The following is a 60,948-nucleotide window of genomic DNA, read 5'->3' as shown; positions in this document are numbered from 1 at the left end:
ACTCCGGGAAGGGAGAGGATCACCAGGGCCCCGCAAACTGGAGCAGAAAGTGTCAAGAGTCACCAGCAGGTTCTTTATGTGCATGTCACCCCTGACAGGTAAAAGCTTTCTCAGTCTGCAGTGAAGTCTTCACAGGTGTATTGGCTGAAGTGGGGAGGCTCAGCAGCTGCACAAAGATTTATATCAGCCTGTTCAGGATTTAGACATTTTATCAAACTGCCCCAAGATTGCCTCTGACCGGTTCACTCCCCCTCCCTCCTATCTTTCAGTGCTTTTCTCTGTGTTCCAGTTCCCCGCTCTTATATACACACACACCCTTCAGCCCTGTGACCTTAACACCTAATTAACTGGTTACCTGAAAGATGCTTCAGGGAAAGTTTACTGTCATTATAGGAACTCCTTGGGTTTGTGCCTCTAGCTCCAGAAAATGCAAGTGCATGTATTTGGGCTAAACTGTTTTCAGGCTCAGACTTCTATTACATCTTAAAAGAATCTCAGGGAAAGAAAAAAAACTACCAAAAAAAAATTCCTTAGGTCCTTTCAGTAAAATGCCATGTTCTGTTGAGCAGAGCTAGAATTTTGCTAGTGTCCAATCCTGTAATCAGAAGCTTCTAGCATGATATATGTTCTTTAATTTTAACATAGCAATTTCTATTGTTCCCTCTTATAAGCATGATGAACAAAGGAAATCAGCTTTGCATCTCTGTGATCCTTAGTCTTCCTCCTGGCAAAGCTGTCCCACACCTAGGGCTTTTTATTGCAGAGACAACATGGAAGAAGGGGAGAAAGCCAGAACAGTAATACCCAAAATAAACAACACATTCAAGAACCACCGTTGGGTTCCTGTAGTGACTTCGTAGAAACAGGTTAGGCATGCTGGAAGGCCCATCAGCTTACTAAGATGCACGTTACTCTCTAAAAATAATAAATCATAGTTTCTCAGGTGATTTGCTTTCCCAAATCCTTCTGTCTTGATTTGAAAAGACAGGTATCTGCTAAGAAAGGCAGGAGCCTCCCCTGAAGTGAAAATGTAAACCCCTTCCCTCTGAATTGTTATAATTTTGAAATTAAGGGGTTCTCAGGCAAAGACATGGGAGCAGGAATAACAGTTCTTTATTGGGGAACAGATTTTTTTAAAAAATAAAATAATTAATTAATACAAAACAACACTGACAGTCAGAATACACCCTGACACCCTGTTGGTCAGGGGCTTGGTAGCAATCCAATTGAAAGGTGGCTGCCATACTCCTGGAGTGGCAGATGTGGTTCTGTTGAAGCATTGATCCTCTAAAAGTGTGTCGTCTTCCTCTGAAGATCCAGTGGTGGTGTAGATGGACCTGGTCTTCCCCTGGGAATCCCTTGGGAAAGGCTGGCTGGGGTCTTCTAAATCTCTGATTATATCCAGTTAGGAATGCTTGGCTCCTCCCCCTGGGCAGAGTATCTCACAATGGCATGATGTAATTTTATCAGTCATGCACTCACTCAATGGCACATTAACAGAAGATATTTCCCAGAGAGAGGATTGGTTGTGGAAGAGATAAAGAAAACTGCCCAATTAACAGACGATAGCCCTACAGACTGGAATAGAACACACACACCCATTTCCAATCTAAGACACCCTCTTTGCTGACCACCTCTCTTTTCCTCTTTTTAATGACAGTGATTTATACTCTACCTTCTACTTAAATCTACTTAAATCTTTTGAAGGCTCTCAAGCTTTCAAAAGTTGATTCATTGAAAGCACAGCAGGTCCTTGAACAGAGCAGAGAAAAAAGAGAGTACTGGAGGTAGAAAAAAGAGTATACATTTCCTAGGAGGTCCATTACTGTGTTCTTCTCAGGATAAGAGTTGCAGAATTTTTTAAAACAAGTATTTTTCCACTTCTCTTTCACTCTTTCAGTGTGCATGTGGGAGAGTGATTATTGAGCAGTATCAGCAGAAACACCACACTGCACTCATGATTATATTTTGGATGATGATTTAGCCAGCAGAATTTATTACAAGGATCAATCACAAAAAAAAAAAAAAAAAAAAAAAAGGGCCAGAAGCTTTGGGAATAAATATTTAGATCACTGTAATTTTTTGTGATTTCTATTCAGTCTTCCCAGCTCCTTCTTCGCTCACTTGCATGCTTTTCAGGATACACTAGACTATTGAGTAGCATCCTTAAAGAATTATTTCTTTAAAACAGCTTCTGTTAGACCCAAAAGACTGAGGGAAAAGAGTCTCAAGTGATTTTGGGGCAATGGCACAGAAGCACAGTGGAAGCCTCTAATTCCTGCTTATCCATTCTTATCATGGTGCTGTTTCCTGTTGTGCACGAGCATAAGGGCCGTGATGTAGCTGAAAAATGAACTTTTTCTCCTGGTGGGTTATGTCTTAGTTGGGTCACTTTGTCTCTGCAGTTCCCCACACCAAGGGGCATTGGAAAGCTGGGAGGGCTTTGGAAAGCAGAGATGAACATCTGGAGCCTCAACTGCTCCCGCAGTAACCTAACTGCAACCTGAAATGCTCAGAAGAAATAGTTAATTATGAAATTATTCAGACTATACAATAACAGGACAGGACTTTAAAACTATGATCAGAAAAAATCTTGGGATGAGAATTTATCCAGGTAGTAAAGGTTCAGCTCAAACCTCCAGATCCCAGTATTTTCCATTGTGAAAGCACCTTTCCCCTCTGCCATCCACTGTAACAGCTCTGATAGCACTGAGCATTTGTGCAGGGAAATGGGAATAATATTTTCTTTTGCTTTGCCTGAGATCAGGTACAGCTCCTGCTTTTCATAAGCATGAGCGTCAGAGGCAGGACAAGGCAGGCAGGTGGTGTTTAGATACTTGCTCAATGTGCCGGCAGGGCACACATTCATGGTCTTGGGGGAGCTGAACTGAGAAGCCTGGTGTCCTCCGAGTTGTGTTGTGTCCTGCACATCACTGTCAAATTATCTTCACTCCAGGGAACTCGTGTTCCCTGTTCCCTCCCCATTCCTTGGCTTTCCTCCTACTGCCTCATGCTTTTACCAGAAGGCAAGGGCACAAGGGTATGCACACTCCAGTTGATTTTGAGCTGCTTGTGCTGATTATTCAGCCAACAAATCAAACAAACAGCTTCCTGTTCAGGGAAGGCTCTGTTCAGCAGGACGGACACGCTCAACTTTGCTCTGCAAGGCACTGCCTGAGGTAGCAGCAAACACATGTTTGGGGCTTACCTCCTTCAGCCAGTTGCAATGAAATTTCAGAAGTGTGTGCAACACTTACAAGGGACAAGGAGGAACCTGTGGAAAGACAGAAAAAAAAAAAAAGAGACACACTGGAAAAAAAGTTTTGTAAGGCTGCTCTCCTTAGGAAAAATTCCGAAGCCATTGCATTCCAGCAGGAGGAATAAATAGTGTGTTTAGCATAACTTGTTGTGCCGGTATGTAAGTACTGGCAAAGGCTGTTCCTCTTCCACAAACACTGAGAAGTTCTGTAGTGACTACTACAGAATCATCTGTATGTAAAGGAATAGTGCACTATTCCTTTACATACAGATACCAGATGATTGCCTGGTCATTCCTGTACTGTCAACTGCACAATGGATATGTTCTCCTTGTATCTGCTGTTCACTTCAAAGACTAACTTTGAAAATAATTTTCTTCCCCTGCTAATTATTTATAGGGGTAAAACCCCCTATGTTTCCTGCTTGCATTCTGATTTGTAAGAAGCAGCAGACATTTCTGATGCCTATTTTGAATATAAATACAGTATTGAGTATATTAACCAAATTACATAGAGTGGCAGTGGCTTTCTATTTGTTTTCTTTCAGACTCAATATTGATCACTGGGAACAAAGAGTGTTCTAAGTCCTTTGCTGTTTACTGGAGACATAATGAGCTTATATGTCAGGGCCACTGTGTTTAATTCAGACAGCAACAGTCAGAGGAAACACAGCTCCAGCAGGCATAGATTCATGCTGGCTTGGCTGTCTAGGGTACATTAGGATTCTCTAAAAAGGCTGAAGTATTTTAATCTCATTTTCATCCTGGTCTGTGCATTTGGTTTTGGTTCTTTTCAGGACTAACCACCTTTCATATATTTCCCAAGTCTTCCCTCTATAAAGTCTCCTACATAAAACCACAACCAGCCTTTTCAGGCTCTTCCCAGTAGCTAATTAATCTTGCAGATGAATTATTAAATCCTGTTCCTGTAATCTCTTCTACCCAAGCTGCACACATCTGAAGATGACAGAAACACACTCACTGTAATCCAGTTCACTTTAGAAACTATTGGGCACACCTCCCCACCACACACACCCTTTTCCTCTGCTTCTTTAGCTGCTCCAATCAAACCATTAGAAAAGGCTGTTCATAGCTAAAAGAACAGCAGAGTGAGCCAGCACAGAAATGTGTTAAATGATGATGGAACTGCAGAAATACTGCAAGCCTGGTGACACTCAGAGAACTGGATGTACCTTGGCCAGTTTAGTGGCATATCCTCTGGTGATCCAACCTCCTTCCTGTCTTGCTCCAACCTTCTGACTCTTGCAAACCACAGAGTATTTCTGAGAAAGGGACAAACATTTTAATTTACAAACATAGAGTCTAGTAGCTCTCAGTTACTTGCTCTGTCTTGCAACATAGAAGAATGGCCTGGAACACTGTACTTTTTGTTAAAAAAAGATGCAGATGCTAAAAAAAGAGAATGGGGTGAAAAGGCAAACCAGAAGATTTCCAAACTGAGAGTCAGGAGGAATTATCCCCCAGGAACTGATGGAAAACTTTTACTTTCTCTTGCAAAATGGAGTAAAGATATTTTGTAAGGTCCCTGAGTTCTTTGCACTAGCAAATTCTGCATCTGTGTTGAGAAGCACAGAGTGAAAGCAATTTCTCTGCTCTCTCTCACTGCAAATTTTAGGTGAGCACTTCTGGAACTAAAGGTCAGATGCTGGCATGAGAGAAATGTCCTATCCAGGAAAGTCTGAGTACCACTTGTACAAGGTTTTAACTACACAAAGACTCTCAGGAAAATTGTATCATAACTATTTTAAAACTGCTTCAAATCTCTAAGGGACAGCACTATTTGAAATTTAAGAGGTTGTAATTCCATTTAGCGGAACTGTGTTTTGTTAACCTTTTTTCACTCCACCTAATAATGGATGCAACATGGAGACTCAAGTACTTCACTCCTAGTTAATATTTTTATTCATTCTGGTTAATTTATTGTTTGAAAGTCTTAAGATTAGACTTAAGCAAGATATAAGTCTGTGACTATTCCATGATCTAGAAGTAAAACCTGCTATAATGACAATGGCTACATTGGCAAGTATAAAGTGGAGGGTTAGATTAGAGATTCTATAATTGATTTTGTGAATTCTGTAATTTTCACTGCTGAGTAATTAATATTTCTAAACACAGCTTGTTTTCTTTCTCTGGTCTCTAAATGTACCAGTAAAAAAGCTTACCAGGATTTTGAAGAGCTTGTCTTTAAAATTCAAATGCACCTACTGTTAATGCACTATTAAATAAGTATGGACAGTGGCCATAAGCTCCTTTTCAGGAAACTCTTCATATCACTATTTCCAGGACATTTGCACACAGGAATCCTCTGCACAGACAGCAAATTAAGGTGGTGTGGTGCCAGAAAAGAAAAAAATGAAAGAGAGTGAGTGAGGCAAAGGGAAGAAGACAGTAAAGCCTGTGCTCCATTTCCTGGGCTTTTCATTTCTCCTGATCACTATGGCAGCTGGGCAGTGAGGCAGCAAGGCAATCACTAATAATCCCTGCTGAGACTTCCCAGCCTGGGTTTCTCACTGACTGGAATCTTTCATCCTGTCTTTTTTAGATTGCCTGCCAGGATCTTCTGGGTGTCAGTGGAGTGAGAGAGCTCCTTCAATTCACACAAATATTCTCCATTTAGCATCAAGTATTTCTGTACAGGAGGAAGACAACTAGGGAAGGACATGACAAAACAAAATTAAGTGACAATTTTTGTGCAGCATATATAAGCAACTGAAACATTTCTATCCAAGTCCCTTCTGGTCAGGAGACAAATTTCTTTCCCACACCTGGGCAAAATATGCTCAGTGTCCCTCTCCCCAGATGTGAGTCATAAGTGTCCTACTATGCTCTTAGGCAAGAGTAACTATATAATAATAACAATAACAACAATAACAGTAGTAATAATAATAATAATAATAATAATAATAATAATAATAATAATAATAATAATAATAATAGTAGTAGGAAAAAGAAGTAGTGCAATTTCTTTCAATGGAAAAGCAAGAACTCAACTGCATTGGCTACAGCTTTATGTATGTTCATTTTCTTTAGTCAGCTTGTCTGTCAAGAGAATTGTAACATCCTAAATGACATCAACAAACAGCAATTGTTGGCTAGATCAAGGATGCTGTGGAGTGATACATTTTTGGGTGATCTGATGTACACTGCACTGGGTGGATATCATTAGGTACAGTACCTGATCTTATCAAATACAGTTTCACTGTTAGCCCTAACTAATGTGTACCTGGCACAGCACCCTGCAGCACCACCCTAACATTCCATTTCATGTCCACGGCAACAACATAGATTGCTTCACAATACCTGAGAGGAAAACCAAAAATTATTCTATTTTCAGAGCACAACCTTAGCCACAATCTTTACCTTACAATGAGGTAAGGATAAAGTCATGCCAAGAGGAGGGGACACCAGAACAAACCTCAAGGACAAATTTTGAGTAGGGGCTGAAGCTTTGTGCTTTGAAGATCAGCTTTTAAAATTAATCTTGCTACTGCTTATCACACTTTGGTAACATGAAACGGCCTCTTCCACAAATAAGCCATTCAGAAAGTGATGTCTTTTAAGATACTGGTGTTTCTATTTTTGCTTCAAAGCACCAATGATCAAAATAGCAGAACAAGATAGAATCACCTTGTCTGTAGCCAGTGTACAAGGAAATTAAGGGGGTTAAGAAGTACAAGCCCTTCATCCTATTTATTTATCTATTGTAATTGTTTTAATGGGAGAGCCACATTTGCTTTGAAGTCAAAGACCTGTACACATGTATGACAGGTCTGCTACTTTTATTTGGAAGTATGTTCCACTAATATGCATTTTCTGTTTTTTCTTTCTGAGACTTTTCCTTCCTTTACTGCACCTCTATGATCTGATCTAGAAGGCACTGAGCAGATGTGCCAGCTGCCACAGAACACACTGAGGGCTGTGTTTCATACCTGCTCTCCTGTGGTGCCTGGCACTGCATTATCACAAAGCAGCTGCTGTGGTTACAGTTAACAACCCAGGAAAACAAAAATAGACCTTTATCCCAGAAATATTAATGCACACGGCTTTGCTCCACTGAATTTGGAATCTGTTTATCTCTTTTAGGGCAGTTAGTCTGCTGTGAGTGTTTTGGGTACCATTTTGCTTTGCCCAGTCCCTGGTTGCCTGAAGATGTCACTTTTCCACTTTATTATCTTAGGCTGGCTTCTTCTTGTGTTCTTGGGCCCATTTGTCCAACCTCTTTCCTTGAGTGTGCAACCTGCAATCCCTTTCTTCATCTGCCACTGACAGCACCTGGAACTGATTGGCCAAAGCTCTTCTGTTCCCACCTTTGGGGTGAATCTGTGCTCTGCTATTTCCTCAGCAGACTCCAGGCACACATTTCCCTCTGCCCCCCATGGCAGAGCCTTCTGCTCCCCACAACCTCAGGTTCACCAGCAGGTGGGAGAGAGATCAGCTCCCAGACCATCTCACATAGGGCTTTTCCTCTTGGAAGCAGCACAGTTCTGCTGGATCAAAGATCACTTTAGGTACCGTCCTGGGTGTGCCAAAGCTCCAAACTTACCTGCATATCTGCAGACACATCTGGGTAATATGTGAATAGTTCACCATGTGCTGTGTCTCCACCTCCCACCTTACCAAAGAGGATGCATTTCACACCCATGTGTTGGGCTTTCATAGCAAATTGATGCATGCTATGACTCTCACAGTTTGAGGGAGAGACAGTATTTGAGGTTTTGTAGGTCCTTTTAATTTGGAATAGAGTTTTGGAACAGGTAATGGGTGATGCTCAGCACAACCCCGGTCACAAGGCTGTGCACTTCTTGTTTACAGGAGATTCAGTCCATCCAAGTCTCCTTTTGTGGCCACAGCCTGAGCACACAGACACTGCAAGCTCAAATTGTTTCCTCTCTAGGTTGTTCCTTACACAACGTTTTTTATTCAGCTCATCTCTGGATCTTTGGTGGTTTCTGGCTCTCCTCTGCTTGTGCTAAAAACATGCGCACATCCTTTCCAATAAACACTCTGCTTCAGTCACTCCAATTCTTAACCAACTGTAATGTTGTAAAGTGCTCAACTCTTTCTTGTACCAATTGCAAGTAAAGGACTGTGAGGTTCGGGAAAAAGCAGCCGTATTTGTCACACTCCTGACTAAGTAATTGCAAATTGCTGCAAGACTTTCTCTACAGTTCCTCTGCACTGGCATTGGATTGCTTGGCTCTCCCACTTTCTTCACAAAAGTAACTCAAGTATTATTACAAGTATTATTAATCCCTCTCTTTCTCTCCTTACCCCTAAGATTTTTTTCTTGTCATTTTTCACTCATCTGCTGTGTTGTCTCCGCACAATTCGCACAGTTAATCTTCAAACAACACGGAAGAACGCAGAACATTCTCGCTGTTGGAAGGGAGCAATGGTGCGGCCTCTCCAGTGCCGAACCCAGGGGAACAATCACTGCCCGACCCTGCTGCCACACCACGGCCGGCACAGAACCTTTAACCCAGCGCAGGCAGCCCCGCCGCCTCCCCGGGCCGTGCTGCCGGGACCCGGCTCCATCCAGGGCGGGCCGAGGGGCGGCCGCTCCGCCGGGGCCGCGTGTGGGCGGGGGCGGCTCCGCCCGCGCCGCCATCTTTGGTGCGGGTGAGGGCGCCGGCGTCGGGCGCCGCTGCAGCCCCGCCATGTCGGGCGAGGGCAAAGCGGCGCCTCCATGACGGGTGAGGGCGAAATGGCGGCCGGAAGGGGCGGCCGCTAGCGGCCATTGCCGGCGGGACGGGGCGCGGCGGCGGCGGCGGCGGCGGCGGCGGGGTAAGTGGCGGTGACGGCAGCGACGAGGCGTCCGCGGCGGGTCTGTGGGGAGGGCCGGGGTCGGGGAGAGCCGGGAGGTGCCCGTGTGGAGGACGGAGGGGTGGCTGGGGGCTGGAGGCAGCGCAAACCCGCGGAGGGAGGGACGGGCCCGCGGCGTGTCCGGCTGGTGCCGTGGGTGGATGCCGGGGGCAGGGGCAGGACCCCCGCGGGATGTGGGAGAGCGGAGGATGTGTGGGAGCGGCTGGTGGGTGTGGGAAGCTGAATCGCAGAATCGCTCGGGTTGAGATCACCCTGTGCGGCCCCCCTGCCAAGGCAGTCACCTGGAGCGGGTGACAGAGGAACACGTCCGGGTGGGTTTGGGATGTTTCCAAGCGGGGAGGGTCCACGACGTCCATGGGAAGCTGTTCTAGTGCTCTGCCACCCTCAGTGTTTTTCCTCTTGTTGAGGTGGAACTTCTTGGGTTTTAGTTCATGGCCCCTGCTGCTCAATCCTGTTGGTATCATTGAAGAGTCAGGACCACTCTCTTGGCACTCACCTTGGAAATATTTGTGTGCATTAATGAGATCCTCTCCCAGTGTTCTCCAGACTAACCAGGCCCAGATATCACAATCTCTTCTTATAAGAGAGATGGTACAGAACCCTCATCATCGTTGTGGCTGCCACTGGAACCTCTCCAGCAGCTTCTTGTCTTTGTACTGAGGAGTCCAGAAACTGGACACAGCACCCCATCCATGCCATGCTAGGGCCAGGCAGAGCAGAGGGTTGGGAGTTTTCCCCTTTCTCCTCCAATGATTAAAATATTCCTGCTGAACTTGACCTGAAGCCATGGAAAAATCCCTGTTAGGCTTGTGGATGGCTCATTGTTTAATTGGAGTTCCTGCTGGGGAGTATAAACTCAAATAGCAGTTTTTAAATCTGCTCAGTGCTTTTTCTGTTGTTCTGTACATAAATTCAGGTTGATGCACGTGTAGTGTGATTTCTGTACTGTGGCTGGAGCATTGGTGGTGGCAGATGTAATAAAGGTTTTGGATTTAGTTGTAAAATGGTAGTACATAAGAGGAGAAAGTCTGAGTTAAAATCAATAGGGCTTGTCATCAGAAATCCACCTTTTTTTTAAGCAAATACAGAATGAGTAAGTAAAAGTTACTGTTAGGTAGCAAAGCAGATCAGCTGTTCTGTGTCAAAAAGGAAATAAATAATTCTGACATTCAAAAAAATGTTCATTCATGCTTAGAGTTCTTTACTTCTTCTGTGTGTGAGCAGCAGGAAGGATTGTCAGGCACTAGAAGGGGCTGCCCAGGGAGGTGGTGGAGTCCCTGTCCCTAGCTGGACGTGGCACTCAGTGCCATGGTGACACTGACAGGGTGGTGTTGGTTCATAGGTTGGACTCGATCTCAGAGATTTTTCCCATTCTAAATGATTCTGTGATTCTGTGAAAGAGAGGGTCTGTGGCCGTAAAAACTTAATGGGTTGGGTGTGGTGTACAGTGTGTGAGGAGGTGGTGAGAGGGGAGCTGGAGCTGAGGGGGGTGCTGCCAGGAGGCAGTGGAAGGGGTATTTTTTCCTTGGACAGTAGTGGCTTGCTGGACTGACAGGGGACAGATGAGATGTTTTTAGTGACAGCTGTTCCCTTCCAGTGCTCTTGGAATTCCAGCTAAAGTCAGTGCTGCTGCTAAGAGAAGGAAAATGGCTCTGTGGCAATTGTCTTTCCTTTCTTTGTAAATTTGAGATGTAATTTAATGTTTCTGTTAGAAGATACCTCACAGGGTCTGTGCTGTAACTCATCAGGATCTGTTTGAGTAACTCACTTAGAAATAATCTTTGTACTGTTTTGCATACAGTGAAGGGCAATGCCATGCTGAGATTTGGCAAAGCAGTGTACCAGCTTCATCTTCAAAAGGCAATGGTCTTGTTGCTTTCAGTAGAACTGCTCAATTAAAGCAGATAAGAACTGGAAGGTTCAGTTCCTAACCCCTGGTTTGACCATAAATGCCATTATGGGCTTAAATGGAACAGGTTGGGTTTTCCTGGAATAGTCTGCACTTGATTCACTTCTGGTTTCATTCAGTCTGGCACAGCCTCAGTGACTGTGGGAGAAGAATGCAGCTCACATCTAGTGAAGAGCTGATTGGTTCCATTTTTCGTCTCCAGCCGCTCCATTTGTGTTGGAAACATTTTGAGGATACACTTGTAATTTTGCTCAATAATATTTTAGGGAACTACAGGAAGTACTGTTCAAACATGAGAAAAGCCTGTTTTAATGTTGAGGGTGATCAAGCAGTAGAGAGGCTGCCAGAGCCATGGCTGAATTTCTGTGCCAGGAGATGCGCAGGCTGCCTGGACGGGGCCCTTGGCAAGCAACCTGCTTTGGCTGAGCCTGCTTCATGCAGGAGCGCAGGGCAGGTGATGTCCAGTCCTCCCTTGCAGCCCCAGCTGTTCTGTGATTCTCTATTAGTCCAGAGCTTTTCAGACTACTTTGAGTTAGGAATAGGTTCTCTTCAAACATGTTTGCATCTCTCCTGGTACATAGCAAAATTCTTGGAATGGGTCTTTACCAGCCTTGGCTCCGAGTTGCTTTTCAGTTCTGTAGGATTTGTGAGCTCTCCACGTGCAGGGCTCATTTATTTCCAGGGTGTTGCTGCCCTCAGCTTTGACTCGCTTTGTGTGTAGATTCAATAGGAACAGTTTGGTTGTTGTGCAGTGAACTGGTGCACATACACACTGTCTCAGTTGTTTGACAAAGTCTAACCTGGTTCATTTTTGTTAATGCAGAAAAGCAGAGAGTGCGCCTGGATGAAGATTTTTTTGCAAGGAGGGTGATAAGGTACAGTGCTTCAATTTTAACATTACAGAGCAGTGGATATTTTCCCCATCAACTTTCTGCTTGCAGTGCAGATCCTGCTGGTGTCTTTTACTGCTAATGTTCGACCAGAATGTGTGAGTCAGCACAGGCTGGAGCAATCTCCCAGTTAGAACACAAGGAGTAGATTTGTTTCTGTTACCTTGCTCCTTGTGAGGTCCACAAAGCAACAGCTGGATAGAGGTGCAGTATTAGAGATCTGGGCACCCTTAAAGTCACCTTGTGCTGGAGGATCATAGCCTTGTCAAGGGTTATTCCCAGCTGCAAGGTCACTTGAATGATTTACAGTCATCTTTACCAGTCTTCCACTTTTAGTCCATTCCTCCCAACAAATATTTTTCGAAAACTTTCTAGTTCCATGATCTTCTCTGTTTTGGGCATTTTGTTACCGTGATGCATCAGCATGTTAAAAACCCCAAATCAAATTGACTGCGTGGATGTGTATTTGGCTTTTTTTTGATAGTGTTCTTTAATGTTCAGGAAGAAGTTGGAGAAGGTGGGAATCTGTACACTTCAGCCACCATGTCTGGAATTGGCAATAAACGGACGGCTGGAGAGCCTGGCCCTTCTGCACCTCCGGAGAAGAAGGCAGGGGTTGAAGATTCAGGCACCACTGTGGAGACCATTAAACTTGGTGGTGTTTCTTCAACGGTATGTCTTCCTTGCATACCCCTACTCCATCTTTTGGTTTTTTTCATCTGGAGGCAGAAATGTCTCTGGGGTCAGGATGAGCCCTTCAGTGACCTGGCCTGTGTGCCTGTGCCCAGGAGGAGCTGGACATCCGGACCCTGCAGACCAAGAACCGGAAGCTTGCGGAGATGCTCGACCAGCGCCAGGCCATTGAAGATGAGCTGCGGGAGCACATTGAGAAGCTGGAGCGTCGGCAGGCCACGGACGATGCCTCTCTGCTGATCATCAACCGCTACTGGAATCAGGTTGGTTACAGCTTCTGTTACTTCATACACAGTTTTCTTGTCTCCCTGTACCAATGCACTCCTTTTGTTCACATCCATGCTTTATCTTGTCTTGCCTTGCCTGTCCCATCATTCAGTTTGATGAAAATATCCGCATCATCCTTAAACGCTTCGACCTGGACCAAGGTCTTGGAGACCTTTTGTCTGAAAGAAAAGCACTGGTGGTGCCAGAACCTGAACCAGACTCTGACAGTAATCAGGAGCGCAAAGATGAGAGGGAACGAGGTGAGGCATCTGTCTGGGGACAGTGGGAAAAGTGGATTTCAGCTGTGGACAATGTTGATGTCCGTTTCTAAAGGCTAACAGAGGCTTTTTTTTGTGATTGTGAAGAGCAGTGATATGCTACCTTCTAGAGCACCTCTTTATGTTCCCAGGGGAAGGACTGGAGCCAGCATTCTCCTTCCTGGCCACTCTAGCCAGCAGTACCAGTGAGGAGATAGAATCTCAGCTGCAGGAGCGTGTGGAGTCCTCCCGCCGTGCTGTTGCCCAGATTGTGACAATGTATGACAAGCTGCAGGAGAAGGTGGATGTGCTGTCTCACAAGATGAATAGTGGAGGTATGACCAAGGTGGCAGGTATTCAAGAATGCTTATCTGCCCCCACCTTAGGCCTGATCCTGCAGTGTAGACATTAAGGTCTAGTCCTTCTCACATGCATTTATCTTCCAAAATGAATTTGTTTGGCTTTCCAAACTCTTGTTACCAAAACCTCTTCTAAAGGGCCATGTGCCAGAAGTGCATTGTATCTCTGTATTTGAATGCTGAGGGCTCTGCCCAGCATGTTGGGTAAGAAGCAGCTTGTTGCTGCCAGTACTGTGTTCATGTGCCTGAGAAGTCAGAGAGCAGTTGAACCTTCTCAGCCAGGTATCCTCAGCCACCACATAAAAGGTTTCATGCTTACAGGTGAAGAAGTGAAATCAGCATTGTGAACTGATGGTGGACTCCCTCTCCTTTGCGGTTTAGTAGAAGGGGTAGGAATAACAAGCTGCTCAGTTTCTACTGAGTCCTGAGCAAAACTGTACCCATCTCATGGTGTGGTGTACTTAGTGTAGCTGTCACTACACAGCTTTTGAACACAGCAGCATCTGCAGAGAAAGCCAAATAACTATCTTCTAAAAATTAATGTAGCAGATTCACTTTAGACTCAGATGATGGTTGGAAAAACATCGTTAGCTTAAGGTTGGATTTTTAATCTTTTGAAAGAAACCTTGGGTGAAATATTACTCATGCTTGGTGTGCCTTCTCTGTGTTCTGACCAAGTCTGGCATTGGTGTAGGGAAGTGTTGCTGTCCTTGGCTGGCAATCATAAACTGTAATAGCTTTGACACTGGTGCCATGTGAACCTGTCCTCAGGTGCTCTAGTTTCACCTGTCACCCCAGTGCTGTGGTTGTCACATGGTGTCATGGTGTGTTGGCCTGTTGTGTCAGCCTGGGCCACCTGTCACAGCAGGTTTATGCATGAATTTGGGCAGCATTTGGGTGTCCCTGGTTCCAAGGGCCTTCTCTGGGTTGCTGGCACAGACACAGCTGAAATGATCTCTGGTGTGAGGGGATGACCCCAGGTCAAAAATGGGCAGCACTGTTAAACTGCAGAGCCTTTTGCTTATGGAGTGCAGGTCAAACCTCTCTGAGGATGGAAATCAGGCCCTCAGGAAGCACCCGTGGCAGAAGTAAATTAAACTACCCAGAAATTTCCTTTTCTCTTTTCTTATTTCTCTCTTTGCTGCTCAGGAATTAAAACCAGATTTCCATTAATTTCCTTTTCTTTGTGCACCTTTAAGATATTTCACTGATGGAAGAAGCAGTAGTGGAGCTGAATACCTATCTGTCACACGAGAATGGACGGCTGCAGGAACTGGCTGATGTTCTTCAGGAGAAGCACAGAGTCATGTCTCAGGAGGTATAAATAGGAGAGAGAAAGAAATCTGCTTTGGGGTCCTGCTTACCATAATTTATGGTTCCCATAGGTTGGAAAGCAGTTCATTTCCTTGGAGAGGCACAGGAGGAGCATGGATTGAAAGTTACAAAAAGGGTTGTTGTTGTGGAGAGCTGTACATAGATTTTCTGTATAAATCAGATTGATTTGCTTGTTACGTTGCTAAAGGAAAGGATATAAGTAAGTCAGTGAACTGAATGTATTTAACTTTTAAAGAGGGGAGAGCAGAGAAACGGGGGGCATGTGATGCTGAGGTGGCTGTGTAGACACCTGGAACAGCCAAGGTGACATTCCTGTCATTCTCAATTCCTTGGTTTCTCTGTGTAATTTGACAGTGTAATGATATCAGTTAACAGGATGATCCCAGTTGTTAAAGGATTCCCATTAGTAGCAGCATATGTTTGAGAGATTTCAGTTCATTTAATATGCTGGTCTTGCACAGCATCAGATCTCTGAGCGCTTAGGTGCTCCACAGAGTAGATGGACATAGGGATTGAAAAGATTAAATTCCAAAAAAGACTTTGAATCAGCCGAGATGGCTGCCCCTGTATTCTGCCAGATATTAACAGCTTCCTGCTCTTTCTCCATTTTCAGTTTTGTTTTAATTTTGTTGCTGTCTTGAGATTTAGCCACTGTAAAATTCAGGACAGTTCATGGAATAGTCTGTCACCACAGCAAAAGATGAAAAGCACATGATGAATAAGAGAAAAATGACTCCTGAGTAGCATCAGGAAAAGTTGGCTCTGTGCAATGTGCTGGCTGAAGCACTCCTTTGATTGCAGTTCTCCAAGCTGCAAGAGAGGGTGGAGACAGCAGAATCCCGGGTGTCTGTCCTGGAGACCATGATTGATGACCTTCAGTGGGACATTGACAAGATCCGCAAGAGAGAGCAGAGGCTCAACCGCCACCTGGCTGACGTCCTGGAACGAGTAAGCGCTGGCCAGGAGACCTGGGAAGGGGGGGTGGTTTTGGATGGCTGTGGGACGTCCTCTCTGGAACTCAGCTGTGGGACATCCTCTCTGGAACTCAGCTGTGGGACATCCTCTCTGGAACTCTGCTGTGTGACATCCTTGCTGGGAGAGCTGAGAACCTGCAGTGTTCCTTCTTTGGTCATGGACCTGCTGCATCACTCTTGTCAGTGTTTCATTGGGTCTTGAGGAAATCTCTTACATTTTTTGCAGGTAAATTCCAAAGGCTACAAGGTGTATGGAGCTGGGAGCAGCCTCTACGGGGGAACAATCACCATTAATGCCCGCAAGGTGAGGTCAGGAGCTTGGTTGTGGTCAAGGCAAAGAATACATTCAAGGAGAACAAGGGCCACAATTTGAACAGAATTTAGGTACTTATTTTAGATAATTTTTAGATCCTGTGCCACAAAGCTGGGTGGCTCTGGGCAAGCCATTTTGTCTGTGTATGAGTTTTCTACTTAAGAAACACCTGGTGGAATTATACTCTGTCTCGCTTGGTCAAGTTACCTGACTGCTCAGTCTGTAGTTGCTGTTACTGCATGAACAGATAGTTCATTAGCACTCTCAGGAGACACATTAACAGCAGGATTTACAAGCAGTTTATCCCAACAGTTTGAGGAGATGAATGCAGAGCTGGAAGAGAATAAAGAGCTTGCTGGGAATCGCCTTAATGAATTGGAGGAACTACGTCAGGATCTTGAGGAAGTAACAACACAGAATGAAAAGCTCAAGGTGAGATATCTGCAGCTGTGTGAGGATGAAGGTGTTCTGTGGGATGGGCTGCCCTCAGCTTTGCACTGCTGTGTTTGCAGAAAACCTCATTTCAGTGTCTGTTCTGAGCCTGATCTTTAGTTGTGTTACGCTTTGCTCCAGGTACAATTGAGCGGGTCTGTGGCTCCACTTGTAGCTCAGTGCATTGGTGACACCGTGTGACCACTGTTGGAAATTGTAATGGTTTCCTGCCCGTGTCCCGTTCTGATCTTTGAGTCCATTTTAGCCTGATCTGGTTAAAACTGTTTTCATCTCGTTACAAGTAGTGATCCTTCTTCCACTTTCCCCACGCCCTGTGCAAGTGTAACCAGAGAACAGAAACAATCAGGGAACTTCTGTGGGGAGAGAGGCTCTTGAAAGAGTCAAAGAATTTGTCTTCCCCGCTGTGGGGGATGGATATATAGGAGACAGCCTGTGAGTTTGTGATGTTTTAAAGGTGGTAACACAGGAAGCTGTGACTCTGTGGTAAATAAGTATATGATGGAGAGAATAATCCAAATTTCATCTTAGTGGTCAGTGCCAGTTAAAAGAAATGTCTGTCTTGATAACTTAAATCCAGAGAGCTGATGCTGGAACCTATCTTGAGGCAGCTCTGAATTCTGTTTATCCACATGAGTTTTTTAGGGAGAAGTGGTCTTTACCTTACAACTTTTTTTTTTTCCCCTGTAATTACTTTTAAGCTGAATGCATGTATATATGTGTCTCTCTCTGCTGCTAGTCACAATAATTTGCTAACTTTTTTTTCTAGGAGTTCAGTTCTATACCTCTGGGATTTTTTTTCATTTCTGTTTTTTCAGTTATTATGTCCTACTGGTAGAAGGCTGACATAATGCCTACTTGCGTGCGCATTTTCTCTGTTCTCTCATACTTTTCTGTGTGTCCGTCTTTACTGATCTGGGTGTTTAAAATTTATGCTTTACAAGTTCAGATCTTTGAGAGAAACTATTTCAGGACCCAAGAGTGAAAAAGCTTCCATCATGTGGTTGTGTGAGAGAAGCAGCCTAGTGCATGAAGAGAACACAGACACTTTTTAGGATTGGTACTGAAGCATATCACTTGAACCTACTTCACAGCAGTGCTATTCAAGTTCTACTTTTGTCTTTGCTTGTGGCAGCGATTTATTGTTCTGTCTTGAGAGACAGAAACCAAATGCAAAGGCAAGGAGGTAAATTTTTCTTTTTGTGGCATTTTCTTGTGTCCCAACCAGGTTGAGCTGCGACGGGCAGTGGAAGAGGCTGTGAAGGAGACCCCAGAGTATCGCTGCATGCAGTCCCAGTTTTCTGTTTTGTACAACGAGAGTCTGCAGCTGAAGGCACACCTTGACGAGGCCCGCACACTGCTCCACGGCACCCGCGCCACGCACCAGCGCCAGGTGGAGCTGATCGAGGTAACACCTCTGCTCCCCCAGCCTGGGAGCTCTGTCGTGCCACCAGCCATCACGGCTGGGTCTGTGTGCCTCTGCAAATGCTCAGGAAACAGATGCGTCTGGCAATAATTCAGGCTCTGGTGGTACCTGGTATTGATGAGGTGAGAGATACTCCAAGATCAAAGCACTGAGTTCTGTTTCCTTTTTGTTTCTCAGAGGGATGAGGTCAGCCTTCACAAGAAGCTACGCACTGAGGTGATTCAGCTGGAGGACACCCTGGCACAAGTCCGCAAAGAGTATGAGATGTTGCGTATAGAGTTTGAACAGACACTTGCTGCCAATGAGCAAGCAGGTATGGTGTTGTTCTGCTGTGCCTAAAACAAACACCACCGACCCACCAATGCCCATTAGGGGCTACAGTGCACTGGGACGCATGGGTTGATTCTCTTTACTGTTAAGTACTTGTTCTGGCAGGTCTCCTCATCTCAACAAACAAAGCTCTTCATCTGTTTTATTTGGAGGCCAGTTCCATGTTATCTGACTTCTTTCTAGATGCTGCATAATAGATACATTTTGCTAACAGTTTGGTTTATGGCAGGATATATTGCATTATTAAAAATTACTGGGGCGGAGGATTAATTTCCAAGTCTATAAGGACAATCTAGATAGCAAAGCAGTGATTCTTATTTCTTCATCAGAAGAAATAAATTACTTCTGAAGTAGCATTTAAATCAGATTTCTTTTGTAACATGACATGTTTCCCTTAGGATCATGGTCTTAAAAAGAATGTTAAGTGGAAACTTAGTACTGGGAATTGGATTGTGAAGGATTTATGGTTGTGTATAAAACTGGCATGACTTTCCTTCTGCAAGTGTTTTGTGTTGCTCTGTTATGTCGCAGAATAGATGTAGTCTTATTTTGCTCTTTGTCATTGTCACTTAGCTTGTTCTCCATCTCCTTGAAAGTTCTCAAGAAGGCTGACAGAAGTGTGGTTTGTTGCAGAGGTGTTTCTGTTTTTGCAGGCCCCATTAATCGGGAGATGCGTCACCTCATCAGCAGCCTCCAGAATCACAACCACCAGCTGAAGGGAGAGGTGCTGAGATACAAGCGCAAACTGAGAGAGGCCCAGTCTGACCTGAGCAAGGTAACACAGCAGGAGATGCCAGAAAAGAGGGGAAAGTGCTTAGGAGAAGGGGGAACGCTGTTGCCCTTTTCAGGAGTACCAACCTTTCTGATACACTGTGCAGGAAGCAGTGACATTTTCTGCGGAGCTCTGCGCTCTGCTGCTTCCTTTGACCAAAAGAATGCTCCTCCTTTGTAGCTGTGTAGTGCTCCATGAAAAGGGGGCATGGAAGCATGGATTTGGGAAGACAAGGGAGAAGGGGGTAAGGAAGACTCCTGCCTAAGAACTTAAATGTTTGTTTTCTTGGTCATCTCTCTTGCTGCTCCACGCCAGATCCGCTCTCGCAGTGGCAGTGCTCTCCTCCAGTCCCAGTCCAGCACTGAAGACACAAAAGAGGAACCTGCAGAGATCAAGCAGGAGCCTGATGATCCTTCTGCCCAAGTGACTGTTCCCAAGGCTGCTTCTGAAGATGTTAATGAGATGAAGGCCAGGCGAGATGAAGAGGAACGGGAGCGGGAGAGACGGGAAAGGGAGAGGGAACGAGAGAAGGAAAAGGAGAAGGAGAAAGAGAGAGAACGAGAAAAAGAGAAAGAGAAGGAAAAGGAACGAGAGCGGGAAAAGCAGAAGCAGAAGGAATCTGAGAAGGAGAGAGAGTCCAAAGAGAAGGAGAAAGGGAAGCATGAAGATGGAAGAAAGAAGGAGGCTGAAGTGATCAAGCAGCTGAAGGCTGAGCTCAAGTAAGAGTTCCTGTTTCTCTCTTTCCTGTGGGAGCAGTGCCCAAGCTTGGGGTGTGGACGTGGTCTTGCTTTTATGGGATCAGCATCACTGGAGTTTGGAACCAAGAGAGTTTCTTGCCACCCTCTGTATCTGATTGTGATGTGGTCAGTGCAGTAGCCTAAAGCATGAATTACCAAAGCAGATACTTCATGGTGTGGGTCATGTAATGTTGATTTGTTGCTGTCATAGCAATAGCATAGAAGTTCACAGCAGCAGATTATTAATAGAAGACACAGCAGTGTTCCCACTCCTATATGGTTCCCAAAGCAGAGGTAGATAGTTTGTAGGTATTATTAGGGTATGTATTTCATCTCCTGCCCACTTCTTGCATTTCAACCCATGTGCCTGAATATGTTTTATTTCCAGCCTATACTCAGCTGCTGTTTTATGTTACCAGGATGAAATGAGCCACCAACAACTGCATATTCATATGGGAGAGGAGAGAATATTGCCAGGTTGTGTTGCTGGCTGTGTAACAGTGGTTTTGCTGCTTTGTTCTCACTGTGGTCTGTCTCCATTTTTCCAGGAAGGCCCAGGAGAGCCAGAAGGAGATGAAACTGTTGCTAGATATGTACCGCTCTGCCCCCAAAGAGCAGAGAGACAAAGTGCAGCTTATGGCAGCTGAGAAGAAAGCAAAAGCTGAGGTATTCCTAATTTCTCTTCCTCTTTTCTTTTTAATGTGTTACTTAAATTTATTTTCAGATACTCTGCAGCAGAACTGTATTGTTTCTCTCCTCAGAACTGAGGATTGTTTGTCTTCTCAGCTTTATCATTTAGACATTGGAATGGTCTGGAGATAAACAGGGACTAGTTGCTAGTGCAGGCACACACGCACAACAGTCTCTAGGTTCATAAGCACAGACCCATTTGCAGATCCCTTCAATTCCAGCATGTCCCTCTCTTTGGGACCCCTGTGGTTCCAAGCCCCTCTTCCCTTCTTGACAAGCAGATCTCACCTATAGGCAGCATTCCTCTGTCAGCACACACAGGGGGTAAAGAGATTACATGGCAATACTTAGGAAAATGTGTAATTAAAAGATACAAGAAGATAGGACAGGACAGGCTGTGATGATCATGTGCCAGGCTGGGCCAGACAGATGTGTACTCACTGGCCATATTTCCCATGGGACCTGCTCCTTTTAAACCCTTCCCTGTCTAACCCCCATTTGTTCATCCTTGGTCTCCATTTTCCTGCACATTGCTTCTGGATTTGAGCAGCTCTTGATTGCCAGAGCCATCCCAGTTCAGGAGCCATTCCTGCTTTACAGTGTCATCAGTTACAAAGTCCCAGCTAATCTTCCTGGAGGTGATTCCTGTAGTTTTTTGGAAGCTGTTGTGACTGGAGAGGTTTGCTTCCTCTCTTTGTCTCTGTGTTTGTTTTGTCAGGTTTGTGTCTCTGTATATTTTGTTCTGGGTTTTCTCCTTCTCCCACGCTCAAATCACCTTGATGGAGTAAACATTTTCACACTCTCATGTCTTCTAAACAGTTGGTGTGACTGACCAGGTTTCATTCTCATCACTGCCTCCCTTACCATTTGTCTGCCAAATTTGTATCTCTGTATGTTTTATTTTACTTCCTCCTTTTCCTGTTATCTCCTTGTGTGGAAGAAGGTCCTTGACAGATGGCCTTCAAGGAGCAGATGCTCTCTTAGCCTTTATCCATACATGTACAATTGCAGGACACTGATGTTTCTGCTCTGATAAAAGGTGCTGTGAAATTTACAAGGTGTGGAAGTCAAGATCTTGGGCCTACAGCCCATCTCAATGGTACATCTGCCTGTAATACTCTGTCAAAACAGCCTGGGATTTTTGCCATGCTTTGGCATGTTTCAGAGAATTTTGGAGAAAACAGGCTCTGAACAATGCTCAGGGCATATCTTATGTTTAGTGTTGTTTCTGGTTGACTCTTGCAGCTTGAAGAACTGAGGCAGAGGGTGAAAGAATTGGAGGACAAGGAAAAAAAGGAGAGTAAGAAGATGGCTGATGAGGATGCCCTCCGTAAGATCCGAGCAGTGGAAGAACAGATTGAATATTTACAGAAGAAACTTGCCATGGCTAAGCAGGTGAGAAATTCCTGATGAGTTCTCTTTTGGCTGGGGCAACTGGAGGAGCTGCCTTCAGGTTATGTCCAGGAAGAGAGAAGGAATTTATATCTGTGTGGGCCAGAGATGGGAGTTTGGTGCTTGTGTACCAAAGGGGAAGAAAACTGAGCAAGCAAAAGAACCACCAGCAAAATAACCTCCTCCACCCTCAGCTCTGGGATGTCACAGACAGGCCATGGTGGGAAATGTTTGATAACAATTAAACATTAAAGAAACACTTAAACATGTGGCCTTGGTGAAGCACACAGAGGAGAATTGGCTTTATCACCATTAAGGGAAGAGATTATACAATTTCTTTTTAAGAGTTATTACCTCCTCAGTTCATCTATTGAATATGTTTGCATGGAAGTGGTACATACCTTCTGCTAAAAAAGGCTTAATCCAATGAGAGAGCAGAACCATCTCAGCAGGTAGAGGCAAGCCAGTGAATTGACATGTGCTTTCTTAGAATTTGGATTGTTATTGTAGAACAGAACTGCTCTACCTTGTCAATGCTGAAGTGGCCAAAGTGAGTTTAAGGAGCTTGGCACTCTGTTAGTTGGAAGCTGTTGAGCTGTCCACAGGTAGAATTTTTGGCCTGGTGTATCTGACAGCTGTTCAGCTGCTGGGAATTGGGTGTTGGTTTCTGCCCAGCTCTGGCAACGACTGTGTCAAACCTGATTCTGCCAGACAAGTGACAGGTGACCATCTTTTCTCTGCACCTTCAGAGTATCTCTGCTATGGTGCAGACTTGTAGGGAATGCATTTTTCTGGTTGTTGGGATACTGGTGCTCCCTGACACCAAGAATCTTCCTCCATCTTCCCTAGCTTTGGTGTCTGAATAGAATGTTCAGGCTCACTCTAGGAGGTCCAGGGCACAGTTTGGCCGGAGTCTGTGATTCTTTTGCAGGAGGAAGAGGCCCTGCTGTCAGAAATGGATGTCACAGGCCAAGCCTTTGAAGACATGCAAGAGCAGAACATCCGCCTGATGCAGCAGCTGCGGGAGAAGGATGATGCCAACTTCAAGCTGATGTCAGAACGTATCAAGTCCAACCAGATCCATAAGCTGCTGAAAGAGGAAAAGGAGGAGCTAGCAGACCAAGTTCTGACACTGAAAACACAGGTAATAGGGAAAAATGAGAGGGGACAAGAGAGCTGGTGGGGAGGTGGAGGTGTGGGTTATCTGTTTTAGGCAGCTGCACACAACGATTTGCTCTCTCCCCCGCTGAGGGGAAAGGGCAAAGAATCAGGAGGGACAAAGTGAGAAAACAGGTGAGCTGAATAAAGGCAGTTGAACAGTTAAAGCAGAGATGTCCATACAAGTGAAACAAGAAATTAATTACTTGGTTACTTCCTGGGGCAGGCAGGAGTTGAGCCATCCCCAGGAAGGCAGGGCTTCATCAGATCTTACTGTTATTTAATAAACGCTGCAGCTCTGAACATCCTCCCACTGCCTCCTTTCCACCAGCTGTTATTGCTGAGCACAGCTTTGTAGGGTATGGAGCATCCCTTGGGGCCAGCTGGATCAGCTGTCCTGGCATCCCAGCTTCTTGGGCACCCTCATCCTACCTGCTGGTGGGCAGCACGAGACACAGAAGGTCTTGTGCTGTGTAAGTACTGCTCAGCAGCAGCTAAAACAGTGCTGTGTTACTGACAGTGTTTTGCTCCAAAATGCAAAACATAGCAGCATGGGAGCTGCTCTGAAGAGAATTAACTGTCCTCACCAGAATCAGTCCAGGATGGAGTGTTCCTCTCACCAGCCTGGGAATACATCAGGATTCAAAGGGGCCTGTCATTGTAGGAAACTGAGGCTGCTGTATGAGCATTACAATGTCCTACAGGTTCACTGCTATGGAGAGCAAATGGGTGAGGAAAAGTGGGAAGTCCTTTTCCTGTTGGGGTGGTACTTCTGCCTGTAGCTGTATATATTGGTAAGAAGCAGGAGGAGTTGGAAACCATGATTCAGTCTGAACTACCTCAGACATGGGCACAGGCTGGGAGAGGAAAGCACTGAGAGCACCGCAGCAGAGGAGGACTTGTGGATTCTGGTGGATGAGAGGCTGGACCTGAGCCAGCAGCGCACGCTGGGAGCCCAGAAAGCCCCAAAGCAGGCTGATGGAGGGGATTCTGCCCCTCTGCTCTGCCCTTGTGAGAGCCCAGCTGCAGTGCTGCATCCAGCTCTGGTGTCCTCAGCACAGGAAAGTCACATGGCTTGGAGGGAGTCCAAAGGAGCCTGTAAAGATGATGAGAAGAACTCAGGACTTCTGCTACAAGAAAAGGCTGAAAGAGCTGGGCCTGTTCAGCATGAAGACTCAGGGGAGACTTCAGTGCAGCCTTCCAGTACCTGAAGGGGGCTTAGAAAAGTGAGGGAGAGGAACTTTTTATATGAGCATACAATTACAGGACAAGAGGCAGTGGTTTTAAACTGAAAAAGGGCAGGTTTATATTAGATGTTAAGAAGAAATTCTTCACTTAGAGGGTGGTGAGGCACTGCTAGAGGTTGCCAAAAGAAGTTGTGGATGCCCCATCATGTGTTCAAGGCCAGGCTTGGATGGGGCTTTGAGAAACATGCCCTAGTGGAAGTTATTCCAGGGAGTCTGGGACTAGATGATCTTTAAGGTCCCTTCCAATCCAGGCCATTTTATGACCCTGTATCCTGTCATCCTTGGAACTGCTGTGGAACTGTTCACTGCCTTACAGGAAGTCTTTAAGCCACTGCCCAAAAAATAAGACTTTGTTGCAAATATTTGACTGCTAACTTCTAAAGTGTTGACCTGAGAGATGTAGGTACAGCTCTCTGGATACTGCTGTTCAGGAAGAAAAAGGCAAGCTGAAGGTGTGCTCTCTGGTGATGGGGAAGCAGGGGTAGTTTTACCCCAGCAGCTTGAATGACAGCTTTGAAGACCCACAGAGCATGCATTCATTGGTTCCTTCTGTTCCCTCTGTGTTCCTTTCCAAGGTGGATGCCCAGCTGCAGGTGGTACGTAAGCTGGAGGAGAAGGAACACTTACTGCAGAGCAGCATTGGAACTGGAGAGAAGGAGCTGGGGCTGCGAACGCAGGCCCTGGAGATGAACAAACGCAAGGTGAGCAATGCCTTCCTTTCCTCTTGGGCCATGAGGGGGAGCTACTGCCTTGTGGGAGGCATGGAAGGCTCTGAGCTCTCACTGGCATTACAGAACCTGGTATTCCCTGGTTTTGGATGAGTGTATCAGAAGGCTGAGGGGTCCTGGAGAGAATTATGATAAAAAACTAGCAATTGATGTTTTCCTTTGTTAAGGAGAAGCAGCTCATACATTTTTCTGTGTAACCTGTGGTGAAGAAAGAGCAGCCAGATGAAGTTAACTGGGGTCAAAGCCTTTGTAGCAAAGATGGGATAAGCAAAAGGAAATACAGCTGGGGAATGTGAACACTTTCAACAAATGCCTAAGATCAATAAAGTAGGTGTGTTACCAGTAAAATAAGACTAAGCCTTATAGCTGCCTGTGTTGTTAAGTTTTCGTAGAAATGCAGAAATTACATTGAAACAGGGAGAAAGGAAAGCAGGAATATCACTGTGAAGAGGAGCTGGGGAGAATTCAGCAGAGTCACCTGTGCTTAGTATGACAATTTGTGGTAATAAGAGCATTTGGTTATAAAGTCAGAAGAGAGCTGGTGAAGAGAGAAAAGATCGTTAGAAATAGGTATCTTACAGTTCTGTCTAGTTCAGCTATAGAACTGCCTCTGAACACTTAAATAGAGAAAATGTGGAAGCTGGAAGGTGGAAAATACCTTAAGAAGAGATGTAGGTGATCATTAGTGTTTTTCTAAGTGATGTGCTTTGCAGCATGCCAAGGTTTGGCTCTGCCCAAAGGAATCTTGAAGCTAAATGATTAGAACTTTTTGATAATAAGGTAATAAGAAGGGACTAGAGATCACTAGAGGTGTTCCTTTGTGTTTGGTCCTTATATACTGGTTTTCTTTCTCAGGCCATGGATGCAGCCCAGCTTGCGGATGATCTGAAGGCCCAACTAGAGCTGGCTCAAAAGAAGTTACATGATTTTCAGGAAGAGATTGTGGAAAACAGAGTAACTAGAGAGAAAGAGATGTTCAACTTCAAAAGGGCTGAGGTATATATCCTATGCACAATCCTTCAAGATCTGTCTGCTTTAGTGTCCTTCTCCTTGTACACTGAGCTTGCAGAGGGTTTCAGCTGAACTGCTCTTGGTGTCCAGTTTCACTTTGATTTCGGCTTCATCAGGGCTTGGCTCTTTCAGATTTTGTCCCCTGATAACTGACAATACTTGTAGGGTCAGAGGATCATGTTGTCTCTTGGATTATAGGGGATGAAACAAGGGGTAGCATGACTTAGCCAGGTGCACGTTCTCTTTGGTCCCTGAAGAAGCTGACAGAGAATGTACTGCTCCTTCACTTGGTCTCCTCTTTTTATGCAGGAAGATATTTCTAGGTTGCGCAGGAAGCTGGAGACCACAAAGAAGCCTGACATGGTTCCCAACTGTGATGAGATCCTGATGGAGGAAATCAAGGATTACAAGGTGAGTATCTGTGTCCCTCAGCTTCCCTTTTTACCTTAGTCAGAAGACGTGTAGACACTTCCAGTATCTGACATCTCTTGTCTGTACTTTGGCACTGGAGAAACCACATTGTCCTTCTGAGGAATGGAAGGACCTTCATGTTGAGACATCTCTGAGCACAGCAGCTGGGCTGCAGCGCCCCTCACAGCTCTGTGTGTCTGTGTCTGTCTGTCTGTGTGTGTGTGTGCTGCAGGCCCGCCTGACATGCCCGTGCTGCAACATGCGCAAGAAGGATGCGGTGCTCACCAAGTGTTTCCACGTCTTCTGCTTCGAGTGCGTGAAGACGCGCTACGACACCCGGCAGCGCAAGTGCCCCAAGTGCAACGCGGCCTTCGGGGCCAACGACTTCCACAGGATCTACATCGGCTGAGACCCTCTCAGAGCTCCCGCTGGTGCAAGCCAGCCTCCCTCCCCCCCTCAGCTTCTGCTGCCTGAACTGCAGTGTCTCCTGGGAGGGGCCTTCAGGGTCTCAAAAGAAACACACTCTGGATCTTGCTTCCTTTTTTGGCCCTGTCCCTTTGGTTTTGCCCTCGGTTTTTGTGCGTTCTTTGTGCCTGAGAGGAAATTACCCATCCCTTGCTTTTACACTGCCAAGCTGGGAACATGCAGCTGAAGTGCTGCTTTGGTGGGATGGAAGCTGAGCTGCAGCAGAGATGAGTGAGAGCATCATTTGAGGGCTCTGCTAATTAAATCCCATCAAGGAATGGCACTGCTCCTGGGAGGGAAGAGTTTCCCAATTAACAGGACCAATAGAGGCCAAGGAAATGAATCTGTAAACTCAGTGGAGCAACTCCTTAGGTAGGTACCTGTGTATTTTCCTGAGCCAGGGCAAGAACCCCTGAGGGCTGGTGCACTAGGAAACCCTTGCCCAAACAAACACATCTAAATATCCAGAAGAGGAGAAAGGAGAGATCTTGGAGACCCTTAGAAAACAGCATTCCACTGACGAGCCCTGGTTGATGCACTCACCTTCCCCTAGGCTGAGGCATTGCTGTCATTGTCCTTCTCAGAAAAGGACTTTAGGTGGTTCCTTTGCTGCAGTTTTACCATAAAGATTAACCTTGTCATGTACAAATTCTTATTAAAGCTGTTGTTTGGGTTATTTTTCTGGTTTTCCTGCCTCTGGTACTGTCTGTCTGCTCTCCCATCATTTGTCCCGTTCTTTCTCACAAACATTTCTCACAAACTTTAAATTTCAACAGTAGAGACACGTGATTTCTTCCTTCCTCTCCTTTCAAAATATGCTCAGCTAGAGCAACTTTTGTCCCTTTGGCTGTATCCCCAATAGCTTATTCCTGACACAACAGGAGGGCCAGGATGCTGCATTATTTCTGCAGTTATTTTGTCATGGCTGCTGGGAATTTTGGCCCGGATGTCGTGTGGCTTAGAGTCTCAGTGCTCCCTGTGCTTGGAGGCTGCATTTGAAGTCTGCTCCTAAAATCAAAATGGGAAGTTGTTGATTTGTGACATTTCTTCCTAGGCTGTAGTGTTTCCCTGTAAACCTAATTTGCATGGAAGGTGCACCTGTCAGAGCTTTGTCTCATGGGTGTCCCTTCCCTGAAGCATGGAATCTCCTGCCTTCCTCCATCCCCTCCCTGCAGGAAATACCAGATACAAAGTAAAGGAGTTCATCACAGGCTCTTACATTATTCATTATCTTGGTGGAAACATTCAGAATATATGAGTAAAGCCTTGTAAATTGTTCCAGATTTCAAGGCAAGGTGTATTTTATCACCGTCTGTATGGCAGTTGTCTTTTGTCAAGTAGGCTGTTTTCCTTATCTCTGAGTGATCACAATCACTCCTCCCTCAGGAGGGGACATCTGCTGATACGAGGCTATTGAATGTCACTGCATGGCTGATAAGAACTACAGCATCCCATTGGGAGATGCTCTGCCCAGAGGGAGGAGCCAAGCATTCCTACCCAGATATAATCTATAGAGCCTGGAATAACTGCACAGCTTCTCCACTGGATTTCCCAGAGGAACAGCAACTGCCTCTTCCACTGGATCTTTGGAGGAAGAATGCACCCTTTTCTATAGCACCCCTACTCCAGCAGAGCCACACCTGACATTCCAGAAGGATTGCAGCCACGTTTCCAACTGGACTGCTACCAACACCCTTACCCACTGGGTGTCAGGATGAGCTCTGACTCTGTCAGTGTTCTAGTGTATTGCATTGATTATTTTATCCTTTTATTTTCTTCCCTATTAAAGAACTGTTATTTCTTGCTCCCATATTTTTTGCCTGAGCGCCCCTTAATTTAAAATTTACAGCAATTCAGAGTCGTGGGGAGGGTTTACATTCTCCATTTCAGGGGAGGCTCCTGCTTTCCTTAGCAGACTCCTGTCTTTCCAAACTGAGACAAAATGATGAGGAATCCTGAAAAGTGAGAAGGAACGCGGCATCCTGCCTTTCCAAGGGGAACCTGGGCTGTTGAGAGCTCCTGCCGTGGTGTAAGAGCTGATAGAAGGAATGAGAGTAGAACCCGCTCCCCTTTCCCTGGAAGTTGCTCCTGGGATTACAGGTTCTGGCAGCAAGTTGGCTAAAGAATAGTGTGGTAATGCTGCTGGTAGATTTTGGGGTACAAGTGCTTCTTCATCACAACCAGGACCTGGCTCATGAACAAACTGTCTGCATCTTCAAAAAGCTTTACTACAGCAGCAAGAGTTCCTTTTACAGCTGTGAACAGCTACCTGAACTGAACAGCCCCAGCAGAGCTGCAAGGCCCCTCTGTCTATCCCTATGTTTCTTGTATCATCTTTCTACTGAAATGAGCTTTGTGTGCACTCTGCCCAGGCTGGCATCCCTCTGCTCCGAGCAGGAAATGGATACTTCAAACAACCTGTATTAGTTTCACAGAGGAGTTTTGGAAACACCTCTCTTATCAAGAAAAATGTCTTGGCTTTGTTTTAAAATAATAGCTTATTTCAGGCTCATTTTGGAAGTGACTGAGTTTCTCTCGGTGGATAGAATTTAAACACTGATAAACAGTGAAAATTTTAGATTGTCTGTTTGCCAGAATGTACAGAAAGAATTCAAATTCATCAGTACTAGAAGTATTGGGCTAAAAGAAGTAAAGGGGTCACAACCTTTATCAAAAGGTTCTTTAAATTCAGTGTCTGATGTGTTGAGGCCTGAGTAGCAAGCCTGAGCCAGAGCTGACTTCCAAGATGAATGCTGGGGTCATCAACCCCATCAGTATTTAGCTAAGAACAGACTACAAAGACACTTAGGCTAGCTCTGTATAACCTTGTGTAGTTATCTGCAAGAAATGTATCACTTTAGGAAACTTTCCCAACTGACATGAATACAGACTTCTGTAGGGTATTTTAGGGGAAACTCCTCCCAGCCCAGGCCTGAGCTCTGGCCAAGGCCTGGCCCTGGCTGGTCGGGAAGTGTGCCATCAGATCCAGGAGTAGCTGTGCTAAGGATACAATCAGGTCACTTTGTCCTTCTCACACGTGTTGCAGCATGGGCATGTCAGGCAGGCCTGCAACACGCACACGGCTGAGAGGGGCCCTGCAGCCGCTGTGCTTTGGCAGGGCAGTCGTTCATCCCCTAACACAAGGGCAGTGGACTTCAACTGCAAAGCCTCTCTTTGCAATGGGATTACTTTTGCCCTGCAGCCTCCATGGGCAAGGGCTTTGTGGGACCAGGGGCTGTCCCAGCCTGTGTCCTGGAAACAGAGCCAGGAAAATGAGCAGATCCTGCTGCCTTCTGCTACTGCTGATTGTAGCAGCAACTCCCCTGGCAGTTCCTCCAGGGAACTTCAACACCAAGGGCTTCCATCATTTCAGGGCCTGCGAGAACGTGCTGATTCCCAGTTCTCCACTCTCCTGGATTTTGGGGCATCTCAGCACTTGTGTCCATGGCCCTTCCTTCATCCCCAGCCTGCAGCAGTCACAGTCACTGCTGCCTCCCCCTTGCTGCAGCTCATCAGCCACAGTGCTGCCAAAGGCAGCGGAGCTGGCTCAGGATCCCTGCTGGCTTTTGGTCTCTGGGATGAGCTTCACAGGGACACTTGGAACGCTTCCTAAAGAGCTGCCTGTGGGATGAGGGACAGATTTGTCCTCCCCGGGTGGCTCCTGCTTGGATTCTGCACTCAATGGAGTCCCAGAGTTTTCTCAGCAGGCCTTTGCAGCGAGTTCTGAGCCAACGTGGGGCTCTGCTGCCAGCCCAAATCTGCGCTTCCCTTGCCCAGCCTGAGTGCAGGTGGGGCATGTGCTGGGCATGGCCGGAGATTCTCACTGCCAAAATCCTCCAGCATTTCCATCTGCTCATGGCTTTGGGTAGCACAAATCACAGAACACCTGTGTAATGCCACTGGGCCGCTTCTAGCTGAGTGGATAGATAGTCGATAGCGTGGTCAGTGCAGAATCAAGGCGCCTTGGGCAAGCAGTCTTGGGCCGGGCAGCTCAGCCTTCCAGAGGCCAGGTGTCCAAGCCCTAAGATCCCTGCAGCCTTGGCTACCTTATTTAGCTCAGTGATTATCAGCCCTTAGTGATTTTCAGCTCTTTTATAGTTTCAGCTCTTTGTTTGCTAAGGTGCTCATCCGGCAGTGGCTTTCACAAAGCCGATGGAGAGAGAGGAGAAGGCAGCCTTGGAGATTCCATGATGGTTTTATTCATAGGGTTCGGGAAGGGTTCCGACAGCAGCTCTTCTGCCAGAATGGACCAGGGTGCCTTCTTATAGAGGGTTAGGGGGGCTCAGAAACTGACCAATTGTAAGTGTTAGGGAAAATAGCCTAGAGGGTCACAGAGAGATAAGCTAGGCCAGGAAGACGAGAGTGAGGACTTCAGGCATAGCTACTCTGACTCAGCATTCCCTTATCTCTAAGCCTCCACATGCCACGGGGCTCTAGCCATCTGTCTGTCTGCTACAAACTCCCATCGCAGCTGACAAATGGCATTTCTTACAAATTGCTACAGCCGCACGGCTGATCCACAAATACACGAGAATCAATTTCACCGGAAAAATGTCATTTATTACAAATTCCTACACCTGTGCTGAGAATTCAGGACTATACAAAAAAAGTAATTTATTAGATTATAACAACCAGTCGATGTAAAAATACACAAATACCGACTTCAGTTAACAAAACCTAATTGCCAACCTCTACAACTCACTATACACAAAGATCAATTAGATGTTTAACAACTTAATTTATTACATATTAGTACTAGCATACAGCCCACATAGAAATACAAAAATACCATTCCCTCTCTAAAAAGCCCTACACTAGAAATTCATTCAATAAAGTTATACAATTATACCCTCCATACCTCTTCAAATAGAATTAAATACATACTTATAGGCACATATATAAAAATACATATATAATAACAATCTACAGATAGAAATATAGATTAAACACTACATATTACAAACAATATATATACGTAGATATATAAACCAAACCTATCTATAAATATACGAATATCACACTACCAATCTAAATATCCATCCAACTGCATCAATACAAATATACACCTATGCATCAAAACACATATGTATATATCATTAAATAGACAGAAATAGATCAATATACATTAAAAAATATAAAAATAGACAACTCTACCAATACAAATACCAACACACCTATTTAAAAAGACATATACTGAAAACTACATCAATACAATACAGAACCATTTTTCCTGACACAGAGACTGCATTTAGGGGGAGGCAATGGCTTGGAGCCAAGAGAGTGCAGTGATGTGATGTGAAGGAGTGCGTGAACAGAGACGATGGGTGAGGAGGGTGGTGGTGCCCTAAATCTCCAGTGAAGAAGATCTCTGTTCTCGAGACCCCTCGCCCCCAGGGAGTGAATTTGGGGGGGACAGGGGTCCCAAAAGTGAGAGACTGTGCTTTGTTTTTGGAACTGGGCAAAGCATCCTTAAAAGGGGAAACCTAGAATCAGCTCTGGGCCATGTGCAGTGGTGAGAGCACTGGGCATGGAAGGAAGATGCCACAATGGCAAATGTTCTCTGGGCGGTGCCACATGTGACATGGAAACACAAGAGGTTTCAACTGCGTGGAAAATGCAAACCGTCCCCACCTCTCCAAATTGCTACGAATTTTAAATAAGGGGCTCTCAAGCAAAAATATGGGAGCAGGAAATAACAGTTCTTTAATAGGGAAGGGGGAAAAAAAAAAAGGTAAAAACCAATGCAATACACTAGAACCAATGCAATACACTAGAACAACACCATCAGAGTCAGAACTGACACCCTGTTGGTCAGGGTGTTGGTAGCAGTCCAGCTGGAAAAGGAGCTACAGTCCTCCTGGAGTGTCAGGCTCCTGTTGGAGCAGGGGAGTCCTGTAGGAAAGGGGTGTATTCTTCCTCCGCAGATCTGTGGAAGTAGAAGCAGCTGCTGTTCCTCTGGGGAGTCCAGTGGATAAAAAGCTGTGTGGTGTGTCAGAATCTTCCAGGTTCTATTTGGGTAGGAATGCTTGGCTCCTCCCTCTGGGCGGAGCATCTCACAAAGGGATGTTATAGTTCTTATCAGCAGATGTTCCCTGCTGAGGGACCTTGATTATGATCACTCCGGAAGAGAGATAAGGAGAATTGCCCGCTTGACACCAGACAACTGCCATACAGATGGCAATAGAATACATCTTGCCTTGCAATTTGGAACATCATCCACCCCTTATTCTATTTCCATCTGCATCACAATGAAACCTTACACACAGTTCTCACTTAAGACTAGGTTTCCCTGTGGTACACAATGGCTTTCTCCATCTCTCTGCATTACCCACCAGGTGTAACCAGGTCCTTGAGCAAAAACTATTCCACGGATGGGTTTGTCTTTGCCTGAGGTGGGAGTAATCCAAACAGTCTTTCCTAAAATACCTTTCATGTGTACAACAGGGACTTTATCTCCATCCACAGGGCGCAGGGGTTCAGACTGGGCAGGACCAGCTCGATTGATGGACCCTCTGGTGTTGACCATCCAGGTGGCCTTTGCTAAGTTCATTTCCCAATTTCTAAAAGTTCCCCCACCAAGTGCCTTCAGGGTAGTCTTGAGTAGTCCATTGCACCGTTCAACTTTCCTGGCAGCTGGTGCATGATATGGGATATGGTATATCCATTCAATACCATGTTCCCCGGCCCAGGTGTTGATAAGGCCATTCTTGAAATGGGTTTCATTGTCCGACTCAATTCTCTCAGGGGTTCCATGTCTCCACAGGACTTGCTTTTCCAGGCCCAGGGCGATTCAGGTTTCCAATTTGGGCGCGCTGTGTGATCAAGGCAATCCACTTGCTCCATGTAGCGTCAGTGGCATGGTGGGTGGTGGGAGCCTTTCCTTTGAACATCCACCCCAGTACCGGTAGTCGGGGTGCCAGGAGGAGCTGTGCTTCTGTGCCAATCACCTCTGAGGCAGCTTGAACTCCTTCGTAGGCAGCTAAGATTTCCTTTTCTGTGGGAGTGTAGTTGGCTTTGGAGCTTCTGTAGCTTCGACTCCAAAATCCCAGTGGTCGGCCTCGAGTCTCCCCTGGCATCTTCTGCCAAAGGCTCCAGGACAAGCCATGGTTCCCGGCTGCAGAGTAGAGCATGTTCTTCACATCTGGTCCTGTCCTGACTGGGCCAAGGGCCACTGCATGAGCAATTTCCTGCTTGATCTGGGCAAAAGCTTGTTGCTGCTCAGGGCCCCAGTGGAACTCGTTCTTCTTGCGGGTGACCAGGTAAAGACAGCTCACGATCTGGCTGTACTCAGGAATGTGCATTCTCCAAAAGCCTATGGCACCTAGGAAAGCTTGTGTCTCCTTCTTGCTAGCTGGTGGAGACATCGCAGTGATCTTGTTGATGACCTCAGTGGGAATCTGACATCGTCTATCTTTACTCCCAGGAATCTCCCTGGATCTCTCGGGCAGGTCCCTTGACTTTGCTCTTCTTGATGGCGCAACCGGCTTCTAGCAGAATCTGGATGATTTTCTTTCCTTTCTCAAACACTTCCACTGCCATTTTCCCCCACACAATGATGCCATCAATGTATTGCAGATGTTCTGGAGCCTCACCCTTTTCTAGTGCAGTCTGGATCAGTGCATGGCAGATGGTGGGGCTGTGCTTCCACCCCTGGGGCAGTCGGTTCCAGGTGTACTGCACACCCTTCCAGGTGAAAGCAAACTGAGGTCTGCATTCTGCTGGCAGAGGAATGGAGAAAAATGCATTAGCGATGTCAACAGTGGCGTACCATTTTGCTGCCTTGGACTCCAGCTCGTACTGGAGTTCCAGCATGTCCGGCACAGCAGCGCTCAGCGGCGGAGTCACTTCGTTCAAGCCACGGTAGTCCACAGTCAATCTCTATTCTTTGTCAGACTTGCGCACAGGCCAGATGGGACTGTTGAAGGGTGAGTGGGTCTTGCTGACCACCCCTTGGCTCTCGAGCTCACGGATCATTTTGTGGATGGGGATCACGCCATCTCGATTCGTCCGATACTGCCGGCGGTGCACCGTCGAGGTGGCAATTGGCACTCGTTGCTCTTCCACGTTCAGGAGACCTACTGCAGATGGGTTTTCTGACAGTCCAGGCAAGGTGTTCAACTGCTTAATGTTTTCTGCCTCCACAGCAGCTATGCCAAAAGCCCATCTGAGTCCTTTTGGGTCTTTGTAATAGCCATTCCGGAGAAAGTCTATGCCTGGAATACACAGGGCCTCTGGGCCAGTCACAATAGGATGTTCCTTACAGTCTTTCCCAGTCAGGCTCATCTTACTCCCAGAAGGGCCAGTTGCTGTGATCCCCCTGTCACCCCGGCAATGGAAACAGGTTCTGCCCCCACATGTCCCGATGGTATCAGGGTACACTGCGCACCAGTATCTACTAAAGCCTCGTACCTTTGTGGTTCTGATGTGACAGGCCATCGGATCCACACCGTCCAGAAAATCCGATTTTCCTGTGCCTCTCCCTGTCTGGGCCGGCTGTTATTTGTCTCTGCCCAGACAAGGGTGAGATGGGTTCGCTCTGATCGGGCTTCAAAGGACAAGGCTGGACTCTCAGGTTCGCTCTTCAAGGTTGTTTATTATTTCTTATCTACAAAGTGTTTCTTTTGCCCAGCCGGGGTCTGACCAGCAAGGCAGCCAAAGGCACTCTGACCACCTACAGGGCGGTCGCATCTTTTTATAACAAAGACTACGTAAATCATACTTATCTTTTGTCCCCAATACTTATCATCCTTATTAGCAAGTGTACCTTCACTAAGAACCTATCAAAAATATCTACGTCACACAGAAAATGGAAGACATGAAGAAGGAAGAAGAACTACGAGGCCCCAACTCCCTCCATCTTGTCTTCACAACCCCCCTGTACCAAAATCTCAAAATCTATGTTTTGCCCTGTAATTATACTATTTCTATATCCTTTAAACCCCAGTGATTCTCATATCCCCATATACAGGTGGTACATCTCTCGAAGGGTCAAAATCAAGCCACACCAGGTACTTCTGGCAACATTCCAAGGCTCTCAAGCCCCTCAAGGGCTCTCTCAGTAGCTCTGGACGTCAGGAGTGATGCGCTGAGTTCCCACATCTCCCTGGCTAGAGGCAGGGCCCCTCTAACCCTGGTTATTATTTCTTTCCTGAGCATACATGGTAGAAGTACCCTCAAGTGGATCTGACATATCATACTCAGCAGCACGGTCATGAGATGTAGAGGCTACCTTCACTTTACTGGAGTTCCCTCGGTTAGTGTTTCCCTCCTTGAGTTGACGCACCCGTGCTGCCAGGACAGAAGTGGGTTTTCCATCCCACCTTCCCATATCTTCCCCATGGTCCCGCAGAAAGAACCACAGGTCAGCCCATGGGGCGTACCCTTTCTCTCTAGCTAGGGAACGTTGTGCTCTGAATCTGGGGCCTGTCACTCGCACTGGTGCAATATGGGGATTGTTCCTTTTCACTGCCTCCCTCATTTCCTTTATCTCCTCTCTGAGTTCTTGGACTACGGCAGAAACATGAGCCTGCATGGGGCCATTGATCATACTCTCATAATTCCTAAGCTTGTTTGCAACAGACCCCACTGTCTCTCTGTTGGTATCAGCATTAATTGTGGCAATGAAGGTGGTGTATTGGGATGGCCCTAGATTTGCCAGACTCCACAACATTTGCCCTGTGCATCTGACCTGATCGGGGTCATTATCGTGCTGTCCATCCCTCCCAAAGAGTACCTCCAACACTGCCACTTCTCTCAGTTGTTGGATCCCTTCTTCAAGAGTCTTCTAGCGCATTCTATGGTGCTGCTCCTGCATCCTTTCCCTGTGGACAAACCTCTCTCTGACACTTATTAAAAGCTGCTCCCAGAGGGAAAGGGACCCTGGCTCCCTTACAAAAATCTGATTGATACCTGAGTCCTGAGTCAAGGGTCCCAGATTCCTTGCCTCGCCACCATCCAGCTGGACACCTGTGCCTATGAGATCCCAGACCCGAAGAAGCCAGGTTGTATATGCTTCACGTCGCCGTCGTACAATGTCTTTATGCAGATGACGGAGACTTTCATACGTCAGAGACTCGGTGATGATTGCAACCTCTGGCTCCCCTGTGGGCTGTGAGGGCCCTCCCCTATCTGGGTGCTCTGCTTTTGTCTTCGATCTCCTTGTTTCTACAGGGGCAACTGCTGCTGGCTCTGACTGCCTCTGCAGTTCAGCTGGAACCTCGGCAGTTGCAACATCTGTGGGTTCGGCTGCCGCACTATTAGGCTCTCCCTCTTCAAGGCAGGGGGAGGGATTCTCACCAGCTGGGGAAGTGTATTCCTTCAACATCTGGCGCATCTCCTTCACCAGACCCCCCACCCAATCTGGGTAGTTCACATCTGGGGTGGGCTGTGGGGTAGGGTCAGGCTCTGGGGCAGCAGCAGCCCTAGACTCTGGTGTCATGTTAGGTTCTGGGGTAGGCGTCAGGGTAGTTATCCAGGTTAGTCTCCCCCTCTCTAAATGCTAAATAGAACAGGCCTATCAGTAACACCAGCCACTGTATGATATCATTAACATTTAGAGTGGATCTGATCCCTTCAAAAACTGGTGGGGCGGACCCGAAAAGATGGTTAAAGGGTTGGGAGAAGATTTCCCCCAGTGTCATTTCCTTACAGAAGGTGCCATTATTAAAGTAGCCCCAAAAACATACAGTTAATGTGTGATAGCTGTGAATCCATGTGCCTGCTTTCCAGAGGAAGTTAAACATCCATGAATTCCTCACCTTATTCACCCATAAGAGAAACCGGATAATAGCCACAGTAGCCTTGGTTATAGGACCCATGTTCAGATAAGGGCCTACAAATGGGAGACATACAGCCATGATCACGTGCCACCCAAACCAGGGTACGCTGGACTACATGGTGTCGCCTAGCAAGGTTTCTATAGCCCCACACAAAAAGTCAGATTATTCAAGAACTGTTATTCCCTTTTTGTTTAAGTGCCCTTGTGCCACACGTTGGGCGCCAAAATCTGTCTTGGTTTGGAAAGACAGGTGCCTGTTAAAGGAGACAGGAGCCTCCCCTGAAATGGAAAATGCAAACCGTCCCTACCTCTCCAAATTGCTACGAATTTTAAATAAGGGGCTCTCAGGCAAAAATATGGAGCAGGAAATAACAGTTCTTTAATAGGGAAGGGGGAAAAAAAAGATAAAAAACAATGCAATACACTAGAACAACACGATCAGAGTCAGAACTCAACCTGACACCCTGTGGGTCAGGGTGTTGGTAGCAGTCCAGTTGGAAAAGGGGCTGCAGTCGTCCTGGAGTGTCAGGCATGGTTCTGTTGGAGCAGGGGAGTCCTATAGAAAAGGGGTGTATTCTTCCTCTGAAGATCCATGGAAGTAGAAGCAGCTGCTGTTCCTCTGGGGAGTCCAGTGGAGCAAAAGCTGTGTTGGTATGTCAGAATCTTCCAGGTTCTATTTGGGTAGGAATGCTTGGCTCCTCCCTCTGGGCAGAGCATCTCACAATGGGATGTTATAGTTCAATCAGTCATGTGGTGACATTGAATATCTTCTTATCAGCAGATGTTCCCTGCTGAGGGACCTTGATTATGATCACTCCGGAAGAGAGATAAGGAGCATTGCCCACTTGACACCAGACAACTGCCATACAGATGGCAATAGAATACATCTTGCCTTGCAATCTGGAACACTGGGGAAGCCTATGGTGCAAGAGGGACTCCTCTCTTCTTGAGGAACTAAGAATTGAGTATCTGAAGGGTGGTGCTGGACTGGGAGTTAGTGATCTGAGGGGTGGTAACTGAATTGAGAATCCAAGGTTTTGTCTTACTGTGATGTATTGGAAATTTGGTAGGGAGCAAGAGGTATGTTTTGGGATGTTTTCATTCTGACTGCTGGTGTGTTTCTTTTTACATATAGTTGTGGGTTAATAAGGTTTTTTCCCCCTTTATTCCTAAGGTAGAGCCTGCTTTGCTCTATTTCTGATCACATCTCACAGTACACATCAGGGAGAATATATTTTCATGGAGGGACTGGCATTGTGCCAGGGTCAAACCATGACATTTTTGGTTCCTTGACCGGGGAATAGAATTTTGGGCAAGTGATAAGATAAAACTGTGAGATGGATCAATGAGGAGTAAGAGCAAAGCATGTATTAGGTTAAGGTAGATTGATAGTGAAAATCTAGAGATAGAGGACTACTGTTAGTTATTGGTTTAAGTAGAAGTGTGTTTAATGTAATTTTGATAATAATTTTGGAATTATGTGTTCTCAGAGGCGAAGAGCAGAGTGTCCTTGTTTGAAAAGGAAGTGAGTTTTTTGGGAGTTTGGTGGTCAAACCAATAAGTGTTGATATTTGAATACTGGCAGCTGGTGGGGCACTGAGGACATGGATACGCCTCTGAGAACACAGGGGGTTAAAAGCAGAGAACTCCCAGGGGAAGCTCTCTTGGTTCTGGTGGGTGAAAGAGGTCAGATCTCCCCTGCCCAGCTGCGGGCGAAGCCATGCGGCCGGGTGAGCTAGGCTGGGGACTTGGACAGAGAAGGGAGGTGAAGGCCCCTGCAGGATGGAAGGGTGGAGGAACACTGTGAGGATTCGGGCAGTGCCCCCCAAACCCCTGGGGGGAGAGAGAGTGAGAGAGAGAGCGCCTTGAAATTTGATAACTTTTGCTGGCAGCACAGCCCGGCTGAGAAGGAGAAGGGGGGGATGTGGCGACAAGGTGCCCATGCCCGACAGGGCAGTCGTGGGAGTTGTGGGCAGGCAGAGCCCAAGGTTTTAACCCTTTTCTTGGATGATGGAAACCTTACAAATACTGATCCTCCTGGATCTGAATGAGAAGAGAGAAAGAGACGGAATAGCAGGAAATGGGCAAGTGTGATGAAAGTCCATACTGTGAAAGATATGAAGATGTCAGAAGAGTTGAGAAGAATTCTAGGTGGGAGGAGATGATGGAGTGGCCTTTGGCTGGACCTTTCTTGTATAGCCATGGATAGAACCATTTTTCCTGTGGCACAGAGACTGCATTTAGGGGGAGGCAATGGCTTGGAGCCAAGAGAGTGCAGGGATGTGATGTGAAGGAATGTGGGAACAGAGACGATGGGTGAGGAGGGTGGTGGTGCCCTCGATCTTCAGTGGAGAAGAAGATCTCTGTTCTTGAGACCCCTCACCCCCAGAGGGTGAATTTGGGGGGGACAGGGGTCCCAAGAGTGAGAGACTGTGCTTTGTTTTTGGAACTGGACAAAGCACCCTTAAAAGGGGAAACCTAGAATCAGCTCTGGTCCATGTGCAGTGGTGAGAGCACTGGGCATGGAAGGAAGATGCCACAATGGCAAATGTTCTCTGGGCGGTCCCACGTGTGACATGGAAACACAAGAGGTTTCAACTGCGTTTCCTATGGAAGCCTATGGTACAAGAGGGACTCCGGTTCTTGATGCGGAGCAGCAGGTCAGGGTGGTCAAAGCAAAAGCAGGGGTTGCGGTAGTGGAGCCAGGCATGGGCATCACCAGGCAGAGCCGCCATCCTGTGCCAGTGCCCTGTGGAAGCTGTCGCAGTAGAGCGGCCGCACGAAGCTGCAGAACTGCGTGGCCCTGAAGGTGTGCGTGACCGGCCCCACCCCATTGCCACCGCCCCCGTGGGCACTGCCTGGGCTGAGCAGTTCTCGCTCGAAGAGGGAGCAGTCAATGGGCAGCCCCTGGGCCTGGCTGTGCCAGCGCACGGAGCGGACGCGGGGGTTGTTTACCAGGCGCCCCAGCTTGGAAGGGAAGGTGCTGGCGCTGAGCCCAGTGGGCAGCGGCAGCTCCACCGTGGCTCCGATTGCTGACTGTCACCACAACGCCCGCAGCGCAATGGCCGTGGCTGCGCCGGCGGTGTGCGGCCTGAGGGGGGCGCTGTGCCAGGGCCCTGGTGCGGGCTGGACGTGGTGGGGACGAGCACGGCAGAGCCGGGGCTGCGGGCACAGCACAGGCGGGGCGGCTCTGGGGCTGGCACAGGATGGCACAGCAGGTTATGGCAGAAGGGCAGGGCAGGGCCCTGGGAGCAGTGACAGGCGCTGTCCATTTGGTCTCCTTTTCAGCAGACTAGCTGGATTTATCTCACCATGTCTGCCTGTCTTTGGCAGAGCTGACACATTCTTCATGATATGGAGTCAGCTACAGCAGCAGGAAGGGGCAGCAATTTTGTCAGCATTGAGATCAAAGCTGAAGTGCTGCCCCATGGATGGATGTTGCTTTATTCAAAGGATTTTTGGCCTAGAGTTGTAGGGAACTCACGCTGGTGTCTTCCCAAACAGCGTTGCCTTTTTCTTTCCTAAGGAATCACCTCTTCTTTTTCCTCCCCCTATCTGGGGAGAGTTCCATGCAAATACCTCCTGCAGCTAACTCTTGTAGCTGTAGACTGACAAAGGAAATCTTGCAATAGAGACTGCCTAGAGCTGCTGTGGAGAACTGAATGGGGAAGCTTTGTCCCTTAGTCTTGAAGTCTTTGTTGGGAGCTGCTTGTGCTCTTGGGGATGGACACCAATGATGTTTATCCAAGCCTTGCAGGTTCATTGCTGAGCTGCCTGACACACCACAGAGACTTTGGGTTGTTGTATTGGCAAACAAATTTCAGTCTGGGGACTTTTGGAAATGCTTCAAGTATTATTTTTTGGGTTTTTTTTTTTTTTCCTGCAGAAATATTGTCATCATCTATCGCTTCCAGAGATTCTTTTCCTGCAGTTGGGGAATTCCTTTTGCTGCTCGCCCACATGAGGCCAACTCCCAGGGCTCCTTCCCAAAGTGAGGTGTAGCCCATGGCTCCACTCTCCAGCTGGAACAGAAGGAAGCACAGAAGTTGCTGTTGTGGGAGAGGAGCTTCTCTTTCCTGCCTGCTTTCCCTTTGGGACTGGTGGGTGTGTGCTCATTTGAGAAAGGCAGGTTTCAACTCTGAAGCAGTTGTGTTTCAAACTGCTCCATCCTCGAGCTCTTCTGCGGATATCCTTGGACAAAAGGCCTCTTTGTGGGAGCTCCCCGTGGGCAGGTTAAGAAAGGAGGTCGATATTTCAGGGTTGTGACTGCTGAAAGCAGTTGATTACCGGAGGTGTCCAGAGCTGGGAGTGGCTCCTTTTCTCACCTGCCTGCAGAAAAGGAAGTTGCAAAGTGGGAATTTCATTTGTGGAGATGGCCCCCAGGGGTGTTTGCCAAGAGATGGGCTGGCAGAGAGGCAGGTGTTGTGCTAAACTGACTGTGTGTTTGTTTTGCTGGTGGGGAGGGTCAGAGATGCAGACACAGACACCACCTGAAGGAACAGTGTAATTTACTGTAATGCAAAAGTGCAAAAAAGGGTCAGGAAAGAATAAGCTAAGCAATGCACCTCAACATTATTACAAACGGTTGCCTCTGGTGATTAAGAAGGATACATCACCAGGTACCCCAATCCTTTCCCCTTCATCCAGAGCTGCACATCAGCTGGGGAAGCTGTCCCAGCCAAGCCCTGCAGAGCCACGGCCGGGAACCGGGAAATCCTGCGGTGCCTCCACCTTTGCCGGCCTCGAGGCTTCCGACCGCGCTGTGAGAGTAGCCCGGCTTTGATAGTGCTGGACGAGCAACGTGCCAGAGCTTCTGCTGGGGGACAGCTGGTTTCATTCTCCTCTTGGTTTTCTCCCTGAGCCTGCCCAGGGCTCAAGGAGGAGCCAAGGCCAGGTGTGGCCTTGTCCATTTTCCTAATGCCAAACGGTGAAGACGTGTTTCACCAGGGAATGGATACATGGATCCTTTTGATAGTAATACTTGGTTAAGGAGCAGATCCATAGAACATTTGGTTGGAGAGGTCATCTGCAGGGCAGCTTTGGCTCAGGTCCTGTTGTTCAGGCTTCAGTCAGGTCCTGTTGTTCAGGTCTTAGTCCTTCAGTATTCTGTGGTGCAAATCAATGCTGTGGAGAGCTGGAAACAAACAAGTCTGTCTTTAGCACATTTTACACAGGGAACAGGATTAGCCCTGCAGGGCCAGGTTAGGGCCAAGAGCAGAAGGCCAGCACCCTGCACTTGGCCACTGGCAGCCCTCCAGAGCAAGAAGCCACTCCTGCCCAGGGGCTGAGGTGCCCAAAGCTGCCTCCTCCCCACTGTGCAGCTCTGCAGAGCCTGTGGAACGCAGGGTCCTGGGCAGGCAGGGCAGCCCGGCTGCCTTGGAGCACAAGGAGTGTCCCAGAGAGAAGCTGCTGCCCTTTCCTTTGGAACTGCTCCTCAGAGTCTTGTCATTAATCCACACAGTCTTATGTGTTTTCCTTTCCTCTCCCAAATTTAACACAGCTTTTGGAGAAAATTGACTGATGTAGCTTCTGCTGCTGGTGGTGCTTTTGTCTGCAGGTGAGGGCAGGGGATTTGAACCAAGGATGGAGTCCACTGTTAACACCCCAGTTTTTCCAAATCAAGGAAATCATTCGCAATTGGGCTACCGGTCCTGAGCAGCAGGGTTTACCCCCTAGTTTTTGGAAAGCTTCGACCTTAAGAAACCCGACAGATTTTCCCCCAGGAGGATACCAGCAGCGGCATGATGCCAATTTTTTCCACCTCTTTTCTGTGTCTTTGGTGCTTTAAAGATTTCCTCAGTGCCCAGCAGGAATGAAAGGATGTGTGGTATTGTGATTTGAGAGCTCTGTGTTGTGCCTTGCCACAGGAGTGTTCATGACAAGCTGGACACCCCACTCATGGCTCTGTCAAGTTCAATTCATCCCAATTCTGTGCAAACAGCAGCCCCGAGATGCTGAGAAGAGCAAGCACAGTGGGTGGGTGTGCATGCATGCAGCCAGGGGCTGACTGCTGTGTGGGCAGAAGGTTTTGGACTGCTGTACATCTTCACTCTCCCAAGCTGAAAGGCTATTTCAAATATATATCTTAAATGAATATATATATAAAAAAATAAAATTTTCCAGAAATATATGTGCAATAAATTTCACGCATATTATATATTATATATTTAGAGTAATGCTCTATAATGTAATGTAATGTAATGTAATGTAATGTAATGTAATATAATATAATATAATATAATATAATATAATATAATATAAGGAATATATGAGATAATTTTTGAAGCCATTGCTTGTGGGGCATACAGATGATCTCCTAGCCTTTGTATATTTTTGCTTTCTGCTTCTCCTGATCATAGCAGCAACTCCCCTGGCAGTTCCCCCAGGGAACTTCAACACCAAGGGCTTCCATCATTTCAGGGCCTGTGAGAATGTGTTGATTCCCAGTTCTCCACTCTCCTGGATTTTGGGGCATCTCAGCACTTGTGTCCATGGCCCTTCCTTCATCCCCAGCCTGCAGCAGTCACAGTCACTGCTGCCTCCCCCTTGCTGCAGCTCATCAGCCACAGTGCTGCCAAAGGCAGCGGAGCTGGCTCAGGATCCCTGCTGGCTTTTGGTCTCTGGGATGAGCTTCACAGGGACACTTGGAACGCTTCCTAAAGAGCTGCCCGTGGGATGAGGGGCAGATTTGTCCTCCCCGGGTGGCTCCTGCTTGGATTCTGCACTCAATGGAGTCCCAGAGTTTTCTCAGCAGGCCTTTGCAGCGAGTTCTGAGTCAATGTGGGGCTCTGCTGCCAGCCCAAATCTGCGCTTCCCGTGCCCAGCCTGAGTGCAGGTGGGGCATGTGCTGGGCATGGCCGGAGATTCTCACTGCCAAAATCCTCCAGCATTTCCATCTGCTCATGGCTTTGGGTAGCACAAATCTGCACTTACTTCAGCTGAAACATTGCATTTATTGCAGATAGTTGCACCCACACTACTAATATACAAGGATGCAAACATTAACTTATGTTTGAAAATGAAATTTATTTTAAATTGCAACAGATGTGCTGCCAATATAGAAACATACAAATATCAATTTATGAGTGAAATCTAATTTTTTGTGACAATCATGCTATGTGTATACTGATATAAACTTCAGTTCAAAAAGAATAGTTATTGCAACCCTCTGCAACAACTCACTGTAAACAAAAATGAAGTTTAACAATTAAATGTATTACATATTACTACAACAGGACAGCCTACATACAAAACCAGAAACATCCTCTCTAAAGAATCTCAGATCGAGAACTAAATAAATAGAATTTTGGAACTAAACAACTCCACACAGAATTAAATAGAAGTAAATACATATATAAGCATAACAATATAGAGGTGTAAACAGGTATTACATATTTCATGACATATAACATGACAATCTAATGCACACATAACAAACCTGTCTATAAATACACAAATATCAATGGACCAATTAAAAAATCAATACAACCCGAGCAATGGAACTACACAGCTACCCAGCTCTACAAGTATGTAAATATAACTACAGATGTAAACAGATCAATATACATGCATCAATATAACAATATTCATACATAACATCCATATACAAATATCAGTCAGTGCATGTAAATATCCCTATCCTTGTAACTATCAAAGTCTAACTCTGCACATCCATAAACAGCACAAACCAGGAGGGATTGTAGCCACCGATGTTCCCAGGCTCTCCCTCGCTCTCCTCCTCCCGTGCAGAGCAGCTCTCCTGGACAGGGACAGGGATGGGGCATCTGACAAGCAAAGGGAACACTGAGTCAGTCTGGGGACATTTCCCTTGGCAGCGGCAGCTGCACTTCCATCAGGGAAGAGGAAATCTCAGGGCCTCCCCAGCAGGGCCAGAAGGAAAAGCAGCTGAGCGGGCCAGGCTGTGGTGAGCTGTTCGCTTCTTTCAGGCAGCCCAGGTACTCTGAGGGAACTCCCTCCTCTCCCGTTATTGAACCACCTCTGCACTTACCAAGATTGTGGCCCCCAAATCCATCACTATTTATCTCTCCAGCTGCTTGCACCAATGACAGGGAAGGTCCTCTAACAGTGCTGGTGCACAGTTACCTTCCACAGGACATCTGACAGGGCCTTGCTCTTCCTGTGCTGCCTGTCTTCTCCTTATCTTCCACTTGGAATTTTTACAGCATTTCTTTTTCTTTCCCCTTGATCAGTGCTAAAATGCATGTTTCTCTCCCAAGTATCAGTTTGTTTGGTGATCCTGTCAAGCCTTTTCTCAGAAGCTTTTATTGTGGAATTGAGAGTTAATTTCAGCAATTTTGGTGATTTTCTGTGTGATTTATGTAGGTGTCCTGTTCATTAGGGCATCACTTAGGAAGGTACAAAAGAGAAAAAGGATGTTTCCATATGTCAGTTCACTAGTGGAATATTCATGGATAGAGAGAGTGATTAGCTGAATTTTAAATGAACTCCTTACCTAAAAGTGCAATAGGTAACTTGGGGAGAAATTAAAGCCAGATCTCTCCTTCTACCAGCCTCTATTCAAATGAAAAGTAAATAGAGCAGGGGGAGAATGTTAGTGTTCAGTTCCCAAAGTGCCTTATTAAGGTTTTCTTAAAGTAATGGACATAAAATCTGGGTTGGCATTCCTAACTTCCAGACACTCATTGTCAATTTCATTGACTCTAAAAGCAGCAGAGATGTGCCCATAATACCTTATCAATCCATTTGGGAATGTTTTAGGTTCAGATTCTCTGAGGCTTCAGCTTTTTAGATCTCTAGACAATGCTTCCAGCAATCTAAATGGCTTTCAGAAATTAAACTTTTCTCCATTTTTCCTCTGTCTTTACACTCAGCTGCACCAGAAACCTTCAGTGAATGGATTCCATGCTAATCCAACTCCAAGCTGAATCTCTCAGCTGTGTTTACCCTGGTGGTTCGTGTGTCTCTTCTGCACAGTGCAATTTTAAAATCTTCATTCCTTTCTATCTCTGCCCTTCTTTGTCTGTTTTAGCTTGCAAATGCAGGCAGATGTATCAGAAATGATACACTTCATTTCTGATGCATCACTTCCTGTCTAGCAATTTCATTTTATCCTGTTCTGATGTTATGCTAGCCTCATATGTTTTATTCTTAGTGCACTCCTGTTTTCTTGAATGTGGAAGTTTTATAATGCAATGCTCTCATTCACCTGCTTTCATGAAACCCTTCATTAACATTAGCACGATAACTGTATGGGTCCCTTCTGCTTTGTAGAAGATTTGGGAAACTCAGGTCCTGCTCAGCTACAAAAAAAAAAAAAAAACATTTATGGTGCTTGGTAATTCCCCTAAGAGCTTAAGTTAACGTTGAACAACTGCAGCTGCTTATTCACTTCACAGAAATTGGGATAAAAGACACTGCAAATATTGAGGAATGCAGTGCAAGGACGATGGGATTCACTCAATTATCCAGACAGATTGATGTCACTGGCAAAATTCCCTCTTTTCCAAAGGTTTTCATTTGCTGTGGCTGCACTTTTGTATGGCTGCAGGTCACATTTCCCTTGATTTAAGGAAGTACCTTGGCAGGGATTCTTGTCAATATATCCTGCTAATTCTGCCCTTGGAGGAATTACTCAGTTTTCCAGTACTTATTACATGCCCTGTTCTCAAAGAATTTTATACTATTTTCCCTATCTCTGTGTGTGTTTCCACACTTGTTCAACAAGGTTTTCTTTCTATGAATATTAATCGCAATATCCCAAAGGAATAAAAAATGCTTGGGTATTTGTTCTCTAACTATTTACAAAAGAATTTTTTTTAAAAAATCAATATACATGCTGAATGTCAAATGCTAATAAAAATAAACTTGAGAGTTCTCTCAAAAAGCTTAAGAAAAAAACCCATGTATTTGAAAAAACCCAGAGTAATCACCTACAGAATACAAAAACGGGCACATTCTAAAAGACAAAATTTGTACAACGGTTCTGGGCAGAATATTCTTTCAAGGTTTTTGCACTTCAGGGGTAGTATCATTCTCTGGACTGTAATGCTCTGAGCATGTTCTGCTCACCGTGGCAGCTTTCTGCTCTCCCCTGGCACAGATCATCCTCCCAGCAAAGGGGGAGTGCAGCCACCACAACTCGCAGCACCTTCCCCCACAGCAAGAACCTGAAGGAGGGAGATGGCTTTCACCAGCTGCTGTGGGCTCTAATACTGCCCCTCTCAGCTGCTGAAAGCCTGAATTTCTGATTTGAGGTGTGTTAGTTTATTGAGTTGAATGTTCTGCTATCTTGTGCTATGTTCAAGTGTTCCCCGAGTTATTTCAGTTAGTTTCTCCCCTATGTTATGCCTTCTTACCCAGCTCTCCCTAAAGGAATCCCCTCCCTCCTCACCAGATTTTTCCCTTTCTGTCAAGACAACCCGGCCCCTTTGGGCCATCTATCAGCCCAAACCCTACCCTTTGTTCCAGAAAGTTCCCTGTCCCTCACCCTAAGATCCAATCCCTATCCCAACTCTCTTTCCTCCCCTTGTTCTGATTTGTAGTAGCCCTCGAAACCACACCCCGAGAGTCACTTATTGGTTATTATATGGTGTCCGCCCCCTGTTTTGAAAGATTTTGAAAACCTGTACACAGGGGTGCTGGGGGTTCATTTCACTTCTGTTCCCCTTCGGAAATTCCCTTGTATGTTCTTTCCTTCCACCTCTCTTAGTAAATTCACTTCAGTTTTACACTGCAGAAGAGCCTCCTTTGCTTCCTCCATTTGGTCCTCGTCACTCCTGCAAAGGTCTTTACTACTAGGCAACTGGCCTGGAGGTCCTGGCTCCGGCAAAACTCTAGCCTAGCCAGTTCCCCATTCTTGTCATTGTCCCCGGAACATCACAGGGCTAGCCAGGGCTCCGGAGGACAGTGACAGTGACCCATGCCCTGGCATGTCACAGCCCCCAGAGCCACACCTGCCAGGCCACAAGCCCCAGCCTTGGTCCCCACTGCCGGCCTCAGCGGCTCCTGGCCATCCTCAGCCTGAGTGCAGAGCCAGCCACAGGAGCCCCCAGGGCACTCTGGATCCAGGCTGCAGACACCCTAAAGCCACCCCTGAAAGGGACATGGATGGGGACTGCAGCTGCATCTTCCAGTGCTCACCACCCCTGACTGTCCTCTAAGTGAACCCAAACCTCACCTGCTGAACCGTGACCACATTTACCCTTCTCGGCCTTCCTGGAACGTGCTGTTCCCACATCATTCATGAGCCCTTTGCAGGGAGTGACCAGCTCCCAGCTGATCTGCTACCTTGGCCTTACTTTCTGTTTCCTAGCAATGAACTTAATGGGTACACTCAGAATCACAAGAGCTCTGAGGCAAAAAAACTCCACTAATCACCAGCTTTTGCACAGAGAAGAAGGTGCTGACAAGCGTAAGGCACAGGCAGGGCTCTGGCATAAGAATTCCTGAGCCACAGCATTCCACATATTGCTGTTCCCAGCTGCTTTGCTCATATTTTATAACCTGTTCTGGACAGGGGCTGCTGTTGACAGGGTAGGAAAATTTGGAGAAATAAAAGGTACAGGAGACAAGCAAAAAAAGCCAAGAGGCAAGACACTTAGATAATGCCACCAGCAGTGACCAGAACCCAAGGCTGCTCACTGCCATCCCAGGGGCTCCCTGCTGGTTTGTGTCTGATCCCTGCTGGGCTCCCTCTGCGCCTTCAGCAGACACAGCCCTGCCTGGAAAGGGCTCCATGCTCTGGGCTTCCCAGCTTGCTCCAGGCTATGTTCTTAGCAGCACTGAAAGAAGAGGTGAAACAAAGAGCCATTTTCTGTCCTGCATGCAAACTCTTCTCCTTCAGTGCCACTGCTGGAGATGATCCCTCTGTCAGCTTGGCACTGTGCCTGCTGCATCCTTGTCCCTGTCCCTTCCATCAGCTGGAACTGTCCTGCACATCGGCACTCACTGTCTCTCATCATGAACAGAGAGAGCTGTGTCAGAAGAGCCAAGATTGCACTTTCGTGGCTTCTCTAACAGACACAAATAACATGAGTCCAAATAACTTTGTTGTTTGTTTCTGCTCTCCTTTTAGATAATTCTTGTCTGCAGTAATGCAAAAGTCTCTTTTCCCACAAGGATGGAACGATCTGTAATTGGTAGTGGCTTCAGGCTGTCAGGCTCTCCGGGAGCTTTCTCTCTGATGAGGGTTTGGTGAATTTTGCATTGGTCACTTGGTCTTGTCACCATGGGCTGACCTCAGCGGCCGACTCTGCTGTCCCCAGGGGATTCATGGGGATGCCAAGCCCCTCGAGGCTGGAATTCGGGGGAAGGAGGGCTCAGAGCGCCCGGAGCCTGGGCCCGTGAGGAGCTGCTCCTGGCGCTCGCTGTGCTCAGCCCGCTGTGCCGAGCAGCCGCGGCCATGGAGACAGCGGCGGGAGCTGTGCCCGAGGCCGGCAGGCGGCCGGGGCCAGCTGGCAGCTGCGAGGACGCGGGCAGCCTGTGCCCTGAGGCCGAGGCCGTGGCGGGCGGTTTGCGGGCAGGGCTTTTCCGAGCCGGCCGCAATGTGCTGCCTCCCGTGCGGGCCCGGCTGTGCCAGAGGCGGGCGGGAGCGCGGCGGGGCCGGCAGCGGCGGGCAGAGGCCGCAGAGAGCAGCAGCCCGGCCGGGCCCGCTGCGGAGCGGCGGGGAGCTCCCGGGCAGCCCTCGGCCGTGTCTGTGCGCGCAGGGCAGGAGCAGAGCCCGGAGCAGAGGCAGGAGCCGGCCACAGCGGCAGCTCGCCGTGCCCAGGGCCGCAACCGCAGCTCTCCCCTCTCGGCCTCAGCAGCAGCCGCTCCCCTCCGAGGCTCCGGCGCTTCCCGAAGCCGAGGGGCCCGGCCCCCAGCCCGCCCTGGAACCCCGCAGCGAGAGGAGCCGCCAGCGCCGCAAAGGGCAGCGCAGAGGGCGCGGGTTGAGGAGGAGGACATGAGGCTCTTTCTGGGCCACGCTGTGGCAGCTCTGCCCTCTCGGCCTTCGCCTTGAGCCCTTTGGTTCTTTTCCATGAGCCCTGATCCCCGTCCTTGGCCAAGGACCCCCCCAGCCCTTTCCAGGGCTGCAGGAAAAGCTCCCTCAGTCCCAGAATGACAGAATCACGGGCTCAGAAGACAGACACCTTCAAAATCATCGAGTCCAAGCCATGCCCTAACACCTCAACTAAACCACGGCACCGAGTGCCACATCCAGTCTTCTTGTAAAGGCTTGCGGCGTCTGTCCCAGGAAGAACCAAGACAACACTGGGGCCTTCTACCCCCCGGCGCTTGGAGCTCTGGAAGTTTGTCTTTCTGCTTAGGCAAAGGCCACAGAAAAGTACTGGGAAAACTAGTCACAAATAGAGTAGGCTACAGAGGTGCAAATAGATGTGCAAAGAATACAGTGAACATAGAAAAGAAAAAAAAGCAAAACCCAAATGGCATCAGCAAAGATCTTGGGCACGAAGACGTAGATGCAGAGGGTCTTCTCAGCCCTATTGCTATGTATTTGTGGGAACCAGAGGAATCCTGCTTGAGCCTCTGGGGAGATGGGTTTGGGAAGTGAAAGTTCATTTCTTCTTTTCTTTCTGGGGCAGCTCCTTTTCCTAATATCAGCTGAGCCTCTGTCCAGCCTGATGCCTCTGATTGTTGCAGCAAAACAATTCATGGCAGACAGAAGACACTGACACTTGCAGAGACGTGCCTTTTTCCAGTGCCAGCTGTGAGTGGGAGTCAGAAGAAAAACTCCAGGAAGCATAACTCCATTGGAAGTTTGCCTTCCTTTTCATTCTGTAAATAAGCTCTATATCCACTCCTGAATTGTCAGTTGTTTGTTCAGGATGGGAAGTTCTCTTTGATGACTGTTTTTAATGTGTTTTGGAAGTGGATAAGGCTCTCCTTCATTCCCAAACTCCAGACCAAAGTGCCTTTGGAATATTGCCCACTGGGCAGTTTTTGCCCAGCCATGGTACTTGTGGATGTAAGAAAGCAAGGGCAATGGTATTTGCAGCCAAAGCCCAGCAAAGCTTGGCTCAGCCAAAACATCCCTGGGTAGATACAGTCTTCCAGCTGTTCCTAGAAATCAGAGTTCCAGCCAGATGGTTTTGTAGCACTAAGTGCAGTCTCTTTACCAAGGATCAGAGCTTTGCTCATCTGAAAAAGCAGAAAGATCAGCAAGGCCCATCACATCATTTTATTTTGCTCATCTTACGTAAGTTTGCAACTAAATGTGTGTTTGGAGGGGAAAAAAAAAATTAAAAAGAGCCTATGACAGGGCCATGACATTCTACAAGAGGAATCACTGCTGTGTGCATTTCATGGGCCACTCTCAATCCTATAAAAGTCTTGCAGCCCTGATTTCAAATAGGCTGGTATGAAACAACTTGGAGAGACAGAGACTAAAATGGCTTGTGGGGTGTTTTTTAAGAGTGAGGAAAACTAGCCAAAGGGTGTTGTTTTGTGACATTTTAAAATATACTAGCTCAGAATTACCAACTGCAATAAATCAAGAGTTAAAACGAAGTATTTCTGTATTTGGTATATGACTAATTAGAAACACAAGAGTGTGAAGATATGAATGCGTGTTTTCATAAAAATAATGAAATTACTGACAAAAAAATACATGCCCTGAACTACAATACAAAGGCAGGTGGAAGTGTACTTGAATTAGCTCGTTTTACATTGCTGGAGTTTTTTCCTTGTGAAGAGGAGCTCTAGGGTATTGCTGAAGAAAGGTGACACAACCAGGACAGGGCAGCGTGCCGTGCTCCGTGCAGATGGCTGCCAGGGGCTGCCCAAAGAGCGCCCTGCTGCAGGCAGAGCCCTCCTGGCCTGGGGCCTGGGAGCAAAGGGCCAGGGCAGCCACCTCCTCCTGGTCCTGACCCTGCCACCGGTCCCTGCTGCTGCTGCTGAGGGAAAGGGAACCAAAGGCCGTCGGTGGAGAACACCGAGGCAGCGGTGCCGCAGCCTGTCCTGCCCTTCCCTGCCTTCAGCGCCCTGCGGAGCCACATGGCATCCTGGGCAAGGAGCAGCAGCTGGCGTGTGCCTGTGGGGCTCCTGAGAGCTGGTGTGTAACTGGGAAATGCTGCCCCAGCCCTGGCCCTGCCCTCTCCAAGCTGTGGCAGCAGCGCAGACTCCGTCTCTGCACAACCACCTCCAGTGCCCAGGGTCCACTGGGTGCCCTTGCCTGCCCAGGGGACGCCCTCCCTCAGGGTGCCACAGCCGCATGGCCACACTTGGGGGAACAAGTGAGCACAGTCTGGCCAGGAGAAGAGGTCACCTTTGCTTCCCAAAGTCACCTGGCGAGAGGTCAAGTACTTGTCAATCACTGGACGGGGCCATAGCAGGCCCTTGCTTGGCGTCAGCCTGCAGGAAGCCAGCTGCACTCACAGAGCAGCCCCACAGCACAAAGGGCCAGCAGCCAGCAGCCACCCAGCCCCAGCAGCCTGAGCGTGGCTGAGCATGGAGCCTCTGCCCTGCTGCACTCTTCTTCCTGGCTGAGGAGCTGTGCTGCCTGTGCAGCTGCTGTGGGAGCATCCATCCCCCTGCAGCAGCAGAGCAGCAGTAGCAGAGCAGCAGCAGCAGAGCAGCAGCAGCAGCAGCAGCAGCAGCAGAGCAGCAGCAGCAGAGCAGCAGCAGCAGAGCAGAAGCAGCAGCAGCAGAGCAGCAGCAGCAGCAGAGCAGCAGTAGCAGAGCAGCAGCAGCAGAGCAGCAGCAGCAGCAGCAGCAGAGCAGCAGCAGCAGAGCAGCAGCAGCAGAGCAGAAGCAGCAGCAGCAGAGCAGCAGCAGCAGCAGAGCAGCAGCAGCAGCAGAGCAGCAGCAGCAGAGCAGCAGCAGAAGAGCAGCAGAGCAGCAGCAGCAGCAGCAGAGCAGCAGCAGCAGCTAACCCCTGCAGTGTGCCCCCACACAGCTCCATCAGTGCTGTGGAGGGAGGAGAACCAGAGTCAGGCCCTGCTGCCCCTCAGCCCCTGGGCAGACACGTTTGCCCACACAGCCCTGCCCCACGGCCAGGGACATGAGCGCAGGACAAAGGCCCGTGGGGTGGGCAGGACAGAGATGCTGCCCAAGCCCTGGCTCCCTCTGCGCTGCCGGAGCAGTGGCTGTTGCCCCTTCCTTCTGGTGTCTTGCTTTTGGGGTAAATTTCTTAAATACTTTTATTGTTGTGTTATTTTACACAATGATGTTATCGATGTCCTGTAGATGTTTCAGAATATTAATAAACTACTAAAAAAAAGCTTTTCTAGTTCCAGGAGTTTTATTGTAGATGGGTTCTTTGATAGTTTAGGTGAAGTGTTTAATTGTTTGTTGCCCTTTGATTTTACAGTTGTTTTCTCAAACGCTTACTTGAGTCTCTTTGGGTCTTTCAAATACCCACTTTGGAGGAAGTTTATGTCTAAAATGTATGGGGCTTATGAGCTAGTCACAGTAGGGTGGGGTTTTTATTCATTTCTAGTTAGGCTCACCTCAGTTTCTACTGAAGTCAAATTTTTCATTCCCCTATGATGCCAGTAATAGAAATAGATTTTGTCTTTACATGTTTTGGTGGGATTAATGTATACCGTGCACTAGTGTTAACTGAGGCTTTATATCTTTGGGGTACTGATGTTTTAGACTTAGGAATTTACACAGTCTAAAAAACACGTTTTTTCTTAGCTTCTACCTGCCTAGAGACAGGGCTCCTCTAAGACTGGTTATTCTTTTTCTTTTTTTTTTTTTTTTTTTTTTTTTTTTTTTTTTTTTTTTTTTAAATATATGTTTTGGAGGTTTTCTTAAGGGAATTGGATATGTTGTTATCATTATTATACTTGGTAGTTTGTTTATGGGCTATTGGAGTTGTTTCTTTTTTGGTGGAATTATTTCTTTGAGTCTTGTTGTCTTTTAATTCAAGTACCCATTGTGCCAGAGCAGTAGTAGATTTTTTATCTTATTTCTTTATGTTTTCTCTATTGTTATGTAAGAAGAATTCTGGTCTAGTTCGTGAGCTGTACTTTCCCTCCCTATCTGGGGGATGTTTGTGTTTGGTATTAGAACTTCTGTTTTGTATTGTTGAGATTTGGAGAAAGCATTCTTTCAACTCCTGAGATTTCTGTGATTTTCTTTTATTTTGTCTTCTAATTTTATAATGTGTTTCTGCAGTTGTGATTTTTGTACATGTTGGGTTACGTACAGTACCTGTACATGTTTGGAGCTTCTTCACCATATTAAGTACGGTTTCTTTACTCATATCTTGCTTTATTATTGCTAAAGTAGAAGTGTATTCTTGTGGCCCAAGTCATACAAGTTTTTCTCACATCAGGGATGTATATGGTACTAAGTTTGCATTTATAGTGTTCATGTCTTCTGAGAAGACAATTTTTGTTATTGTAATTGTTCTTTAGAGTTTTATCTTTTGTTCTGTGGTCTTCCATTGGGTTTGTTGCATATAGAGATTGTCTGTATACAGGTATCTTTGTGCCACACTTCCCAGGACCCATGCCCAGAGATTGTGAGGGTCAGCCCCTCTCATCATTTTTTTGGTTGGTAACTGGATTATGTGGCAGCAATCTTAAATGCTTTGCTTTAGTATCATTTAGAACTGTAGTTTCGCTTGTAGTTATTCATTAACTATAGATTTATCAGGTGATTGAGTGTAATCTTTTTCTTAGGTTACAAAAGTCTTTTAGGGAAAAGAACTTAATAGTGACTCTTGATTTCGTGATAGTTTTTGGTGTTGAGGATCTTTTTCACAGATCATCATTACTGTTTATTGGTTGATTGGTTTAAAATGTGTGGGTTTTGTTTGCTGTGGTAGGAGTAACAGCTGTTGGGTGAGGTTTACGTTTGGTTTAGTTGCAGGCTTAGGCTTCTTGTCTGGTTCAGCTATAGGCTTAGGCTCACTGTTTGCTTTAGCTACAACTTGAGTAGCTGGGGTGTTGGCCATAGCCTGAGTGACTGGAGTAGCTGCTGATTTATTTTCCTGCTCTCCTCTATTTTCCTGCCCTCTATTTATTGCTTTACAGTATCTAGTAGTGTGTTAGAGGCATATCCCAGGGCTCAGCTTATTGCAATGATTTTTTTTTTCTCTAGAGTCATTATGGTACATCTTTTTTAGGTATTTCTTCTACTTCAGCTGGGCTTTGTATTTGTCTGCATGGAAAATCTTAGGTTATACGGTCAGAAATTTTTTTCAGGGTTTGGTTTATATCTTCTCATTCTTTACTCAGAATTTTCCATGCTTGGGTTTATTTCTGGGTCAGGGGTCTCATGAGCTGTTTTGGATATCTCAGCCCTCCTAGAGAAGTTGTAAACTATATAGTGGAAGCTTGTAAGATGAAAGACTAGGAAGGTGGTATCCTTGGCATTCAGGGGAAATGGAACATTCTTAAAAAGTGACCTAATAGATTCAAAGGAGAAGAAGGAAGAGAAAGGTTGAAAAGCTTCATCCCATCCCCTGCCCCTCTTCTAACAAATTGGGTGTAATTACTAATAAACCCCCAAAACATGCTACTGGAACTGGGACGTAGGGTAGGATGAAGAAACTATAAACCAAACATATCTGGAACAGACTTCAGTACTTTTGTGAACTCCCTACAAATTATTCTCACTGAGCCCAGCACAATAGTTATTCTAACCTGTGCCCCTCTACTGTAAAAGCTATGTGTTAGGGACAATATTAGAGCTATTTTGGATAAGAAAATAATCTTAGGGACTAGAAAGGTATTAAAACCTAGAAAAAGAAGCCTAGGGACTAGAAAGACGTGAAGGCTTCTGCCCTGAGAGACACTGTGAATTCGAGCAATATGGCTACTGATTGCTTTATCCAAATACAGAGTGAGCACAACTAAAATGCAATCAGTACAGCTGATTTGTTCTACTTAATGAACTCCATTGGGGGCAAAAAAGTCTCTTTGTCCTGGTTTAGGGCAAATTTGGGAGAAAAAATTTAAAGGGATTTCTTCTAGAAAGCAAATTTATGCATCTCTTCTAATTGGTTTGGGAAAAATATTTCTTTGGAGAAAAGTGGAAAAAATTGTTTCTTTAATAGGTAAATCATTTACTACCGCAAAAAATGGACAATATTAAACCGTAAAACCTCTTGTTGCTTTGAAAGAGATGACAAATTCAGAAAGTCCCCTTTGTGGGCTGTAGCTCGGCTCACTCAGTCTTTTATCAGTCCCTCCAGTGCTGGAAATGCCATGGGCCAGGCTGGGCTCCGTGGGCCACAGTGGTTGCCTGTGTGTCTCTTCTGCACAGTGCAATCTAAAAATGTTTATTCCTTATTATCTCTGCCCTTCTTTTTCTGTTTTAGCTTAAAATGCATGCACACATAGCAGAAATGTCTTTTTTTTTCTACATCACTTCCTACCTAGTCATTTCTTTTTATCCTGTTCTGATGCTTTGCTATTGTCATACATTTTATTCTAAGTGCACTCATGTTTTCTTGAACATGGAAGTTTCATAATGCAATGCTCTCATTCACCTGTTTTCATGAAACCCTTCCTTAACATTAGCACAAATAACTGTATGGTTCCTTTCTGCTTTGTAGAAAATTTGGGAAACCGAGCAAGTCCTGCTTGCTACAAAAATAATTATAATTCCCCTAAGAGCTTAAGTTAATGGTAAAGAACTGCAGCTGCTTATTCACTTCATAGAAATTAGGAGAAAATTTGCATTCACATTGCAAATACTGAGGAATGCAGTGCAAGGACGATAGGCATCCCTCAGTTTTCCAGACAGATTGATATCACTGGCAAAATTAGCTCTTTTCCAAAGGGTTTTCATTTGCTTTGGCTGTACTTTATAGGGCTGCAGGTCACATTTACCTTGATTTAAGGAAGCATCTTGGCAGTTCTCGAAGAAGTTGCCCTTGGAGGAATTACTCAGTTCTGCAGTCCTCATTATATACCTCATTATATGCCCTGTTTGAAAATAGCTTTTATGCTATTTTCCCTCTGTGTTTTCACACTTGTTCAACAAGGTTTTTTTCTAAGAATATTAATCACGATTTCTAAAAGGAGTAAAAAATTATTGGTTATTTGTTCTCTATGCATCTAAAAAGAATAATAAATAAAATCTGTATAAATGCTGGATGTAAAATGCAAATAAAAATAAGCTTGGGAGTTCTCCTAAAACCTTAAGAAAAAAACCACATACATTCTGTAAAAACCAGATAATTCATCTACAGAATACAAACAGGGGCATGTTCTAGAAGAAAAAATGTGTACCATAGTGCTGCACAGAATTATATTCTTTCAAGCTTTTTGCACTTCAGGGTCAGTATCATTCTCTGGACTGTAATGCTCTGAGCATGTTCTGCTCACCGTGGCAGCTTTCTGCTCTCCCCTGGTACAGATCATCCTCCCAGCAAAGGGGGAGAGCAGCCACCACAACTCGCAGCACCTTCCCCCACAGCAAGAACCTGAAGGAGAGAGATGGCTTTCACCAGCTGCTGCGGGCTCTAATACTGCCCCCTCTCAGCTGCTGAAAGCCTGAATTTCTGTGCCCACTTCTCCATCCCCAAATGTTACATTCTGCCCCCCAAAGCTGCAAACCGTTCCTCTCATCCAGGAGGAATGTCTACCCCACTTGTACTTCAATGCCACCACTTGGCTCAGCCTCTTTTCCTTAAACCTACAACTTTTTTCCCCAGTGTGTGAAATGCCTCCTGTTTCTAAAGGCATATTCCAGAACTTAGCAAAACAGCAGGGGTGATGAATGGATTGAGAACAGCCCTTTGGAGAAGGACTGGAGAGATCCTTGAGAAGGAAACATTGAATATGAGCTGGCACTGTGTGCTTGCAGCCCTGAAACCCCTCTGTACCTGTGTCTAAAGGGGGATGTCCAACAGGTCAAGGGAGGGAATTCTGTCCCTCTGCTTGAGTGAAAGCCAGGAGCAGGATGCCTGTGGATGATGTGGATGTCCCATCTTTGGTAGTGTTGAGGGTCAGGCTGGATGAGGGCCTGACAAACGTGGTCTAGTGGAAAGTGTCCCTGACCATGGCAGGGGGCTTGGACCAGATGATCTCTAAAGGTCCCTTCTATCCCCACCCTGTCTTCCATTTCATCATTTCAGGGCACATGGGACAGGAAAGAAAAATATGACCATGGCAGCGAGTTAATAGGGAGGGATATTCTGGGCCACAGACGTGCAAGGAACTCAAGATGAAATCAGCATCTTGGGCAAGAGTCCTCTTAAAGCATGAAATGTATCTCCTGGAATATCTGTGGCCTTACTTTCCCCACGAAAGAGGGAATATCTTGGTACTCTGAAATTCCATGTTCTGCCTGCATATTTAGACTGTTAAAAGTCCAATTCCAAATGAAAAGGAATATAACTGCATACTTTAACAGGCACTTACTCAAGCAAGGAGAAACACCCCTCCCAATAACAACACAAAGAAATCCTGATGAACGAACTTCCATCTTTTTCCATGTGGATTGTGAAGCATCAAAGTATGGCAATGGACATCCCTCCATTTGCACAGGTTTGAAGAGAGGTCTCTGCACCCTGGGCAGAACCACGTGGTGGTTGCACACAGCATCCTTGCTGTCATGGTTTGAGAGGAAGTAGGTATTTTTGGGATGCTGTGGTCAAACCAATAGGTTTGAATATTTGCACCTGGTGTGGCACCTGGTGTGGCCACTGAGGACATGAATATGCCTGTGAGAACACAGGGGGTTAAAAGCTGAGAACTCTCAGGGAAAAACTCTCTTGGTTCTGGTCTGTAAAAAAGCTCAAACCTTCCCTGCCCGACTCCGAGCTGGGCAGGGGAGGGGAAGCCACGAGGCCTGGTTGAGGTAGGCCGGGGGCCTGGACAGAGAAGGGAGGTGAAGGCCCCTGCAGGATAGAAGCGTGGAGGAACCCTGAGAGACATCGGGAAGTTCCCCCCACCCCCCACCAGAGGGGAGAGAGAGAGAGGTCTGGTGTCTGTGCCTGTGCCACCTTGAGATTTGATAGCACGGCCAGGCGAGAAGGAGAAGAGGGGGTGCCGTGAGAAGGTGCCCGGCAGGGCAGCTGTGGGAGTTCTAGACAGGCAGAGCCTGAGACTTTTAATCCTTTTTTGGATGATGGGAATGTTACAAATGCTGATTCCTCCTGGAGTCGAATAAGAAGAGAGATAGAGATAAGAGGAAATGGGCCATGAGAGAAGTTGAGAAGAATCCTAGGTGGGAGGAGGTGATGGAGTGGCCTTTGGCTGGACTTTTCTTGTATAGCCATGGACAGAATTACAGAGACTGCATTTAGGGGGGAGGCAATGGCTTGGAGCCAAGAGAGAGTGCAGTGATGTTAAGTGAAGGAGTGCGTGAACCGAGACGACGGGTAAGGAAGGTGGTGGTGGTGCCCTCAATCTTCAGTGAAGAAGAAGATCTCTGTTCTCGAGACCCCTCGGCCCCAGGGGATGAAATGTGGGGGGGACGTGTCCCAACAGTGAGAGACTCTGCTGTATTGAAACTGGGCAAGGCACCCTTGAAAGGAAAAACCCTAGAATCAGCTCTGGTCCATGTGTAGTGGTGAGAGCACTGGAAGGAAGATGTGATGATGGCAGATGATCTCTGGGTGGCACCATGTGTGACATGGAAACACAAGAGGTTTGAACTGTGTTTCCAGGGGAAGCCCATGGTGCAAGAGGGACTCCTCTCTCCTTGATGAACTGAGAATTGATTATCTAAAAGATGGTGGTGGACTGAGAGTTGATGACCTGAAGGGTGGATGTATTTGAAAGTTGGTGGGGGGAGGAGGAATGTGACCTGAAAGGTTTTCATTCCGAGTTCTGTGTGTTTCTCTTTATCTATAGTTGTAGGATAATAAAGTTTTTCCTCTTTTATTCCTAAGCTGGAGCCTGCTTTGCTCTATTTCTGATCACATCTCACAGCAGACACCAGGGAGAAGGTATTCTCATGGGGGCACTGGCATTGCGCCAGGGTCAAACCGTGACACTTGCCTTTACACCAGCCAAGCCTCAAACCAGGAGAAGTTAGTCCCACGTGAAGAAAGAACTGCTTGTGCTGATGACTCTCAGGGATGACAACAGCCAGAGGCAAGAAGGGATGATGGCAAGCATGGCCCACGTGGTGATGGGTCCTGGGCTCTCCAGAGTCATGACAAGGTTCCTCTGGCCCTTGCACCCCACTCTGCTGGGATAGCATCCAGCTCCTTCCTGAGGCTGTGGGGAGAAGCACAAAGGCACTGGATTCCAGAAACACAGACACTTGGGAAGTGGAGATGGATCTGGCACTGTGGGCAAGTGCCAGCGGGAGTGGATGGGGCTGGAGCAAAACATTCCTTCCTGCTTCTCTCTGAAGCAGGGATACA

At 46.7% G+C, this 60,948-nt stretch overlaps 1 protein-coding gene across 1 annotated transcript; it reads left to right on the top strand.

Moving 5' to 3' along the window:
* Positions 1-8,983: 8,983 nt before the first annotated feature.
* On the top strand, positions 8,984-28,641 carry LOC311165160 (E3 ubiquitin-protein ligase BRE1A). The gene is made up of 21 exons (XM_084224961.1): positions 8,984-9,045; positions 11,832-11,884; positions 12,401-12,571; positions 12,688-12,855; positions 12,972-13,119; positions 13,269-13,451; positions 14,675-14,793; positions 15,612-15,758; positions 16,011-16,088; positions 16,410-16,529; positions 17,776-17,955; positions 18,151-18,286; positions 18,957-19,078; positions 19,391-19,794; positions 20,361-20,478; positions 21,748-21,897; positions 22,826-23,038; positions 24,875-25,000; positions 25,883-26,023; positions 26,348-26,449; positions 26,682-28,641. Exons 3-21 carry the CDS (start codon positions 12,443-12,445, stop codon positions 26,856-26,858), a joined length of 2,961 nt encoding a protein of 986 aa, XP_084081087.1. The 5' UTR covers positions 8,984-9,045; positions 11,832-11,884; positions 12,401-12,442; the 3' UTR covers positions 26,859-28,641.
* The last annotated feature ends 32,307 nt before the right edge of the window (positions 28,642-60,948 follow it).

This window comes from Fringilla coelebs, assembly GCF_963513975.1.
Source record: "Fringilla coelebs genome assembly, chromosome: Z".
NCBI lineage: Eukaryota > Metazoa > Chordata > Aves > Passeriformes > Fringillidae > Fringilla > Fringilla coelebs.
The sequence above is the reverse complement of the archived record's forward strand: the minus strand, read 5'-3'. Positions and strand labels throughout refer to the sequence as shown.

Excerpts from the sequence above, each read along its gene's own strand:
- LOC311165160 (XM_084224961.1), top strand. The coding sequence starts at position 12,443 with ATGTCTGGAATTGGCAATAAACGGACGGCTGGAGAGCCTGGCCCTTCT. Across the intron at positions 20,479-21,747 it reads AGAAGAAAGCAAAAGCTGAG|CTTGAAGAACTGAGGCAGAG; the intron begins GTATTCCTAATT and ends TGACTCTTGCAG. Across the intron at positions 26,024-26,347 it reads TCAACTTCAAAAGGGCTGAG|GAAGATATTTCTAGGTTGCG; the intron begins GTATATATCCTA and ends CTTTTTATGCAG.